Source organism: Euphorbia lathyris, chromosome 1 (genome assembly GCF_963576675.1).
Source record: "Euphorbia lathyris chromosome 1, ddEupLath1.1, whole genome shotgun sequence".
NCBI lineage: Eukaryota > Viridiplantae > Streptophyta > Magnoliopsida > Malpighiales > Euphorbiaceae > Euphorbia > Euphorbia lathyris.
In genome coordinates this window covers 79,256,777-79,328,865 of record NC_088910.1, presented here as the reverse complement: position 1 = coordinate 79,328,865, position 72,089 = coordinate 79,256,777, and the positions used below count along the sequence as shown (strand labels likewise).

Here is a 72,089-nt window from a genome sequence, read left to right as displayed (position 1 = left end):
TTACGAGTGATGATGTTGACCGAGTAGCCGGTGTCCACGAAAACTCTCCGAACTTTAAATTCAGTTATTAACATTTCGATCACTAAGCATCATCATGCCATTCGTTTGGCCTATTTTTGAGGTTGCCAATGTAGAAATTCGAACATTGCTCCTTCACTCGCTCTATCGTGGCATTTTTTTCTCGCTTCCTTTTGGTTTGTGAACCTCACGCGATCACGTTTATCATGCCATAAGGGGCACGACCCTCTTGCTTTTTCTCCTTTTCTTTTTTGATCTTTTTCCATATTTTTTAAGTGATCCAATTTGCAACTCTCGACCAGCTTCTCCAACTCTATGATTAGTTGTCTGCAGTCTTTTGTTTCATACCCCTCACCTTTATGGAAGTGGCAATATTTCTCGTTGCTTCGGCCTTTTTTGAGTTTGGGTGGATACTCAATTCTCATCTTATTATCGTCTACCCAAAAGAGTATCTCCTTCCGAGGGGCGTTAAAGCATAGTTGTGGCTTATCCCTTTTCTCCCGTGGCTTAGCATTTCGATCTCTCCGATCTTTGTCTCTAGAAGGCTTGCCGCCACCGAGGGTCGAGTTTTTCTTAAGAAGAGGGTTCAACTTATACTCGTCCCATCAACTGTAACTTCGGGCCCTCTTTATGAGCTCTTGGAAGTCACTTGGTCTCGTTGTGATTATGCTTTACTAAAGAGCCCGACTTTAGCAATTACTGGCCATGGCATCAATAACCCCTCCGACACTAAATTCTTTTATTTGGATTGCCAAAGCCTAGAATTTTTTGATGAACTAGGCCAATGTCTCCCCTTCGGTTTGAATAGTGCAGTTGAGGTCTTGCATAGTTTTTTCCTCCGGTATTGATGTGACAAAGGGATCTACAAATGATTTGGCCATCTGATTGAAATCGTAGATTGATTCGGGCAGGAGTTGCTCGTACCAGAAAGTTGTAGATTCCTTTAGGTTTGTAGGAAAAAGGCGATATAATATTGCATCCATAGCGGTGGTTGCTTCGATAATCCTTTGAATTTTTTTACATGAGTGATGAGATCTCCAGTACCCCTATATTGGCTGAAGGTTGGGATTCGGAACCCTCAAGGCATTGACTGTCGCTGGATCTCTTTAGACAAAGGTATGCATGTTTCTGACAAGCCTGAATATCCATCTCATGAGTTGGCTTTTCTTAACGCATCCTTTCTAAGGAGCTTTAATACATCTTCCTTGCTAAGTGGTGCATTGTCCTTCGGCTTCAACTTTTCTAGCTCTGGACGACCGTATCGATTGTTTGAAGGTTTTGAGGGGGAATAATTCTTGCTACGCCCTCGGGATCGATCCTTCCGCTTTGGCTTTTCATGACAACGCGGAGGACTTCTTGATCGAGAATACCTCATTGTGGGCGACAGGCTTCAGGAACGTGCCTTTGGGGTCTTAGTGGATTCCTGGCTAGATTTTACTGCTTAAGCAGACTTATTTCAAAGGTCCTCCTTTGCCTTTCATAATTGTTGTTTGAGAATGATCATCTCCCGCTCGTGGACCGCCTTAGCATCGTCCATCTCCTTCAGCATGGCACCAAATTCTGGCTAAACCTCCGAGATACTTCCTCCGCCAAAAGCTGATATTGGGGATCCAGCTGGGGTTGGGGATCCGCCTGCTGCTGATTAACTTCCTACTTGTTATTTCGATCAATCTCCGATTGAACTCGACTGGACATAGCCATCACCGAATGATCTGAATAATCATGGAGAATTCAATTCCACATTCACCGCACCAATGATAACTGGTTATCTGATTCTGCTTACGTGTCCAAGTCGCTTTAGTAATCCAACGTCATTGATAACCTACAAAACAGTAACGTAGGTTAGACGGGACCGAAGTTCGACGAACCTGTTCCGATGCCTAAGTCAGTTCGTGATTATCACTGAATTAAAGAGTATGAACTAGTTGTGAGATAGTATTTACGGGGTGTTTGTTAGAGGGGATAAAGACACGGGGATAGGGATAAAAAAATTGAGACGAGTTATCCAATGTTTGTTTTAGAGATAGGTTAGGGAGATAAGAGCGGGATATAAGTCTTATCCCTCAAATCTTATACCCAAGAGGGGGCTGGTATAAGGAGGTGGGATAAGCTCCTGCGATTTTAATAAGATGGAAAAGTCTATCTTATCCCTCAAATTAATGTTATGTAGTTTAAATAAGGTTAAAATAGTAAAATATATTATTTTATCTCTATCTCTATCCAACATACCAAACATTGAATAATAATTCTCGACTATCATATTTTATCCTTATCCCAATCATTTATCTTTATCTCTATCACAACATTTATCCCTATCTCTATCCCAATAAAATACCAAACGGCCCGTTAAGGTACTGTATCTTGTGTCAATACCTGTCTATTTATAGGTTTTTTAGGTTAAGGTTGTCACCTCTTTAGGAGTTGTTATGAGCTTAGGATTCCGTATTCCTCAAGGATTCTGAATCCTATGAGGAATCATTTATCTTGTAGAATTCTAAAAGGTTCCTTGGTAGTAGAAGATGGGAGCTCCAATAATTGTCTTTAGCCAACATCTTCCGCACGTACCTTTTAGAGCATCTCCAAGAGACTCTTAGTGAGCTCTCTAAAAATAATATAAATAATTGACTCTTAGTGATTTAAGAGTGACTAAAATATATCATCTCCAACAATGCTCTTTATATTCACTCCTTATTTATTATTTTATTATTAAGATTGTTCTTTATTGTTACATTACCAATAGTGTGAGGAGAGAGACACGTCAATAATAAATTATTAATAAAAAATAAAGTTAGGAGGCACTAAGAGATGGAGAGAGGCTCGTTGGAGATGCTCTTAGCTTTAAAGAAGATGGAACCGACATCATCCACGTGGTGTCGTTTCACATGATATCAACTACCAAATTGAATTAAGAATTGCTGAACTTGTTATCAATAAATTGAAAGTTGTATGATTCAACAACGAGTAAATTGAAACCTATGATTTGTTATATAAAATGTCTAACAGAATTGATTCAAAGGAAAGGAATTGATTTTACTTTATCATTACTTTTTTCAAATTCTCAGATTTTCTTTCCGTAATTTATTCAATTTTTATCATATTTATTATCAGGTAAATTACACTCATGACCGTTAAACTGTGACTGATGACCATTAAACTGTGCTTATTTGTATGGTATGAACACTAAATTTTAAAATCTCACATGATAACTTAATTTTTCATTTTCTAACATTATGGTTACTACCCTTCAATTAATGTTTCAAATCAAAATGACCTTTGACTTGGAAACTTCCAAAAATTAAAGTTATTTACAACCATATTTATCATGAAATCATTTTTTTTTTCCAAAATCACCATTTTTGAAATTTTATTTCTCCTAAACAAATAACATATAAATGATCACAAAATAAAAAAATTGAAAAATTAAAGTTGCTTAAAACATCATCAATTCTTAAAATTTTCTATTTTGAAGCATTAATTAAAATTTAATGGTCATAATATTAAAAACTTCAAAGTTAAGTTAATGTTAAGTGATTTTTTTTTATCTTAAATGTTAAGTGACTTTTAACATGTAATAGATATAATGTTTATTAAAATAAAATTCAATGAGTTATCCATTGATTGCCTGCTTAATCAATCTGCTCGTATCATCAGGGACTGTTATAGCATTTAGGCTCAAAATCACTGCTTTAACTAAAAGCATTGCTTTTTCCTTAGAATTGTAAAAGTGAAAGTCATTCATTTTCAGTCTTGTTGAAAGAGAATACACAGAGCAAAGAGAAAGAGAGAGACCATACATAGAATGTTGTTGCACAGTTAGAAAATAAGGAACAGCAAATTTCCGGAATGAGTCGTGACAAGGTCGCTCTTTTTAAAACCTTCGTGACACTACCTCAAAAATGTGCAACCTTTCTAATGACTGGCCACCTCTAGGATTATACAGCTCAGTCGAGTAACTGTAGATACAATTTTGAATTGCAATGTAAGAATTGCTCAAGTTCTACACTCCGGAGAGAAGGAAAATAATTGCCCAATCCGAAATTCAGAAAAGAAGATGTGTTCTCAGCCACTTTTTTGTTTCAAATATTGATGGATTAAAGAAGAACGCTGCAGAAAAGGTTTAATTAGTGAAGGAGATTTTTGTGGAGCAAAATTTGGTCGGGTGAGACCCATTCAAAAAAGAAAAGTGTTTTCTGAAGAGTAATTTAGAGATAATCATCCACAAATTAAAGAACACTTAAATAAACGTTGGAAGAAAAAAGAAAAATCCGAATTGGGATAACGTTGCCATAATTCTTTGATTTCAAGTGTAACAGCAAAAACACTTATTTCATTTCAGTACTCACGTCACCTCCTTATTATCCTATTTGAAACCAACATCGGTCTTAATACTTTATATAAGTTGAAAAACATTTCCTAAATGAGCCAAACACTACGTAAGATACCATAGTTATCATATCATCATACTCAATTTTTCATTAATAAAATTCTTAAATACTGTGCCATGTCTTATTCACTGATATGGAAGTATTAATAGAAGAAAATGTTCAAGTGTAAAAAAGGACTGATAATTAATTTAAAACATAAAGAGATCTCTAGTAAGATGAAAACTAAAATCATAGAAACAGACACGTTTCAGCCAAATTTTCAATGTCTTTCAACGCTCAATGGAGAATCAGGATCTCTATAAATTCTACACAAGTTTATCAGGTAATATCAAAATCTAGAGCAAAACTGGAGTCAGATTTTCCATTCTTGGTTAGTTTAAGAAAAATGTATATAATGGATCTAATTTGTTTGAAAACAGGTCAAAGAGTGCACGAATTTTGCTGTGAATAGCAAGTAGTTCTGCTGTGTACCTGCATTTCTCTTTCATAAAGGCCCTCATATTCAGCTACTAAAGGTGTGTCTGGTTACCACACAAGAAAACTGTATCCCTCCAGATTCAAAGGTGTTGAGCTCTCCAATCAACTGCATAATTCTCGTTGTCGTCATCATCGTCTTCGCTGGATGATTCTTCTTGACTGGACACCTTGTCACCCACCCCAGAACTTCTGCTACGTTTGGCTAACCTAGCAGCTGCCAGTTCCATTTTCCTCTTCTTCAACATTTCAACCTTTTCCCTATAAGACCTAGTGAAACAGAGAAATTATTTGGCAGTGTGAAAATAATCGGCACAGAAAGTTAACCGATTGTTTATAAGAAGAAAGTGCAAGAAGTAAATTACTATGAGCTTATTTTAAATTTACCTCTGTTCTAAAGATTCAGCTTCTTCAATTGTTTCAGCTGCATCAATCTGCAGTTGCAGTGAAACATATTAATGGCAAATGTATAATCCTCAACATCATTTTTTAAGAAATTCTGAAGTGGCTGATAGCACTGACCTCCTCTTCTTCCATTCGGTTATCCACCTCCTGCAGGTCCTCTTGAATCAACTTTTCAAATTCCTTGTATTCATCTCTAACAAATTTTTACATGACTGCATGGTTAATATTTCTTTTCCTCCACCAAATCTTTAAGAAACGGAAGATGAAACTTGATAACATAGAATGGAATAAATCTGAAGGAAACAAAGAAACTTGGAAAGTCTAAGCATATCATGAAAAAAATTCACTGCAGCGTCCAGTATAGCTTGGAGGGAAAACCAGAAGCCATCACAAACTTCCAGGCATATCACAAAGGAAACAAAGGCTTACTAACCTCAAATAAAGTTATAATTATCTTTTTTTTCTCTTAGCAGTGCACTTGAAATATCCTTAACCGTCCTAGTCACCAACTGAATCAGCTTCAGCCGTTCGTAAATTTTAAAATCCAAGTAAAAGTTATTGTAAAAAGGAAGCTTATGTTTTCGACTTTTCGTCAGGTTAAAGATCATAGGACTATCAAGCTTTAGATGGAGGCTAGAGAAAAGCCCTTGATGAGCCACCAAGAAGAGTGGCTTGTGTTGTTTTTTTAAAGACATTCCAACATTACAGAGATCAACTTCAGCTGTTTATATTCAATATGATAATGAAGCAGTAATAGCTACATCTAGAATTCAAAGATTCTAATGACAAAAGGATAAATAAAAGTAAGATGGTAAATAAAAGAGTTAGATATCTAATAAAGAATGTTAAAGATAACTTACTTGACATCTGGCTTAACAAGCTTAATGCCACGAGCACGCAAATCAGCCTCCTTATCATCAAAGAAGCCTTCAGGAAGAGCTCCTTTTGTTTGCTTGGTTTCTGAACCAGTGGCATCTGTTGTACGTATTGACTCCTTGGCATGACCAACAGTTTTTGTCTGCGGATTCTCACTAGGTGGCCCATCTATATGATTGCCTAGAAGAGATTCTTCCTTGCTTTTAACAGAATGACCTGGACTTTTATGTGATTCCACATTTAATTGAACGTTATCTGTTTACAATTAACACATATATATGATCAAGAAAAAAGGAATTATCTAACTGCAAGTATGCAGATTTGATTCTTGACGCAGTGGCATCATGCTAAATAATGAAAGTTGAAACCTTTAAATCAAGAGAGAAGTCACATCTGAATTGGATTAAAGCACTGCATTTTCAAAAGTACTATGCAGAAGACATCGTATACATGATCACTGTAAGAGATTAAACTTCAGCACCTAAAAAGTGACAGGAAACTAGAGACAGTTACTGGGAATTAGTTCTGTTATATGCAGCTAAACAGTACATCTTATTAGTGTTGCATCGAGCAAGAATTAAAATCCAACATACAAAATTATCTAAGACACAAACCAAAGACAAAAACCAATGACCTTAAGCTACTACCTGTTCCAGGAGGATCTGAGGATTGCGACTAATCACCACTTTTAACTAATGAAAATACAAACATATCAAAGAGATAAATATAAAAGCAAAGGAAGCCTGCTACTGAAGCAAAAGGGGAGAAAGAGAGGATTAAGATCACAATAATATATCTATCAACTACAAGCAAGAAGTCCATGGTAATCAAGCTCACTTTTCTTTTCTTGATACTGCATCAAACATGTCCAGAGATGTTGAGAACGAAGCTAAATAAAACAGAATTAATCAAGCAAAGATCGAACACAAGGATTTGTTAACGAAGTTCGGCAGTTTTGAATTGCCTACGTATCCAGGAGCGATGAGCGGTTTTCTTATTGATCGTGTACAGAAATACAGTTTTTACATGTATTTATAGTGTGTAACAAAATTACTCAAATACCCCTGTACCATAGCCCCTTTGATATTATGAGCCATATCCAACAAGAGAAATTCCCAGTAATGGCCTTTTGATTTGTCAGAGAACAAGAGAATGTATCATTCTTTACTTTAATGCACAAGGCCCCGACAGGAGGGAGGTTGTACACATACAACTTCCCCCTTACATTCTGAGGGAATTATTCCCAAGTTACAGTGGAGCAACCTTAGGAGTGAACTAAGGCTCATCGCCACTTTGTAGCACCAATTTTTAAAGTGAACATGGATCAAACGAAAGAAAAAAAAAACATTTAACGCAGATCAAGTATTATATTTGCTACAAAACCATGTCACAGTCTGAATTTTTTTTTTCTTTTTGGCAATAATTTGATAAGTTAAAGTATACTTGTTTGGGAACAAGCATACAACACAGCCACCTCCTCTGAATTATATCTACTATTGTAAAATATCAGATAGATAAATTAAATGCATACCAGTTTTTTTTCTCTTTGCCTCGGGATTATCAAAAAAATCCGGAGGAAGTGCAGATGAGGACTGGGGCTTCTGAAGTTTTGTTGATGTTTCATACAACTCTGATTTATTCACATGCTTAGGTGAAGTCAACTTTGTCTCATTATCAAAAAAATCTGTAGGAAGCACGGATGATGCCTGAGATTGGGACAATTTTGCTGCAGGTTCATATTTTGTATCATGCAACTCCACATTATCTGCTTGCTTAGGTCTACTTGAAGCTTCAGGTTTTGCACTGCCAACATGCACACGTGCTCCTGCATTGGCTTTCATAACATTTATTGCCTGCACCAGAATAATGGTCTTGTTAGTAAATAGTCAATTACAAGCTCAAAAAATAATGAACTGCATATTGGAAATCAAAATAAGTATATATCCCTCCCTCCTTTATATGTGCATAGAAAGAAGACAAAGTACAGTTACATGCTTCTTTGAAATAGTTTAGGATCAGATTCAAGTACAGGTATTTTACTCATCTCCCTCTCTCTCTCTCTCTCTTCCCTATAAGCAAACTTATCACACTAACCCTAGGCCTATAGTACCAGAAAAGCATTATTTAAACACTCAAGTCTTTTCTCTGAATCTTTAAAATATATAAATGGAGGGAAAATAAAGGGTCACGTTTTAAGGATCCCATTTCCCCACTTCCATTTATTGTATGTGCATCTCCGTTGGAAAACAAACATATATGCAGTTATTTTTTTTTTTTTTGGTGGGGGGGGGGGACCAAGAATATATGCAGTTAGCTAATAGGTTTACATAAATATTCCAGACTTAAGAAGCATAATCATGTCACTGTTCCCAGCCATGCTGTGACATGACAAAACAAGCATTTCCCTTTAAATGTGCTATATCCAAAATCAAATTGAAAAGAAGAAATCACCTCATGATGTTTACGAGAAGCTTGATGTGCATCCCACAAGGATTCTGATTTCAAAACGACATTACATATCCGACATAAAGGCTGATCAAATTCATTGTACCTGTTTGTCATATACATACATGAAAAGACAAACAAGGAAAGGTTCAAACATATCGGTGAAAGAAAGAAGAATAGACAAGGAAAAAGTAATAGTAATAAATTTTATATCACGAAGGTCAAAATTGTTTAACTTAAGTAGATGCGAAGAATCATCTCTTTGAAAGGAGATAAAAAAAAAACAGAAGACTGACACTTGATCTAATTCACAAATGCATTACAAGGAGAAAGAAGAAACCACAAAAGCAGAGGATTGACACTTCATCTAATTTATAAATGCATTTCAAGGAGAAATTCATCTACATGGAGCACGGGGAACATGAAGCCAACTTCTCAATATCAAGAAAGTTAGTCCACATTAGCCTAAAGAGGGAAAATCACAGAAAACCTGCAAAATGCAGCTAGTAATGACATCATCCACCAAAAGTAAGGGCGGAAAATTAAAAGTTTTCAGGCCCTTCTTCAATCCAGAACAGTTCAGGCACCAACTCACCAGCTACCAATAATAAGTGGAATGTCCAACAGACTGCTCAGAATTGAACAATCATGTAATGTCAAACCAATTTACCCACACATTAACTTAATTAGTTTTAAATTGAAAAATCCATCCATGAATGAAGTAATCTCCCACTTAAAGCAAAATTGGTCAAATTTTTAGGGGACAAGGGGAAGAAATATGCATAATAGGCATAAAACATCACCCCTTCTAACGCAATTTAACATGCGAACGCAAGAACTAGCGTTATTGCACTAATTTTTTAAATTTGGAATATGATTAACTAAAAAGAATAGACAAGGAAAAAGCAAAATTCGTATGCACTAGGAAATTGTTTCACAACACAGTAAACACAGAAAATAATTAATCATAACAGCAATAACACAATAAATTGAAGTGAAAAATACATACCTAACAAGAGGTGAATCGATTCGCTTCTCCTTCTTCTGCGCATTCAATTTAGCACGAAAAATAGCCTTTTTCTTAGCTGCATCCATTATTTTTCTTATGACGACGAAAACGGTGAAACTGACTTTTTGTGTATTTTCTCGGCACTTGACTGATATTTCCGACAATTCTTAGTTCTTTTGAGTCTCCTCCATCTCAAATCGGGGGGATTTCCTTTATTGCTTTCTGTCTGCTTGTAGTAGAATTTATTTTCCCCGTGAATGTAAAATTGATTGCAGAACTGATAGAGGAGCTTGGATAGTGAGATGATTAACAAATAAGAAAAGGGAGGGGATTTCCATATGTTTCTAAATAATTTAGGGAACAGGGTCGTTTACATATTTAGATCAATTAACAAGCCGTTATATATTTATGACTTTTCTATCCCCTTCTTGTCTATCATTTTATCTTGTGCTTTATTTATATTGTGTGAATCACTTTAATTTTTTCATCATTCTATATTTTTTCCCTTCCTTTTTTTCTCTGTTTTTGTGAAGGCATTCTATTCGAAATAGCAAAATCAAAATTGTCGTTGTCCAAGCAAGACATTGAAATTATGTTCCTACTCATGGATGGAACATAGAAATAGTTCTTTACGACTGGGATCAATCTTATTGGCATTTCGAGATGGAACTCTCCCGCCTCTAACGCTGCAACCTATGCAAGGTTCCCAACTCTAAGGTCTTTTTTTTTACTGGAAGATTTGAATGTTCCATTAATCAAATGCCTAAAAGGCTTACAACTGATGAGGGTGTATGAGTAGTTATAGTAATAGATGAATAGGCTAATTCTAATTTTGCTAACTCATCGGCTACTTTATTCGTACTTCTCTTTGAAAAGTGAATCGAACAGCTAGTGAGTGAATCTTTTATCGCACGACACTCTGAAATCAGCATCCCGAAGTAAGACCAATCTTCCTCTTCATCCGAACTAATCGCATCAATAACCAATTGAGCGTCCCCCTCCACACATACATATTCCTCTCCCCTATCTTTTAGCCAGCTGAGAGCTTCACGGCATGATATAGCCTCCGCTATCGCCGGTGAACTGCCCCGGGCTGATCCATAGCGAGCTGATATTAGTCGATCCTGTACGTCCCTTATTACTGCCCCGAAGCTCGTTCTGTTTTGCTCCTCACTGGTCGCTGCATCGAAATTCAGTTTTACGCCTCTCGTCGGAGGGAGCCAGGTTGCTTGTGTTTCTCCCGTAGCAGTACTACTGCATCTGTTCAGTAATTGTTGCGCCTTCTGCCAGTTCTAAAGCATCTGGTTCGCACAGCCCGCCATCTGTTCCGGCTCCATCGCTTTCCTCTCCCAAATCCACTTATTTCTCCAGTACCAAATGTACCAAATAAGGTTTGCACAAGCTCTTGCAACTTCCTTTGAGCAAATTTCTACTAGATTCCTCCACCAAGAATGAAAATCCACCACGTTAAGGTGTCTAAATTCAGCGAGCTGTGATGCATCCCAGGCTCTTACCGCGATCGGGCATTTAAGGAAGATGTGTGTGACTGTTTCCTCCTGATTTAAGCACAGCGGATAATGTACCTCTACTTCCATTCTACGGTTGTAATCGCCTTTAGCGGGTTCTTTTTTGGAACTAAAACCAAATTAGTCTGATTTAGATGAGCGGGGAAAGTACCTGTGTTGAGGCAATTGCAGCAATAGGTAGCAATTGAGGTGCCAATCACTAACCAGTGTTGTTGATAGAATCCTGGGTTCAACCCATCAGGTCTCGGGGCCATGTCCGGATGCATTGAGAATGTAGTTTGTTTTATCTCCTCCGTTGTGTCCGCGCGTATTAGGCATTGTTGCTGTTCTTCTGAGATTCGGCCTTGCATGCCTATCAAGAACTCCATTTCATGGCACCCATTTGATTTGAACAAATCTTTAAAGTGTTCTTGGATTCCTTCTGCTAAACCTGTCGACCAGGTGTGCTGCTGTCCCGAACTTAGCATCAGATTCCCAAAGTCAGTCTTTCGTTTCCGATTATGCACTGTATTATGGAAAAAATGGGAATTTTGATCTCCTTCATGTAACCATTTGCATTTCGACCGTTCCAGTAGATTTCTTGCTCAAGACAAACTCTTTCTAGTTCTAAATTCACCCTTGCGATTTCATTTGTGTTTGTTGTACCCCTCAAGGTCTCCAATTCTCTATGTAGGCGTTTCGCTCAGCCTTTGAACTTGTTTCGCTGCTCATTTCCCCATTGTTGAAGGACCTGTTGACACTTATTGATTTTGGTTTCAATATTTTGAAGTTCAGAAACCCCCCAAGCATCAGCCGCTAACTGTTTGCATTCCTCTCCCAAACCCCACGAATTTTCATACCGGAATACATAGGGGTTATGGTTTTGTTGTTGTTGGATCTTCATGACCAGTGCTGAGTGGTCAGATTGGGTGGTACTGACATTCTGGATAATTGTTGGAGTTTAGTGTCCTAAAGACAATTGTTTTAGGATATAAATATTAATGAATAAATTGTTTATTTAATCATTTGCTTAATAAGATATATAGCATTAAAATGTAACTATATATAAAGGCACAAATCTTTCAAAAAGAAAGTAATCCTAAGTTTGTTTAAGTAATTATAAAGTGTTCATACAAGCATGAAGTGAGACTGTACTTTATAATAAGATCAATAAACTTAAAATCAACCCAAGTCAAGTAATATGTTATAGGAGTTGGCATATTTCTGTTGAGACTTGCACGTAACAATGTTTTCTGTCGAGACAGAAAGCTGATCTCACAAGCTTTAGATATTTAGATATCTAGACAGTTATATGGATCCGGTGAACGAGTTCATTAGGATTGGGGCCCGACTTGAGATAACAGTATGGATTAATTTATCTAAATGTGTCAACTGTTCATCTCATTTGTATTAGTAGGTATAACTAATCCTCAGACTCAAACATTCGTTAATTAGTGATTCTGGATTATGGAGTCTGGTACTTTGATTCTGAGCGAGCACGATCCAACAGGTGAGAGCCTTGGGTGTGTGAGAGCAGGGTTGGGTATCACATAAAGTGATTGCAGAATAGTTAATGTCAGATTGAGCATTCGTCACTCCTGATAAATGGGAGATATATCCAAATGGCCGCTTGTGGTGAATTGACTGAAATCCTTGCAAGGTGATAGAGTTAAGAGTAGAAATAGAAATTTCACTTAACTTATCTTTCAGAGTGAATTCAACCTGTACAAGTAAAAACGCACTCTTCGCTATATGTAACCTTGACACGTTCCATGGTTATAAGGAATTGACCAACAGGATATAATTGATGAAGGATCGTATTATACTGCATCTAATGCTGAAAGGTTAACGTCAGTTATCAACCTGACTTCTTAATTGCTCCGGGAGAATATCATAGGTTCTGTTAGTAACAGCTTGCGACGGTATTCCGTTATATATATGTTGGGATTAATCAGGATGAATTAATTTCAAAGGATATATACGGCTAGTGGCAATAAAGAACCTAATGGGTCGCATATAGGACTTGGAACCAGAGGGCGAAAATGTAATTAGCGGGACACACTGCATGGGTCGAAATTTATTAGTTAATTAGGGATAATTAATTTGATTTAATAATTATAATTAGATTATAATTATAAATTAAATTAAAAGATTATCTGATAATATTAATTATAGGTTTTAATGTGATTGAAACTCTAATTAATCATCCATAACAATAATTAAATTATTAATTTGATTAGTAATATTATCTAGATATAATTAGTTATTATTTAGATAATAATAAAGTGTTTATTTAATTATCTAATTAGTAATCCTATTCCGAATAAGATTCTAATTATTTTAATTACCTAACACAACTGGGATTAGGGTTTTGAGAAGTCTATAAATAGATATCATAACCCCTAAATTTCAAAACACACATACAAGGAGGCAAGATGAACCGTTCCGAAACCGTCTCGGCTAATTACAATCTTTCTTACTCTCTCTTTGATATCGGATCGATTCTGTTAGAGGCGGTCATTGTGATTGCTATTTATTAAGGTTGATTACTAATAGTCTTTCTTTTCTGTGTTGTTTCTTTTGTTGTTCGTGATACACGGATTAAGAGTTGTGGGCACTTCGTTTGCAACTGTAGATAGTTCTTCAGAAAGGTATTTCATTCTATCACTCTTTATATGAAATAACAATTGACAGATCTTGGAAAAGAGAAATAGATAAAATAGATAAAATTTTATTATTCCGCTGCGCCTAGGCTTGTCTATTTTCCTTCATTGGTATCAGAACCTATGTTAATCTGTTATTTCATATATGTAAATAAAAGGGTTTTTCAATCAGATTGAATATATTTATTGTTAGGTTAATTAATAAATTTGATTTGGTTAATTAATCTATAGATAAATGGAGCTGTTAATTATTTGATAATGATTAAGATGAGATTAAGATGTTTTAGGATTGTTGGAGTTTAGTGTCCTAAAGACAATTGTTTTAGGATATAAATGTTAATGAATAAATTGTTTATTTAATCATTTGTTTAATAAGATATATAGCATTAAAATGTAACTATATATATAAAGGCACAAATCTTTCATAAAGAAAGTAATCCTAAGTTTGTTTAAGTAATTATAAAGTGTTCATACAAGCATGAAGTGAGACTGTACTTTATAATAAGATCAATAAACTTAAAATCAACCTAAGTCAAGTAATATGTTATAGGGGTTGGCATATTATTGTTGAGACTTGCACGTAACAATGTTTTCTGTCGAGACAGAAAGCTGATCTCACAAGCTTTAGATATTTAGATATCTAGACAGTTATATGGATCCGGTGAACGAGTTCATTAGGATTGGGGCCCGACTTGAGATAACAGTATGGATTAATTTATCTAAATGTGTCAACTGTTCATCTCATTTGTATTAGTAGGTATAACTAATCCTCAGACTCAAACATTCGTTAATTAGTGATTCTGGATTATGGAGTCTGGTACTTTGATTCTGAGCGAGCACGATCCAACAGGTGAGAGCCTTGGGTGTGTGAGAGCAGGGTTGGGTATCACATAAAGTGATTGCAGAATAGTTAATGTCAGATTGAGCATTCGCCACTCCTGATAAATGGGAGATATATCCAAATGGCCGCTTGTGGTGAATTGACTGAAATCCTTGCAAGGTGATAGAGTTAAGATTAGAAATAGAAATTTCACTTAACTTATCTTTCAGAGTGAATTCAACCTCTACAAGTAAAAACGCACTCTTCGCTATATGTAACCTTGACACGTTCCATGGTTATAAGGAATTGACCAATAGGATATAGTTGATGAATGATCGTATTATATTGCACCTAATGCTGAAAGGTTAACGTCAGTTATCAACCTGACTTTTTAATTGCTCTGGGGGAATATCATAGGTTCTACTAGTAACAGCTCGCGACGGTATTCCGTTATATATATGTTGGGATTAATCAGGATGAATTAATTTCAAAGGATATATACGGCCAGTGGCAATAAAGAACCTAATGGGTCGCATATAGGACTTGGAACCAGAGGATGAAAATGTAATTAGTGGGACACACTGCATGGGCCAAAATTTATTAGTTAATTAGGGATAATTAATTTGATTTCATAATTATAATTAAATTATGATTATAAATGAAATTAAAGGATTATCTGATAATATTAATTAGAGGTTTGAATGTGATTGGAACTCTAATTTATTATCGCTAACAATAATTAAATTTTTTTTTTTTGAAATACGGATCTAGCCCAATGGGAATTCCAACCAGGTTGGCATCCCCGAAAAGGCAAAGAACCAAATATATAAATGAAGAGATGAAAAAGTATGAAACCAGTACAAAGAATGTTTTAAGAAAATCTAAACATATCCCTACCAAGGGCATTATCTCTAGCAAGAAGGGAGCAGAAGTCTGGAAGAGTATTCCACATTTGTAAATCTGAGGCCAGACGTCCGTAATTAGCAAGAGCATCCGCCACTTGATTTCCCTCACGGAACACATGAGAGACAACCACATGAATATGCGTCATTGAATCTAAACAATTTAACCAATCCACACGCATTGTCCAGAGAATGATCTGCGCACGAGCATGGAAAATTCGAATAACGTAAGTCAAGTCACTTTCAATCCAGAGACGAGTCCATCCACGTGACCTCGCAATCGAAACTGCAAAAATAGCGACTTGCAATTCCGCCATGTGTACCAAAGCACAATCAAATGGGAAGGAAAATGACCCAAGGGGATGCCCCTGACTATTTCGAAAAACCACACCGCAACCAGCTCTACTCGAGATCACGGAGGCATCAGTGTTAGCTTTAATCCAATCAGACGGAGGGGGCTGCCATCTAACTTCAATGATTCGAGGGGCCCTATGATGACGAGCGTTTAACCCGAGATTATAGAGAATAGATAACTCCACAACAGAATTCCATACCGATCCGTTGCTGATTCTATCAGAGCTACGAATTGCAGACCAAAGACATTGTAATGCCTCATGAATGTTTGGTGGCTTGCTCTCAAAAATAGTAGCATTTCTTACAGACCAGATCAACCAAACATCGTTAACAAGCGCGACCTGCCAGAGGGAAAGGACTTGCGAACTAAACTTGTGTGAGAAGGCGTGTTGTAAGAGGGTCTGTAGAGAAGAATCAAGTACAAGTCTTCTACCAAATAAAGCTGATATGTTGAACCAGATTTGGGAAGCAAAGGGGCAATGAACAAGCAAATGGTCACTCGTCTTATAAGCCATTAAACAGACAGGACAACGAGATATTAGAGGCAGACCTCTAGCACGGAGCGCATCATGAGTTGGTAAAGCTCCCCAGTATGCACGCCAGCAAACCATGGAGTGCGACGGCTGAATAAAAGGTTTCCAAATTGACTGAAAAACCAAAGGCAAAGTCGGAGGAGCACGTAGCCAGTGATAGAATAACTTTACCGTGAAGAGGCCATTGCTCGCAGGTCTCCAAAAACATAAATCATGTTCAGAGCCATTTCCATGCATATTCCGGATGCACTGGTGCAACGGACTAGCCAGCATCGGAAGATCCCGCCAGTTGCTATTTTCATAAAAATCTGAGATTTTATCAGTGAGCTTCAAACGGTCTGAGATAGAAATCCCAAGCTGTTCAGCCAGGGGTGGTAAAATCCATTCCGAATTCCAGAATGACAACTCAGAAGATGATCCAAATGACCAAAAATAATTCTCCCGTAACTTGAGATAGGCGGCCTTGATAGACCACCAAACAGACGATCGCTGCAACTGAAACTTTGGCAAACCAGCCCTGTTTAGAAAGCGCATCCTCAACAAATTAAAGCATAAAGAATTAGAGGAAAGAAATCCCCACGCCAATTTACCACTCATAGCCAAGTTAAGCGTCGAGAGGTGTTTAATACCCAACCCTCCTTCTTTTAAGGACTTTAAGCAAACCTTCTAGGGAACAGTAACAAGCTTTTTAGACAAAACTGAGCCCGTCCAAATGAAATTCCTCATGTGTCTATTGAGTTTATTTAGCAAACTCACAGGCCATTTGTAAACCATAAAGGTGTGGATGAGAGAGCTAGTGATAACTGAATTAACAAGTGTCAGCCTACCAGCCATAGAGAGAGACGTCCCCGCCCAGCGCGAGAAAGAGAGAATAATTCTATCCGCAGTCGCCGCAAGGTATTTAGCTCTTGGGATCCCTTGAAAAAGAGGAACACCCAAGTAATTAAACGGGAGAGATCCAATTTTGATTCCAATTAGACCCGCTGTAGACACCGAGTCGGAGGACCTGTGACGAAAATCTGAAAACAAGACGGTTGAAACAATTGATTCCGGAAGTTTTGAAAAACTAAAAAATATATAAAGAATAATAAGTACATAATAAAGAAGAAAGAGTTACGGCGGGTCGCTGTTGTTGATCGGATGGCTCGCGAATACTTAGCGGCATGGTGCGAGTGCTTAGCGGCGGCCAGCGCACGTTCGACGACAATCGGACGCCCGCTCGACGATGCAAAGCGCGCGCTCGACGTCCGTCGGACGCACGCATCCAACCACGAATGGCACGTGCTCGGCATCTGAGCGATGCACGGGCCCGGCGGCGCGGAACGCACGCTCGTCGGCCACGAAGCGTGTGCGCCCGGCAGCGCGGAACGCACGTTCGGCGGCCACGACACGTGGACGCCCGACGGCACGGAACGCGAGCTCGACGGCCGCGGGACGTGCGCGCCCGACGGCGCGAGACGCGTCCCGGCGGCCGTTGGGCGAGCGCCCAACCACGTCGGGCGGTAGCCCAACGGAGGGTTGGGCGGCCGTCCAACATGCCATGGGCGGCCGCACAACCCCCTTAGGCGACGCCCGATTTTACTCGGGCGTCGCCCATTTTTCCGGGGATCCGTTTGCCTATAAAAGGCACGGATCCTCATGCATTTTGGAGAGGAGGAAGAATTTTTGGAGCTTTCTCACTCTAAACATTTTTAGAGAGAGAAAGTCAATTTTTTGGAGAAAATATTTTTTTCCCAAAAAAATCCAAATTTTCCAAAGTTAAATTTTTACAAAAAAAACACAAAAAAACCGAAAAATCACGACTCGTGGAATCAATCGGCTTCGACTGTCAGATACCGAATTTAAGATATTATCCGAGGACTAGACTCTTTTATTTTATTTAATTTATTTCCTTCTTCTATTTATTTTTATGTTATAGTTTTTATTTATTTTATCACGTTTTATTTAATTTTGCGTATTCATTTAATTTTCGTCTCGTGTTAAATAAAATTTGGTTTTGTTTTGAAATAAAAAACCTCGTTTTGATATCCCAATACGAACCGTGATCCGATTAAAAGGTAGTTCGGGTATTAAAAGATGTTGTAATTATAAGTTTTAATTTAAAGGAATTTCCGAATAATGTTTTAAAATAAAAACGTCGTTTTAGGAACTTCCGTTATTGACTATGATCCATTTTTGGTAGTTCGGAAATCCAAAACGATTGAATTAGACTTAATTTAAAGCTTTTGAATAAATCTGGAAACAGTTGGAGTGGTTCTGTAATTTTCCGTTTCTGTCACTAATTGTTGTTTACCGACAGATTTTCCGTCGGTAAATCTGCCAGAATGTAAAAAATACTGTTTTGGTCCCTGTTTCTTAACTTTTAAGCTTTTGGTCCTTTATGTATATATGTATATTTATGTAATATATATTTTCAAACTATTTTTAGACATTTGGTATACATAATTATTTAGGATGTTTATATATCATTTTTTATTTTATTTTAAATATAAGTATATGTATATATATCTTTTCTTTCCTTTTTCCTTCATTTAAATGGTAATGAATTTCATTTTAAAAGAATATTTACTTGGGGTTTTGGGAGTGATTAACTAGTGGATAAATATATATTGTTTTTGACATTTAAAATTACATTAGTTATGTATATATATAGTTTTGGGATATTTGAGCTATATTAGTTATTATTAAATAAAACTATTTTGGTGACAAATGTTATTTTCTTATCTAGGAGTTTTATTTACTATTTTCACATGTTTAAAGTATAAATGTATTATATTTAGTATTTTCATATATGTATTATATAGTCTCTTTTCATTAACTTTTATTTCATATTTTCTTTTTGGATTAAAATGTATATATATATGCTTATATTATTTTCTTTATTCTTTTGGGCCATTTAGGGGTCCATGTTTCAAATGGGCTTTATTTGGGAGTGAATTTTGGTTTAAATATGTTTATTATTGTAATTATAACAAGTAGAGAATCCACTAAGGAAAAAGGGGAAAATAAATCACAAAAAGAGTTTTCAATTTAATTATTTAAACTAATGAGTTTTTAGAAGTTCCTAATGTAAATAAATAGTGTTTTCTTGACATTTCAAAATCGTTTCCCAAAACATCACGCTTTAAAACCTTAGTCCGTTCCAACGACGGATTAAGCGAACCTTGTAATTAAAATCGTTTTCATTGTAAATAATAAAGTTTTGAATCGTTTTCTTAAATGATTTGTACAAAATAAAATTGACTTGTATGTTTAACCATGTTTTCTTATTAAAGGTTTTTTTTATCTCAATGTTTTCAAACACTCGAGTCGTTCCAACGGCGATTCGGGTGAACTTCATCAAACGGGGTTTTAAAACGCACCTAAATCGTTCCAATGGCGATTAAGGTGCGAACCATGTAAATAAACTCATTTTGGGGAAATAAGTTAGTGTAGAATTAACTCGCAACACGACATATAAATCACATTGTAAATAAACCACTTCTTCCTTCCTCCCCTCTCTTTTATATTGAACTAATGTAAATGGGTGATTCTTTACCAAGGTGGCTTTTCAATAATATATGCTCAAAACGGTTTCCAAAATGAGAAAGAAAAGGTTTCAAATGAATTTTAAACTTAAAGAAATATACGATTAGTCCGTTATCGCCTAACATGCTGAGTAGGAGGCCGGTGGTTCATAACCGGGCGATGTCGGGGTGCCTAGTAGCCTTTCTGCGGAAAGGAGCTAGCCTTCTCGGCTCGTACCTAAGTTTCCCGAACCCACACCGGTCTCCCGCAAGGGATCGGTGTTCATTTTCCCATTCGTGGGTGGCGACTCTTCCATATCTCCGAGCTCCGGTCCTGCCGAGCAGCTTGATTCCACGATTGGTTGCTTTCGGCGCCAATCACCGCTTATGTCGCCATGAGGTGTCCACCCCCCGGTCCGCCCGGGAGATTAGGCCGCGGCACCTCGTCTAACAAGTGGCGACTCTGCTGGGGAAGCGAGAAATTTGATTCCGGAAGGCGTGTATTAAGCCCTTAACGGGGACGGATCGTATTATTTCTTTTCGTATGCATTCATGTGCATTATTGCAAACCTTTTGGGTAATTTCCGCGAAACCTCTAGCGAGAGTCCATTCGTCGCTCGAAAGAGGCTAGTGTAAGTTCCCCCTTACAGTAAGGCGCCAAAGGGTCCCCATCCATTCGTTAGGGGCGAATTTGTGCGGTCTTGTGAGGTCCCGCGCTCAGCCGTGTCAGCATATAGTAGCCTTAGAAGTTGCCATAGGATTACCCGTTACTATTTTTGGCGTGATAAATGAATCAGTTCGTGTTTTCAAATCACCATGATACGTGTCTAAATCCTAAAGTATGTAAAGAAAATGAAATGATGCGTTAATATATACTCTTGAGTCGACATACTAATTACCCTAAAACATCGAAACGATTTAAACTAAAGACGACTTAGTCATCTCGTATGAATGAACATGTGCGGCCCGCCTTGTCCCTTTTTGTGTCCCGACGAAGGCACATGTTCAGGAAATGCGTTACGACGTAAGCACGTATTAGTATGCGTCGGTTTGGTGTTAAGGATAGTTACATTTCGATACAAAAGACTATATTAACAGCAGCCGTTATTCACATTCTTTAAATAAGTTGGGATAAAACGAGATCATGATGAAACGAAAACAAAGAACATTTCTGTCTTGAATGACCCTGTCGTAACGTGAAAAGTTTCGCACAAGTAGCCCGTCCCTTCCGAATAAAAGACGAGCTTTTTTTACGTTATGCCTCGTATCGTTTTTAAGAGAAATGGATGTGTCCGCAAAGGTGACTAAGAAAATAAAAGAAAAGCGAAAAATGAACTAAACGACCAAAATCATTCCGAATTTACGATATATGTCAATCCCGAGCGTAGTTAAAGAAAATAAACCAATGCCGTTGAATACGTGCCTCGAACGAGTGTATACCCCGTTTAAAATCTCGAAGCCGAATCAAGCCAACCCATATAATTGCGCCATATGGACGAGACTGCGGGTTTTGACTAACGACTCGATCATTTCGACCGTTACCAAAACTGCAAGAAATATGGCCCGATGTACGTGTTTGTTTAATTCGTGCCTGAAGGAAAGAGAACGGTGATATCCTCGCTTTGAATAGGCATGTGATTCAACGAAACGTTGATTTTCTATAACCACACTAAGATGATATATCCCGTGGATTGGGAAGAACAACGAACTGTTGCTAGCCGAAAGGTTACCGTGCGCTCAAAATAAGACTCGCCGTCTTTTCACGTGGCTAAAATGAGCAAACGGATCCTCAACGCTAAGAACAAACGCGTTACGCGATGAGTCCGTTCCCTAAAATAAAATCCAAAAGTGATTCCATCACTAAATAAACACGTGGTTACGTCTCTCGATAGATCCAAAAGATCCCGTTGTAATCCAAAAATTGAGACACGAACCCGCGCGAACAAAAGGGAACGAGTCATTGACAATAACGAATGATTGGACTAGAAGAATAACTCGTACCACATCTAAAAACTGAGATGCGCTCAAAGGGAGTCAAAACCCGAACTAATGCGTCTCACGAAAGGACGAAAGACGAGTTATTCCGAAAGGACAATCCAACTTGGTTGATTTCTTAGTCACTGAACGTTGATACGTCAAAACGAACTGTGTTGTCTGATGGATGATTTACTTTTCCGCAATAATCGACGGCATCACGCGTCCCCTGGACCGCAATGTGAGCCCCAAACCAAAAATCCTAGGAAAGAGTCTTGGACCAACGAGTGTGTGGAGAAATAAGGATGGAAGAGAGATGATGTGATGATTGTGATTGTTATCTAACGTTTTCTTTCTCTTATTGCGATCTACTTATGCATTATGTTCGATTTTCGCTAACTAGTTTGTTTGTATAGATTTATATCTTGTTGTACATCAGTCGAGTCAGATTTAAGTTATAATGCGTTCTATGCTTAACGAATCATTGCAATCATACCATATAAAGCGTTGCATGCTAACCGCATTGCGTGCAGCCATTCTAGGCTTCGTAGATTTAGGACGTGTTTATTAGGAAAGTGAGAAAGAGTCGGCCCCAACGTCGCGTGTCATTCAGGAGGCATACTAGTTATGTCGTGACGTATCCCATACGTCTTTGCCTTGTCGTACCTATGTGTTGGGACGCATCCTATGCGTCTTTGGCACGTCTCGCGCGTCTTCACCGTGTCGTTTGTATGCTAGCTAGGAGGCATGTCCATTATGTTGTGACGTATCCCATCCATCTTTGCCTTAGCATACTGTATGTATGGTAGCTTACCTCGTACATTTCTCTCGTATCCCAGGCACTAGTCAGAAGGTACAACCCTTATGTCATGGCGTATCCCATACGCCTTTGTTTTGGCATACCCCGTATGTCATGACACCTCCAATACGTCCTTACCCTGTCAAGAGGCGTACCATTCTCTGGTGGCGTGCCCGCTATATCCTTGCTGCGTCGTGTCATCACGTGTCCACCCGTCATGAGTCCCACCTGTCATGGGGTGATGTATTCCTTGCATCTTTACTTTGTCATACTCCATGAGACGTAACGCACCCCATGCATCTTCCATTAATCATTCAGACACCGATCAAGAGGCGTACCTGTTATGTCGTGACATATCCCATATGTCTTTTCCGTGTTGTGCCTCGTATATTATGACCCATTCCTTGTGTCTCTACCATGTCATTACACACCGGTCAGAAGGTGTACTATATGTGTCATAACGCATCCTGTACATCTTCGCCTCATTCCTTGCGCCAAGCGAGGGGCATGAGTTGCATGCCCCATATGTCAGGGCATGTCAGGTGCTTGTTCACCATGCTATGTACGTTAGATGAAAGGCATACCATTTGGGCCTTGACGTATCCCATACGTCCTTACCTCGTCCCATCTTCCATATCGTGAAGTGTCCCAGGCGTCTCCATCACGTCAGTTATAGACCAGTCAAGACATGTACTCGATGCACCGCCGTGCATCGCGTACGTCCGGGTATTGCCAAGGTCGTACATCGCGATAGGTCGCACATGCGTCTTCCATATCAGATATGCTAGTCTAGAGCCATACCCCGTATATCATGATTTGAGTTCTCGCCTTGCGAGGTGCCTGACAGAAGATGTACCCCATACATCACAATGTATCTCGCGTCTTTACCATGTCTCGCATGCCCGTCAAAAGGTCTACCCCGCATGTTGTGATGTGTCTCATATATTAGTCCGGAGGAGCACCTTTAGACCTTGAGGTATTCCCAACGTCTTTGTCATGTTATACTTTGTGTGGGATATGCCGCGCACATCTTTATCGTCCTCTTTATACCATTAGGGGGTATGCCATGTGCATCGTGGCATATCACATGCATCTTTTCCACCGTGTTTAAGTTATCCGGAGACATGTCCCATGTGTCACGACGTACTCCGCCTCCCTCTATCATGGTTAGGAATACTGTTCGTTAGATATGCATCCTTGCTAGATCCAAACTGCTTGGTGGTCGTACCTCGTTTGTCATAACATTCGCATCGTGGGGCAAATTCTATTCACTTTTCGCATGGTCGACTCGAGATGTACCATGTGTGTCGCCACATCGCCGATAACTTATCGATAGTTCAAAAAAAGAAACATTGTCATGGCATCGGTTCCTCCCGAGACTCAAATTAACCATTCGTCACATGTCTCATACACGTCCTACTTATGTCTCAAGACATACCATGTATGTCGCTACGCCTTAGCCAACACATCTCAAGATTATGACTGGTACCTTGATCTCAAATAGAACCATAATCTCACGGGTCGTCGTCACCTCCCTTTCGTATCTCAAGACATACACACGGATGTCTCCACACTATACACAATGACTAAGTGATTCCAAATTACGTTGTTGAATTATCCATGCCCCTCACCTTGTAGGTTGCCATCATGACCTTCGCACGCTAAGACATGCCACGTGTGTCGGTGCGCCGTGCGCCTATACTCCAAAGTTACGTGGTTGTAAGATCGAAACCTTAGGGTCGGGTGAACTGTTTCACACGAATCTCATTTACCTGTCGTCATTCGCATCTGGGGAGGTAGTCCATACGTAGCACCTCCGTATTTCAAAATTATGGGCAATACCCTGAGCTTCGAAACGAACTCTTGACTGGTATGTTGTCCACGCTTCCCATTTGTACCTTTAGGTGCGCCATGTGGGTCGTCATAATTACACCATCCCACTGTCCGGACCCCAGGTTCGCATTGACCCTCTGACGCACGCTTCACACGAAGTCATGGTGTCACATCCGCGTTTTAACTGGCACCTTATATGTCACCTCGTCACATCTAATAAATCCATTGCACTAACCTCTTAGCTAGTAGGTCATCCTCATGCCCCATTGGTACTCTCGGCCGTACCTTGTATATCGACACGTCATTGTACTAAAGTAACCCGCACATCCTTGGCCTTCTTGAGACACGCTGTCGTATCTTCAAAAATGGGCAAATCGATATGAGACATACCAGGTGTATCATCATATATCGTAACACGTCAGTATTCCAAACATGTGACACTAGTCCTTCGAACACGTATCAGCTTTCGGTGCATATCCCGTATGTCACCGCTTGTGCCTTAGTCATACGTTGGGCCTTGTCAAAATGTGCCCCACATGTCGCCTTATCATTGACAATATTTGTAGCCCACGAATATGTCATTAGGCTATCCAATTCTGGACCGACCTTTGATGCGTGTTCCGTATGTCATCCCTCGCACCTTACTCACATATCAAAGACTGAGTCGTTTATACCATCCAGTCAGGGTTAAGCTTGTGGCACACACCCATATACGCGGTTCGGTACGTCCTATTCGTATGTCAAATGTCGAGTCACTCATGTCATTGAGTTCCAGTCGAATCTGGGGCAAGTTCATATATGTCATCACGTGCATCTTGCTTACACCCCCAATGTCGAGTCATTTGTATCGACAAGTTCAAGTTGAACTTTTGGCCCGTACCTGTCATATAGAGTGATTCATGTCATCAAGTCCAAGTCACACCCTTAGGCACATACCCTATGGGCCGTCTCGAGCATCCCGCTCATACCTTGACACACTGAGTCGTTCATGTCGTGAGGTTCCTGTCAAACTCTTGACGTACGCCCTGTAAATTGTCACTCATATCTTGAGTACGCCTCAAACATCGGTTTGTTTATGTTGTCAAATCCTCGACACGCTCCCCTTACACCCTTGGTATTATTGTCTATGAGCCCTAAACTCCGAATTGCCTTATTTACGAGTCTGAGACATATGCCCTATGTGTCCTTATTTGGGTCTCGCTCATATCAGTAGTATCAAGTTGTTTATACCGCGGCTAAGTCCAACATTTGGCACTTACCTCGGAGGTCTTGGTTTGCGTCCTCGTTGCTCCTCGAGTTGTTCATAGTAATAGGTTCCAGTCATCTCAAATATCGGTGATGAACCCAATCCGTCGTAAATATCCACATAAGATCTTTAGGGATTCTCATAAAACATATCGTCATCAGGTTCGCGCTATGAAACAAATTGACCTTCGACACGTACCAGGTAAGTCGTCGTTTCTGTCTCGTTGATACCTCGATCGGATTAGGACACTTCTCATTCTACCAGACGCACCGATGTCCGCAGATTCATTGAGGTATTTGGGGTCTCTAGCTTAAGTTAATCCTTGAACCGCACCCTGCGTGTCGGTATCGTGTCTAGCTGACACTTCCAATGTTGTTAGAAGGTACCTCTTGAGTCATCTCTGTGCTTCATCCACACCCAAAGTTGGTCAGATAATACGTGTGTAGTATGCGTACCCTATTCGTGTCTCGTACCTAGCATGTTGGATTTCCCCCACTATGGTCGAAATCCCAAAATCAAGCCATCATATCGTTCGTGAGTTGCGTATAAGTAAATCGTGGGGGCACATCAAGTGGGACTCCCATCCTGCCGTTTGGCTACCTCTAAGGCATACAACGTACGTCACCGTGTTCCCTAAATGCACCATGTCTCAAACCACTCTGCCCAGGCACTAGTGAGTCGAGTAGGAGTTAATAATTGGCACGTACCTCGTATGTTGACATATGCATCCTATTCGAACCTCGAGTATCAGGTATTCCATATGCATTATCCCGTCAAATAATACCCATCATCGTAATAGTTGCTTTCCAGGAGAAGCTGACAATCGGCGCACATCACGTATGTCACTCGAGTCTCCCATATGCCTTAACCTGTTTAGGGCATGTCCCGTGCGTCACCACTTTCTGTATAACACACCAAGGTTCCGTTGGTACGTCTACGTATTAGTGTCTTGGGTTTAAACTAACCATCGACCCACACCCCATATGCGGTGGTCTCGTCCCGTTTGCTTCTAGTTTAGGACACACCCTCTGTGCCGGCCTGTTTCAGGAAACTTGTGTTTCCCAGAAAGACGTTTCCCTGTTATCAGTATCAATACCAAGTAAACTATGGACAAGTGCCCCGCATGTCTCCGTCACGGTCTATTGGAGTCTCGGACATACCGTGAGCGTCACATCAGTCCATGTAACATCGTGTATCTTCGAAGTACGTCATTGCTACCAATGATGGCAATCCCTCACATACACCTCATGCATGGTCGCTTAGGTTGTTCTTTTTAGATCGTGAGTCGTATCAATGTACCAAGTATGTCATTCCCACCACTCAGGTCGCTACCCCTCCAATGTATCTACACGTCACGGATATCATCGGGGTACACTCTCATTTACCTAGCGTCCTAGGGAATTCTACTTATCATGAGGGTCGTCTCAATCTCACAAGTGTCAGTCGTGTCAAGCGTCATTCAACATTGTACATCTTATAAAGCATTGCAAGGTAAACTTGTAGGGTTCGTGCTAATGTGTGTATAACAGTTGAAATGGTTTCAGGCATCGGCACTTCCAAACAGGTAAGTTAGCACAAACGATCAAAGTACTACCGACGGCTCTGGTAAAAAAAAAGAGAAAAAAAGGGTTTAGCTCTAGTCAAATCATGTTTATGTTGTGAGAAATAAAGCGCAGACCACGAATCATGCATAAATCATACATCCATCTATAGGAGGCACAAGTAGATAGCTTTAGCATTCGCATCGCACGTGCATCATCAAAATTCATAATGCCTAAAAAGCTCCACTCACCGATCCTTTCTCTTTCCTTGTTAGAAACCCAACTCATGGCCCAGTCCAGCAATTCAAACCACAATTTTGAGAGCCGTGTGCAAGGGGCTTTAGCCAAATACATCTTTTCTGATGAGTTCAAACGTGCTCTTAATGATCCGGAGAATACTAAGCATAAGGGGGTTGAAAATTCCCAAGAGATGAGATTTCAATCTCAGAGCAGAAATCGAGCGAGTTCTTCCCGATATCCTTTCTTCAGATGAATTCAAGATAGAGCTGAAAAGGTTGGTCAGGGAGGTCCTAAGCGAGTCACTGGTTGCGGAGATCCCGAAAGCTGTTGTGGAGAAACCTATTTTCCAGCTCGCGTCACAAGTTAATCCACAAACATTCACTCCACCAAGGGTAGTCTCACACCATATTTCACGAACACAACAAGATCCACATCATTGGGGACATGGGATTACCAGGGTTGTTCGCCCTCCGTCGCCCACTCAGTATAGAAGGGAGGAAAGGGAATTCTCCACTTTCACCCAACCCTTGTTTGAAGTGTTGGAGGGTCTACGAATGCGTGACATACTTCACCCTCTACCAGCCATGGGAGGTCAAACCACTGAATTAGTCAAACGCGGGGGCTACTGCCACTTCCACCAGAAATATGGTCACGAAACAAACACTTGCATGAGGTTGAAACATGAAATCCAAGATCTTATCGAAGCTGGAAAGATAAGTGATCCAGATCTTTCTCAACAGATGAAGCCTTCGACTTGTTCCTTGAATGGCGAAGTCTACAACGGATCAGGATAATCTAAAGAAGAAGTTCCCGAGATTGAGGACACCTATGAAGTGAGAGAATCTGAAGCTTCTTGAAATAGCATGAGAGAGAGGAGTGCACTTGTAGTCTTTATCCTTGTCTTTTATTTTTATCTTTTATTCCACAAGAGGTTATTAACCTCCTTTTGAATTCAATGAAATTTCGTTTCCGCAAATTTATCCTAAACATACGTACTTACATTTGATATCTACTCAATTGAGATATTCCCGCTTCTATCACGGCACGGACATAAGCTCTAGAATATACTTATTACTCAGTACTTAACCACTGAAGAGAGAAAATTAAGAGAGTAAAAAAAAAGCAAAATAAATCATGAGAAACGATTCCCTGACTCTACGATGATAAGTCGGGCGTAGACCCATCAAACGAAGGGTTCTCACTGGCTTTTGGCAGAAAGAAGATTGAGCGACAATCAACAAAGTCCAAAAGAGAGAAAAAGAAAAGAAAATATGGAGCAAGCAACAAGCCCTCAGAGCCATACTTACACTGAGGCACCGACAAAGATTTCTCCCTCCAAAGGGGGACACAAGTACAGGAGTGCGCCATTTAGAACGAGGCGGGGGCAACTAACCTATCAGTGATAAAGTATTTTGTTCCAGGATCAACGAAAGGGTTTAGACCTATGATGACTCAAAGTTAAACAAAGGAAGAAGAAAAAAGAAAAAAAATGATGCTAAAAAGGCCCTGGGGCAAAGTCAAGTCAATCGGAAGTAAAAGAAAATAAATCAAAGGCTGACGTGATCAGCCAAGAGGCGTCAAAGTGGCAAGAGCGGTTGACATTGTCCAACAAATGTGTAATCAAATGTACGAGAAAAGCTCACTGTAACGAAGAAAGATCAAATGCGTAGTCAAGTGAAGCCGAAGGCGGCAACAAAGTTCAGAACTTTAATCAATCTCGAGGGAACCGAGGAATCCTTCTCATGAAAATTAAAAAAAAAAAGAAAGAAAGAAAATCCCGATAGGTTGAAAATCCGCAAAGGACGGCCTATGCAACAATAAGGGACACCCCAATAAGTGAAAACCCCACGGGGCGCTTATTTGAAAATTCCGGGGTAAAAGGAGAGAGTTAAAATAACTGAAGTGTGAAAACCCGAAAGGGCATGCTTTGGTGACAGTGGTTAATAAACTGAGAAGTAAACAATTCAATGTATCTTTGCCAGGTGCTTTATTTAAGCTAGACGGTTGCATTTGTAATGAAAACACCCGCATCAATAGACACCCCATCTCAACTGAAATCACCCCAACACCCATAAACCGATCCACAATCTATAAAAAAGAAAAACTAAAAAAAAAAAAAAGACTATTCCTCTCTCTCATGCTCCATGAAGTCTGGTTCCTCTGCTCCTATGTGGTCCTCTCAAGGGTCAAACTTCGACCGAAGCGTCTCTCCTCCATAGTTACTCCCAACGGTAGTATCCCTAGTTTGGCGCACATGAAATCTCACCTCGAGTTGGCAGGGGCATACTCTAGCATCAACTTCTAACCTACACCAAGACGGTAACTTTAATCGGGGGCACGGCCCTACAATCAGATCAACGTCCATCTCACTTCAGAAGCTTCTCCATTAACGAAGGCATCAGGCATGAACTCATCGTCAAATGATTAGCATAGAAATGGCCCGTGGATATAAACCCCCTGTGCTATCCAGTATCATTCACAATCAAGAAAGAAAGAAAAGGAGAAGAAAAATTGAACAAAAAGGTTGGATTGAAAACCTCAAAAGAGGCGATCTAAGCAAAAGGAGAGATAGAGAAAATCAGTGAGATATAGAAAAGATGAATTGAAAACCCCTAGGGGCAGTTCATGCAAAAGGAGAGATAGAGAATATCGGAGAGATCCCGTTGAGTTGAAAACCCGAAAAGGGCAGCTCAGGAAAAAATTAGGGAGAAAATGAATATGTCAAACTCTGGTTAAAAGCGAGAGCCCCTTTGACACGAGCTCATCAAGACCAAATCCTCATCCTTACAACCCTTGGTTTCAAACTTAACCTCGCCCTCATCCTCGCACTCCTTGGGGACGGCCCGAACCATCATTTCTCGATCTGAAGCTACGAAAATCCTCCAAGCCTATGAAAAGGGAATCCATCCGAGTATCTCATCCACATGTACATAGTTTGCATTCCCACATGTCCATACATCCATATAAAGCAAAGCACATAGGCCACACATGCGCACATTCAAACACACGCACGGTCACCTGCATACGCACATATAAGTGTTTACATGCATCCATAGATTAGGCTACATCCACCCATCTCTATGCATCGCCACATACCTTTCCTTGACACAAGCTCATCAAAACCAAATTCCCGTCCTTATAACCCTTGGTTTCAAACTTATCCTCACCCTCGTCCTTGCACACCTTGGGGATGGCCCGAAGCATCATTTATCGATCTAAAGCTACTGAAATCCTCCAGCCTATGAAAAGGGAATCCATTCGACAATCTCATCCACACATACATAGTTTGCATACACACATGTCCATACATCCGCATAAAGCAAAACACATAAGCCACACTTATGCACATTCAAACACACGCACAGTCACCTGCACACACACACATAGGTGTTTACATGCATCCATAGACTAGGCTACATTCACCCATCTATATGCATCACTACACGCCTGCAGTTGATTTAGAGACTAGGATCGCTAGAAAGAGCCATTTTACCTGCGATCGATTTAGAGACCAGGGTTGCTATTGAGCCATTTTGCCTGCGGTCGATTTAGAGACCAGGGTTGCTTTTGAGCCATTTTACCCGCGGTCGTGGACCAGGGTTGCTTTTGAGCCATCTTGCCTGCGGTCGATTTAGAGACCAGGGTTGCTTTTGAGCCATTTTACCCGCGGTCGTGGACCAGGGTTGCTTTTGAGCCATTTTACCCGCGGTCGTGGACCAGGGTTGCTTTTGAGCCATTTTGCCTGCGGTCGATTTAGAGACCAGGGTTGCTTTTGAGCCATTTTACCCGCGGTCGTGGACCAGGGTTGCTTTTGAGCCATTTTACCCGCGGTCGTGGACCAGGGTTGCTTTTGAGCCATCTTACCTGCGGTCGATTTAGAGACCAGGGTTGCTTTTGAGCCATTTTACCCGCGGTCGTGGACCAGGGTTGCTTTTGAGCCATTTTACCCGCGGTTGTGGACCAGGGTTGCTTTTGAGCCATTTTGCCTGCGGTCGATTTAGAGACCAGGGTTGCTTTTGAGCCATTTTGCCTGCGGTCGATTTAGAGACCAGGGTTGCTTTTGAGCCATTTTACCCGCGGTCGTGGACCAGGGTTGCTTTTGAGCCATTTTACCCGCGGTCGTGGACCAGGGTTGCTTTTGAGCCATTTTACCCGCGGTCGTGGACCAGGGTTGCTTTTGAGCCATTTTACCCGCGGTCGTAGACCAGGGTTGCTTTTGAGCCATTTTACCCGCGGTCGTGGACCAGGGTTGCTTTTGAGCCATTTTTACCCGCGGTCGATTTAGAGATCGGGGTTGCTTTTGAGCCCTTTTACCTGCGGTCGATTGAGAGACCAGGGTTGCTATTGAGCCGCTTTACTTGCAGTTGATTTAGAGACTAGGTTCGTAGAAAGAGCGTCCGTCCGCGGCCGATTTAGAGGCAAGGACAGATCGAAGATGAGGAAGGAACTTGCGACATGGAGGTCAGGTATGCTCCCTCCTACTCTTTACGTGTCTTTTACTTTTATATGTTTTACATTGCATGTGTTACGTTAGCAAAAAACGTTTTCAAAACACACACATCACTGTCAAAATAGAAAAGTAGGGGCAACTGTAGACACCGAGTCGGAGGACCTGTGATGAAAATCTGAAAACAAGACGGTTGAAACAATTGATTCCGGAAGTTTTGAAAAACAAAAAAATATATAAAGAATAATAAGTACATAATAAAGAAGAAAGAGTTACGGCGGGTCGCTGTTGTTGATCGGATGGCTCGCGAATACTTAGCGGCATGGTGTGAGTGCTTAGCGGCGGCCGGCGCACGTTCGACGACAGTCGGACGCCCGCTCGACGATGCAAAGCGCGCGCTCGACGTCCGTCGGACGCACGCATCCAACCACGAATGGCACGTGCTCGGCATCCGAGCGATGTACAGGCCCGGTGGCGCGGAACGCACGCTCGTCGGCCACGAAGCGTGTGCGCCTGGCAGCGCGGAACGCACGTTCGGAGGCCACGACGCGTGGACGCCCGACGGCACGGAACGCGAGCTCGACAACCGCGGGACGTGCGCGCCCGACGGCGCGAGACGCGCCCCGGCGGCCGTTGGGCGAGCGCCCAACCACGTCGGGCGGTCGCCCAACAAATGTTGGGCGGCCGCCCAACAATGTTGGGCGGTAGCCCAACGGAGGGTTGGGCGGCCGCCCAACATACCATGGGCGGCCGCACAACCCCCTTGGGCGACGCCCGATTTTACTCGGGCGTCGCCCATTTTTCCGGGGATCCGTTTGCCTATAAAAGGCACGGATCCCCATGCATTTTGGAGAGGAGGAAGAATTTTTGGAGCTTTCTCACTCTAAACATTTTTAGAGAGAGAAAGTCAATTTTTTGGAGAAAATATTTTTTTTCCCAAAAAAATCCAAATTTTCCAAAGTTAAATTTTTACTAAAAAAACACAAAAAACCGAAAAATCACGACTCGTGGAATCAATCGGCTTCGACTGTCAGATACCGAATTTAAGGTATTATCCGAGGACTAGACTCTTTTATTTTATTTAATTTATTTTCTTCTTCTATTTATTTTTATGTTATAGTTTTTATTTATTTAGTTATTTATTTATTTTATCACGTTTTATTTAATTTTGCGTATTCATTTAATTTTCGTCTCGTGTTAAATAAAATTTGGTTTTGTTTTGAAATAAAAAACCTCGTTTTGATATCCCAATACGAACCGTGATCCGATTAAAAGGTAGTTCGGGTATTAAAAGATGTTGTAATTATAAGTTTTAATTTAAAGGAATTTCTGAATAATGTTTTAAAATAAAAACGTCGTTTTAGGAACTTCCGTTATTGACTATGATCCATTTTTGGTAGTTCGGAAATCCAAAACGATTGAATTAGACTTAATTTAAAGCTTTTGAATAAATCTGGAACCAGTTGGAGTGGTTCTGTAATTTTCCATTTCTGTCACTAATTGCTGTTTACCGACAGATTTTCCATCGGTAAATCTGCCAGAATGTAAAAAATGCTGTTTTGGTCCCTGTTTCTTAACTTTTAAGCTTTTGGTCCTTTATGTATATATGTATATTTATGTAATATATATTTTCAAACTATTTTTAGACATTTGGTATACATAATTATTTAGGATGTTTATATATCCTTTTTTATTTTATTTTAAATATAAGTATATGTATATATATCTTTTCTTTCCTTTTTCCTTCATTTAAATGGTAATGAATTTCATTTTAAAAGAATATTTACTTGGGGTTTTGGGAGTGATTAACTAGTGGATAAATATATATTGTTTTTGACATTTAAAATTACATTAATTATGTATATATATAGTTTTGGGATATTTGGGCTATATTAGTTATTATTAAATAAAACTATTTTGGTGACAAATGTTATTTTCTTATCTATGAGTTTTATTTACTATTTTCACATGTTTAAAGTATAAATGTATTATATTTAGTATTTTCATATATGTATTATATAGTCTCTTTTCATTAACTTTTATTTCATATTTCCTTTTTGGATTAAAATGTATATATATGTGCTTATATTATTTTCTTTATTCTTTTGGGCCATTTAGGGGTCCATGTTTCAAATGGGCTTTATTTGGGAGTGAATTTTGGTTTAAATATGTTTATTATTGTAATTATAACAAGTAGAGAATCCATTAAGGAAAAAGGGGAAAATAAATTACAAAAAGAGTTTTCAATTTAATTATTTAAACTAATGAGTTTTTAGAAGTTCCTAATGTAAATAAATAGTGTTTTCTTGACATTTCAAAATCGTTTCCCAAAACATCACGCTTTAAAACCTTAGTCCGTTCCAACGACGGATTAAGCGAACCTTGTAATTAAAATCGTTTTCATTGTAAATAATAAAGTTTTGAATCGTTTTCTTAAATGATTTGTACAAAATAAAATTGACTTGTATGTTTAACCATGTTTTCTTATTAAAGGTTTTTTTATCTCAATGTTTTCAAACACTCGAGTCGTTCCAACGGCGATTCGGGTGAACTTCATCAAACGGGGTTTTAAAACGCACCTAAATCGTTCCAATGGCGATTAAGGTGCGAACCATGTAAATAAACTCATTTTGGGGAAATAAGTTAGTGTAGAATTAACTCGCAACACGACATATAAATCACATTGTAAATAAACCACTTCTTCCTTCCTCCCCTCTCTTTTATATTGAACTAATGTAAATGGGTGATTCTTTACCAAGGTGGCTTTTCAATAATATATGCTCAAAACGGTTTCCAAAATGAGAAAGAAAAGGTTTCAAATGAATTTTAAACTTAAAGAAATATACGATTAGTCCGTTATCGCCTAACATGCTGAGTAGGAGGCCGGTGGTTCATAACCGGGCGATGTCGGGGTGCCTAGTAGCCTTTCTCCGGAAAGGAGCTAGCCTTCTCGGCTCGTACCTAAGTTTCCCGAACCCACACCGGTCTCCCGCAAGGGATCGGTGTTCATTTTCCCATTCGTGGGTGGCGACTCTTCCATATCTCCGAGCTCCGGTCCTGCCGAGCAGCTTGATTCCACGATTGGTTGCTTTCGGCGCCAATCACCGCTTACGTCGCCATGAGGTGTCCACCCCCCGGTCCGCCCGGGAGATTAGGCCGCGGCACCTCGTCTAACACCCGCCAATCTGTTCCGACGTCTGAGTAAGATCGAATCCCCGAAGAAAATCTCAGACTTTTGCCAATTCACTAATTGTCCAGATAGAGAGCCATATAAATCAAAAATATCTATGAGAGCATGTATGTTCGAGATGCTTGCCCTGCAGAAAACTAAAATATCATCTGCATAAAACAAGTGTGAAGGCATTACAGAAGAAGTAGAATAACCCATCGGAGACAGCGACCCACGCAGGGTATGAGCCTTGATAAAACGGCTAAGGAAATCCTCCGCTAAACCAAATAGAAGAGGAGAAAGAGGATCTCCTTGTCTTACTCCTCGAGAGCAAGAGAAATACCCAGCAGATCCATTAGCAGAGAGAATCGAGATATGAGCCGAAGAGAGTATCGCATGAATCCAATCAATGAATTGAGAGGAAAAACCAAACGACTTAAGAACTTTAAGCAAAAATTGCCAGTTTAACGTATCAAAGGCTTTCCTAATGTCTACCTTCAGGCACATGTTACCACCAAAACATTTTTTATTCAAGAGATTGACACCTTCAGAAGCGATTGCAATGCACTGATGGATTTGGCGCCCTTTTATGAATCCAAATTGATTCTCTGTAATAATTCGGCTAGCAATAATGGCGAGCCTATCATCTAAGATCTTTGAGATGATTTTGAATGTGAAATTGCTCATAACAATCGGCCTATACTGTTCAATTGTCGAGGCACCAGGGACTTTGGGAATAAGTGCCATCAAGCTTGAATTTAGCCCACCATAGATTTTCCCATGCTGAAAGAACCACTAAACCATTTTACACACGTCACTACCCACAATGCTCCAATAGGACTGAAAGAAATGAGCGGTGAAGCCGCCAGGGCCAGGAGAGCTAGAAGGATCCATAGAAAAAACCGTATGACGGATGCAATTCTCATCAGGGCAGACGGTTAGAGAAGTGTTCTCAAAATCTGTCACAACCCGAGGAACCATATCAGAAACCAGAGACAAATCCACCGGATTCCCACCTGTGCTGGCGAATAGGTTATCATAGTAAGAGATAATATGATTAGAAATAATATTTGGGTCAGTGTGAGAAACCCCATCAATTGTTAAGGCAGAAATTCCCATATACGATTTTCGCATCGTAGAGACACGTTGAAAGTAGCTTGTATTACGGTCACCCTCAGCAAGCCACCACACCCAGCTTTTTTCTTTGAAATATGTTTCTTGCTGAAGCAAGTGAAGGTCCAACTTTTCATGAGCGGCCAACTCACGTTCCTGAAGATTCAATGACCATCCAGCAGATTGAATAGTCTGTTGAATATCTGCAAGGGAGCTGCACGCCTCATCAATGTTAGCATTGAAGTTACCAAAAATATTAATATTCCAATTTCCCAAAATAGTCCTCAGACCACGTAACTTATGACATAACAAAGGAGCTGGCAGAAGAGCATGGGCAGGGCCATCCCAATGATTTTTTATTATCCCATAAAGCTCAGAATTACTAACCCACATTTTTTGAAATCTGAACCGAGAAATCCTACCAGAAGTAGTCAAAAATTTGAACAGAAGGGGGTGGTGGTCCGAGTGATGACACGTCAGCCCCACACAACATGAATTCCAAGTTTCTGCAAAATTCGCCGAAACTAAAGCCCTATCAAACCGAGAATTGACACGTGCCTCACCAGTTCTCCCATTACACCAAGTGAAGAAACAACCAGTAGAGGGAATATCTAGCCAATCCCCATCATCCACAAAATTCCTGAAGTCATGATAAGGTCTCGTAGCCGGAGGTCATCCCGTTTTCTCATGAGCCCCAAGGATTGCATTGAAGTCCCCAATTAACAACCATCTACCTTGTAAATTCAATTTGAGAGCATTTAGAGTCAAAAAGAGGTCAACACGTTTGTTTGCCCAAATACTGCCATACACAATTTCATAATAATGCTTAATGCCCTGCACATCCTGTTGCAAAACCACAAACTGTTCATGCTGAAGAATTACAGAGATTGCATCAGTCATAGCAATCTTTTGAAGAATCCAAAGAGTTGTCTTATCACGCAGATTAACAGAGATCAGTCTCATGCCAATGTTGGCCCAAAACGAAGGACAAATTGCCTCAAAATCAACCATTGGTTCTGCTAAACAAAGAAGATCAGGTTTATGTTGCCTACATAAATCAGAAAGGTACCTCTGAGTGTTAGGGTTGAGGAGCCCCCTACAGTTCCAGAACAGAACTGTCATTCAAAACGAATAGGGGGTTTGATGGCCCATTTCGCCCGGGATTTCTCTGCCTCATGTTTTTCGCCTTTGCGTGCTTTAATTGACGTCACAGTGTGCCACATTTCATCTTCTTGCTCTGCCTGGTCTGCCCAGGAAAGAGTGGGAGAAATATTGTTGTTTCCAGGAGAGTCAGGCCTCTCCACTTCATCAACCGGCTCTATTTGACCCAAGGGGCTCCCAGCGAACACAAGCTCTTTGTCAGGGCTGACCTTCTCAACATCAATTTTCTCAACAAGGTCAGAAACAATTCTGGTCGTGGCAATTGCCACTAGGACAATTGCCCAATTCTCATCAGGAGGAGAAGGTTTCTTAGTCGGCGGTTTTTGAAAAGATCGACTCTCTGGTGGTTTTTTATTTTTCCTGCAGTCATATGCCGAATGACCAATAGAAGAGCAAACTTTATAGAACTGAGGAAGCCTTTCATAAACCACTTCAATCCAGATGTTTTTCCCTGCTCTCTCAACTCCAAGCTTCGTCGGTAGATCTCCTGCCAAATCCACATCCAACAGCATTCTAGCAAAATGCCCAAAATTAATTATTAATTTGATTAGTAATATTATCTAGATATAATTAGTTATTATTTAGATAATAATAAAGTGTTTATTTAATTATCTAATTAGTAATCCTATTCCGAATAAGATTCTAATTATTTTAATTACCTAAAACAACTGGGATTAGGGTTTTGAGAAGTCTATAAATAGACACCATAACCTCTAAGTGTGAAATAGGGCAAATGTTATACACCACGTATGTAATTTACCCTCATTTTTATAGAGTCAAGTGGCAAATTTAAAATCAGACAGTGGTGTAAAATTGAAGGTGATATTGCTGCCATGATGGACTTGCAAAATAAATTGATAAAGACCTTTCAAAAGTAGTGATAACAACCCAAATTATTCTTGAATAAGGAATAAGGAAAAATTAATAGAAATAATGGCAAACCATTATTCCTTCTAAAAGAGATATTTATGCATGATTAATGTGGAATTAATGATGATTAATGCAAGATTAATGCAGGGGTGAATATGCAAATATGAGGAAAAGGAAGGATTCTCTAGCATTATGTCACGCCACATGGACCATGACGAGACACGCCATAACAAGATACGCCCGATGAGAGCGAGTAATGGAGACCCGCCATTGTTCACAAGGAGAGCGTACATACGCCTTGACGGATCTGAGAATACCAAAAGGCGCCTTTATTACCATCCATGAATGGGGATAAATACAATTAAATGACAATTAATAGCCATTAAAGGGGAATAAAGACTTGACTGTTCGAATACTCCAACTCTGAGGGTTTCAAGGATAAATGCTGGGATTAATGGAGAATTGATAGCAATTAAAGATAAGTAATGACATGACTATTCATCTACATCTCCATAACATCCAAATATCATACATGGGGAAAAAGGATAATTAGATAAAGAATGAAGGATTCGCCATCAATAATCTTATGGATAAGGATCCACCGACGAATCTCCAGATGGCGTATAAAGCAAGACTCATAGGTGGCGGATCTATGGATTCCTCAAAATGCCTCAAAGGGTCAAACGCCTTGGGAGACCCACCGTCAAACATCGATACGCCCAAGGAACGGTCAAGCCAATTCCCAATAAAGGCAACTAATAACCCATTAATGAGCTAACGGTCATACTTGAATAAGATCAGTAACCGCCATTAATGAGGCATTAATGGAGACTTTCTAGTTACCAAGAGTTACAACTACATGAGTATAAATAGCTTGCATCCCAAGCTATTAAGGTACATTTACTGATTCTCTACTTTTGTGCTTACAGTTTATTCTCAGAAATATTACTGACTTTGGCATCGGAGTGTCCCCGGCCGATCCCAACGGCGCCTCACAGGGAAGTGCTCTGATCAAGGATTTTTTCCCAAGTTATCAATTGGTGTGGTGAACGTGGATCTCTAACAAACAGGAGATCACAAAATCTTGATTGTATATCGTTTCACAAAGAACAAAATAATGGAGTCAACAGAATAGAAATCATAATCTCAAACCTTGGCTCAATCAGTACAACAAATCTATCCAAAGATAAGTTTATCTATATATTGGTGCAAAAGAGTTTTCTACATTAAATCTGGAATTTTATGATAAATAAGATAAGTTTCCTCCCCTTTCTTATTCCACTTTTAATTAACGAAAATTGGAGTTTCTTACCCTTATAAAGTGTTATGAATATCATATATGTTATTATGATAAATCTAACTGTGGAAGGTAAAGTCATAGAGACATATCTTCATTAAATCTTGCATGCTCAATATGCCTTATATTTTTATGCATGACGAGTATAATATGTCATTATCATTGAATTAGTACAAGATGCATGTATAAGATCCATAATCTTAGAATTTTATAAAAAAAATCCATCCATTCAAGGTGATTTTATCACTTAATATTAAGATATCATAAAAGGCTCGTGTAATTACAAATGATTTAGGTCTGATCAGTCTTTTGGATGAACATGCATATAACTATTAGAAGAAATTACAAAAAAATCATATTTGGTTTTTCTTGTACAATTCACCATATATGTATGGCTTTTCTCATATATAGTACTTTTAATATCAGAAATTCATATTTTTGAATATTCTTTTGTCAAACAGTTATTTCATCCCCCTTTTTTACAAGGATGTGTTTATTCATATAAAAACTGTTTATCTGACATTGTTAGAATTTCTTTTACCAACGTAAGAGACTTGAACATATTGAATCTATTTATGATTATCCTGTAATTGTCCCTAACTATTAAGGCCATTATGGGCTGATGAATTACCAAATTGGATAAACAACACTTTTATGTCCTACGCTAACTACAAAATAGTGCAAGTGTCAGTTTCGGATCAGAACATTAATTTATGCAAAGTTCTTAGGATATACATGAGAATTCCTTAAAGATTGTTTGGATGATTGTATATGAAGGTAGGTGGGGGTGAATTTTCAGTAATTTTACTTACACCCCGAATTGGAGGAGAATCATGGTACATGTATTTTTCTTCCAAAATTACCCTTTGTATTTTATTTTATTTATACAAATGAAATGATATCAGAGTAATTTTATATATAACTACATTATTAAATCATCACTTACCTTACTTTAATTACACCTCATTCAAATGAGGTCTTAATGATCTATGAATGTCATTAATGCATGGATGCACAATATTAATTGCAAGTAAATAGCAACTATGTAAGATATCTTACCCAATATAGAATGTCACAACTTTTATGATGTTTAAAATAAATATGCTATCTTGGATATTAATGCGCATTGAAATACAAAAGGATCTTAAACCATTTTCATTGTGGTTATTTATTAAAAATTCATTATGATATTTATGTGCAGTAGTAATCTTTATGGTTATGACCGTTATATTTGGTATTATTAACACAAGCATGAATAAAATTCTATTATGAATTTGTTTGACATATAATATTTACTTGGTTTTATCCTTTGACTAAGTTCATTCTAGAGTCAGGGACCAACGTAAAGGAATTACTAAGCTGATTCCGTGATGAACTAAAAATTTCATAAAGAGACATTGCATCGTACATGATATTTGCCAACGAGGCCAAACAGTCTTTCACAATAAAGTCTGTTCCATGGATCAAGCCATTGATCCCCAAGGTAAGTGAATATAGCTTTTATGTCTTACCACAATCTTTTAATAATGGACAGGATATGCCCCACTTCTGGAGTTCTTTCAATACTAACCCACAAGTACAAGGGAATCGTTAATACTTCAACCAGTGCCAAACACTGGCATGAAAAATAAAGCTCAATCCAGAGAAGTGTACATTCAGAGTCACTTCAGAAAAATTCCTTGACTACGTCATTAGCCAAAAAGGAGTTAGAGCAAATCCAGATAAAGTAAAAGCCATACGAGGCAAATGGCAAAAAGAGCGCCTAAATAAAAGCCCTACGAGGAGAAAGGTGAAAAGAGCGCCTAAATGAAAGCCCCACAAAGGGTGAGAAAGATCCAAAGGTTGAACGGGCGGATCATCGTACTAGGAAGATTGTCAACAAGCATTTCAAGGTACAAAACAATTCCTAGCAGAACCACCCTTAACGAGCAGACCAATCTGAAGGGGAGACCTACATTTGTATCAATCTGTCATGGATAAAGCTATGTGCACCGTGGTTATTCAAGAAGAAGAAGGTCAGCAGTTCGCCATCTATTATGTTAGCAAAATGTTGAAGGATGCGGAGATAAGATATTCGAAGCTAGATAAAATGGCTTTGGCAGTTGTGACAACATCCATCCGCGTTAAACCAAAGTTCCAAGCATAACCTCACCATGATCAAGATCAAGATCAAGAGCCGGCTTCACCACCACGATTCAACATTGAGCACACGGATGATGAGATTGAAAGGTGAGTGCATGCCGCTCTAGATAGACAAGAGAATAATGCAGAAAGATATGCCATCCCGTTTACAGAAATTCACCATTCATAGCGCGGATCCTAGGGTACGAGGCGGACAGAACATTTAAAGCTTCCAACTTGCCATAATATAAAAGAAAAGAGTCAATATAAGCGGGACATTACATATCCCGAACCCAAAGGAGGGGAGCATGTAACCGTTGAAAGGAACGCCAAGACGTATTGCAGGTTCCATATAAGAAACGACCACCATATTTTGAAGCTTGCTGGGAGCTGGAAAACTAGATAGATTTGTCCAGAATAACAAATAACGAGACGGCAAGCAGAAGACAGATCCCAAAAAGAAATTCAAAAGTGTCATTAATGTCATAGCAGATGGACTAGTGTATCAGCCACCCGTGAAAAAAGCAAAAATATCCACTCTGGATAAAACATCCCTCAATTGCCCCTTTTGCAGAAATAGGTCCAGTAATCTCTCCACATACAGATGCGTTGGTAGTAACAATGACGATTGAAGGATGGGAGATGAAATGAAGCAAGTAATGGTAGACACGGGCAGTTCTTGCAATGTCATCACTAGAGGTGCATTCGCCAAACTAAAGGTTGATCCGATCCAAATAGAAACAACCATTGTTGACATCATGGGAGTGACAGGTCACACTATCCGGACCAAGGGCCAGGTAAATTTGGAATGCAAGTTGCGGATGATGATCAAGCATGGATTGGTGATCTGGAGTTCTCTATTATGGATGGACAATTAGCTTATAACATCATTCTTGGGCGGTCGTTCATCTCAGAGGTTGCAGCCCTAATTTCCATCCGCCGTTTGGTAATGTACATTCCCACCAGCAAATGAGGAGTAATGATTAGCGGGAACCAAAAGGTGGCTCAAGAGACCTACTCGGCGTCACTAAGATGACGAAGGTGAGGAAGATGAACTTGTCACTACAGCTTTGGGCGACACAGAAATGTTCCTTATTGCTGATGGAAAGCGGGTGCGGATCGCCAAAGGATTAAAACCTGAGATCAAGGAGGATGTTACGAAAGTTCTCATTGAGTCTGAAAGCGTGGGAGAATGAGATCCCCACAGGAGTAAGCCCAAATGTGATTACTCATAAGTTAAACATCATTGAGGATGCGGTTCTAGTTGCTCAGAAAAGACGAAACTATGGGCCTAAAAATCAGTATTTTTACGTATTCTTATATGTGCATTAAACTGTTATAGTATCCTATATTCTTTCTCGCCATATTTCTTATCTTCATTTGCCTAGTTTTGTTCTATATCTTTCCAAATTCTATAGAAGAAGAAATAGAAAAGCTGAAGAAGGTGGATGCAATCAAAGAGGTGATATACACCCAGTGGCTGGCAAATGAAAAGTCCCACCGGCGGATCAATTTACCTCAAAGATAGGAAAAGGATTGGTCGCCACCAAGGGCGGGTTAAAATTATCTCAAACATGAGAAAAATACACCCTAAACTCTCTCCTCAAAGATAGGAGAACAAAAAGCTCCAATGGCGGATCAATCTACATCAAAGATAGGAAAAGGATTGACCACCATTAAAAGCGGGTTAAAATCATCTCAAACATGAGATCATTACACCCTCAACTTTCTCCTCACAAGAGAATCAAAAGACCCGCCGGCGGATCGACTTACTTTAAAGATAGGAAAAAGTAGATCGCCTCCAAGGGCAGCTTAATTTCCTCAAATGAAATAAAGCTTTAAACCTTCAAAAAAGGTTCACACATTGGGGTACGACTGACCACCTGCCCTAAACAATCAAACAAATCCTAAACCAAATTCTAGAAAATTACTTGCTAAAAGATATAATGCGTAAGTAAAAATAGTTCTGGAAAGAAAAGGGTTCATCCAAACAATGAAGCATCGTCTTCATCCAAGTAATGAAGCCTCGTCTTTATCCAAATAATGAAGCCTCGTCTTCATTCAAACAATGAAGCCTCGTCTTCATCCAAGATAATGAAGCCTCGTCTTCATCAAAGCAATGAAGCCTCGTCTTCATCCAAACAATGAAGCCTCGTCTTCATCCAAACAATGAAGCCTCATCTTCATCCAAATAATGAAGCCTCGTCTTCATCCAAGTAATGAAGCCTCATCTTCATCCAACTAATGAAGCCTCGTCTTCATCCAAACAATGAAGCCTCGTCTTCATCCAAGATAATGAAGCCTCATCTTCATCAAAGCAATGAAGCCTCGTCTTCATCCCAACAATGAATCCTCGTCTTCATCATAGAAATAACAAAGTCTCGCCTTCACAAATGCAAAGTAAAAACACTTTGGAAAATGAGTAAAGGCTAAAAAGGCAAATGCCTAGAGTGTCAAAACCCCCCACAAAATGCGCAAAAGTCCCTAAATGGCTTATCATTCTTACTGATCCCTAAGGACGAGTCATTCTTCTCAATATGGCAGAACTGAAGAAAAGAAGTCCCTAAGGCGAATCATAATCCTATGCGGTAGGAACAGATGATCCCATCTAAGGCGGGTCCACTTTCCTCCAAGATAGAAAAATAAAACACCATTTAGACAGCCCTAAAGAGCTTTTTATACCTTTAGGGGGGGCTTCTGATAACAACCCAAATTATTCTTAAATAAGGAATAAGGGGAAATTTAATAGAAATAATAGCAAACCATTATTCCTTCTAAAAGAGATATTTATACATGATTAATGTGGAATTAATGATGATTAATGCAGGATTAATGCAGGGGTGAATATGCAAATAATGAGGAAAAGGAAGGAGTCTCTAGCATTATGCCACGCCACATGGACCATGACGAGACACGCCATAACAAGATACGCCCGATGAGAGCGAGTAATGGAGACCCGCCATTATTCACAAGGAGAGCGTACATATGCCTTGACGGATCTAAGAATACCAAAAGGCGCCTTTATTACCATCCATGAATGGGAATAAATACAATTAAATGGCAATTAATAGACATTAAAGGGGAATAAAGACTTGACTATTCGAATACTCCAACTCTGAGGGTTTCAAGGATAAATGTTGGGATTAATGGACAATTGATAGCAATTAAAGATAAGTAATGACATAACTGTTCATCTACATCTCCATAACATCCAAATATCATACATGGGGAAAAAGGATAATTAGATAAAGAATGAAGGATCCGCCATTAATACTCTTATGGATAAGGATCCACCGACGAATCTCCAGATGGCGTATAAAGCAAGACTCATAGGTGGTGGATCTATGGATTCCTCAAAACGCCTCAAAGGGTCAAACGCCTTGGGAGACCCGCTGTCAAACATCGATACGCCCAAGGAACGGCCAAGCCGATTCCCAATAAAGGCAACTAATAACCCATTAATGAGCTAACGGCCATACTTGAATAAGATCAGTAACCGCCATTAATGAGGCATTAATGGAGACTTTCTAGTTACCAAGAGTTACAACTACATGAATATAAATAGCTTGCATCCCAAGCTATTGAGGTACACCTACTGATTCTCTACTTTTGTGCTTATAGTTTATTCTCAGAAATATTATTGACTTTGGCATCAGAGTGTCCCCGGCCGATTCCAACGGCGCCTTACATGGAAGTGCTCCGATCAAGGATTTTTTTCCCAAGTTATCAAGTAGTTACCTCGGACATCTTATGGATTTGGATAATGTCACTTCTTTGATAACATTGTCCACACATTGTTAATGTTAACTAAGGAGATTGAACATGTTGAATTTCTCCCTAGAGAGATGTGGTTCTCTATTAGAGAAGTTGAAATAAGGTTTGAGGATTGAGAGTTCGGGCTTATCTCTGGCTTGCAGTTTGGTGGTTTGGAGAAGATGACAAAGAGGATCAAAAAGCTAAATAAAGGAAATAATCGGTAAGTACTTCAAAGGAATAGCTCCCATAAAAAGGAAATAATCGACAAATACTTATACTGAAATGAGCAAAATTCATTGTCAAATTCATATAAAAATCATATCATATTAAACAAAGACATAAAATAGGTTGTTCGCAATTGTGAAATTGAGTGCTTTATGTGAGTGAAATTGAAACTCCACATAATCTTTTTATTTGGAAGAGACATTTCACATTTGAGGTAATGAGAATCACAATTTTATATACTGGGTTGCAATTTATATAAATTGTGAAATAAACTCCGTATTTTGGCAGTTTGAAGCACTAAACCCTAGAGTTACTTCGCAATTGGATTGCAAATTATATAAAATGCGAATGATAAAAGTTAGTTCGCAATTGGACAAAATGATTCGCAATTGGCGATATGCGAAGTGAAGAAAATTAGTTCGTAATTCGAGAATTGTGTAGTAAAATCATAAATTGTGAACCTTAATTGCGTATAACTAACTCAGAATTAATTTTAAACTACTTCAACTAATTTAGAATTAACTCAAAATTAATAAATACTCACACGATGTTGGAAATCAATAAGAGTTTGAATTGATTCGTAGTGATATTGAAAATGATGTTTAAACGAAATGAGATAAGAAAATAAAAAGATAGAATTTGAATTGTAAATTTAGGTTGTATTGTTAGTTATATATATATAATGTTTTTTATGTTTACTTTATAATTCAATAATAAAAAAAATAAAATAATACTTAGCCTAACTCATCCATATATTAAGTGAAAATACGTATTGTAATCGTAGTTTGATAACATGTGTAATTTTAGACACGGGAAACTTCAAAAAAAAAAAAAAAAAAAAAAAAAGTAGGGAAGTTATAGGGGACGATTTAGACATTACCCCTTTCTTTTAACCGGTGATCAGAAAAGCCGCCGCCGTCGGGTCTCAATATTGTGCAAGGCAGAACTGCTTTAAGAAGTGTAAGAAACGAATACAGAATTAAGACGACAAGAGAAAAGTTATGGAGGACAGACTCAAATACTTAACGTTTGTAGGAGCTGGTGCTCTATTAGGTTCTGCTTCTACTTTCTTTCTTCTCAACCATTTTTCAAGGTAAGGAGCTTTTTTTTTTTGAAGGGATTCTAGGAAACCAACCATCTTCTTCTTTTTATCCTCAGCTAAAGTTCCCTTCTTTTGGCTTCGGATTGTTTTAACTAAGATTAGTATTTCCAGTTTTTATGCAAACATATACTGTTTCTTCTTTAATTAATGATTGTACTATTTGTTATTGCAGAAGCATATCGGGAAAATGCAGTAGAAAGGCTGCGGAATTAAATGGTATAACTTCGGAGAACAATATTTCTCTTTCCATGTACGTTGGCAAAGATGGGTCTTTTACTTCGTTCTATCATTAGGAAAGGGAAAACAGATGGGCGTATTATATGAGCTCTTGTTGAAATAAAATTCTTTCTTTATTTTTATTTTTATTTTTAAAACATTCCTTTTTATTTTTTAAACATCTTCATCAATTGCATATTAACTGCTCATTCCTTGCTATTTTTTTTTTCCTTTTTCTGTGAAAGTTTACATGGTGAAGTCAACAAGAGTTAAAAATGTTAGTATTTAGTTGGACTTGAAAACCTTTTAAGGTTTAACAACTTCTTTGAATGACCTTGTAGTTCGTGTCTGAGAAATATGCAAGAACAATGTTGGTTTATTTGGAGTGAAGGTGTATACCATAAGTGAAACATCAGGCATAACGGTGATTCTTGGTTTAAAAAACATTTCTAATAGCAATGATGAACATTTATTAATCTAAATTTTGTGTCAACTGAACAATTATGCAAATAATCACTTCTTTGTATCTGTTAACAGGTAAAGAATGTGTATCTGAGTTGTCTTTGGAAAGCGTAATGGTTCCTAGAGACTCAAATAATGGGACACCTAGTTCAAACCTTTTAACTGATGAAATAGTTTCTGAACAGTTGACCAGGTAAGGTAAATCAATCTCCCTCATTGTGGCTTAATAGGACTTATTTGCAGAGTAAGAGTAGGTGTAGAATGTTTACCTCTTTTTCGTTATTATTATCTATGTTTTCTAGTATCTTGACTTATGAATTGTCTCGTGCTTTGTCATAAATCACTAGTTTATTTGTGAATTATATTTCAAAGCTGTGAGCCTTAGTCTTGTTGTGTGGAAAACATGCCTATGGTATCTTTCCCTCTTTCATTAATTATTCTTTATTCTTCATTCTAACAATACAATTTAGTTCAATGTAAAAATTTCAAAAGTACTTCAAATAATTGTGGTTTAGCAAATGAAAACTTGAAGACAATATTTTGAATGTTTTGTTGTTTATATAGCCAATACTGTGGAAAATTAGATCCTAAAGCATTAAAGTGCTTCTTTGTGAGTTATTCATCAACTCAAAAAGGTGTAAGTAAGTGATATCTTCCTTGTGTCTCGAGATGTAACCTTTAATGAGCAAGAAGCCTACTTCATCCAAATTATCTTCAGGAGGAGAATGTAAAAGGAAGATAAGGAACTCATTCTTGGAGTATCAGAATTTATTAGCTTATTTCCACCTAAAACCAATCTGAATTTGCATGCAAATCCAATAGTACACCCATAGAGTCGAGCCTTAAGCTAGGAAAAGCAGTGAAAGATCTTCCCGTCAACAGAGAAATGTATCATCTTGTAGGACGACTTATGTCTGACACATACCATATCCAATATAACTTATGCACTAAGTAGTCAGTTTATGCGTAATCCTAGAGAAGTCCACTTGCAAGCAACTCAGGATTTTGCAATACCTTAAGAGAACACCTAAAAGAAGGATCTTGTTCAAGAGAAATGGAAATATGACAGTTGAAGCTTACACTTTTGCTGAATATGCAGCATCAATTATTGACAGGAGGTCTACAGCAGGGAATCGTATTTTCCTTGGAAGGGATCTTGTGACATGGAGAAGCAAGAAACAAGGGGCAGTAGCCCGTTCCAGTGCTGAACAGAATTTCGAGCACTGACACAAAGTGTATATGAATTGCTTTGGCTGAAAATTATTCTTCAAGAGTTAAAAATTAATTGGGATGGTCCTATAAAACTCTACTGGGATAATAAGTTAGCAATAAACATAGCCTACAACCTAGTTCAACATGATACGACGAAACACGTTGAGGTGGATAGGCATCTCATCAAGGAGAAATTAGACAATGGTTTGATATGCACTCCTTATGTGCCACCAACACAGGGACAACTTGTTGACATTCTCACTAAGAGGCTAAATAGACATTCTCACTAAGAGGCTAAGTAGCTCAATATTTGAGAATATTGTATCCAAGCTGGGAATGTAAAATTCCTTTTCACTAGCTTGAGGGGGACTGAGAGTTACTGGTGTTGTTAGCTGTAAATTATAAATCAGTTTCTTAATGTGTATATGGCTAGCTGTAGACTATATTTCTGAACATATTAACTTCAACTGATATAAGAAAAATAAGGGAGCAATTACAGCAGCAAATTAGAGAGCAATTAGACCAACAAAGCATGGAGCAATTAATATCAGGATTTTGTCATATGCTCCAATATAAATACCTTTATTTCTTCTGAATCAAGACATACAATTTTAAACCATAAAAACTGACAGATAGATAAATATGCTTGCAAGTGATGTTTTGCAGTTCCCTTTTGCTTCAGTTGTATGGTGTTTTGAGGCATTTTCAAGGTAATACCAAGTCTTATTGTTATATTTCTAGGAACATTCAGTTTTTTGGTCTTGAGGCGCAACACAATGTGACTGCATCATATGTTGTTGTCATTGGTCTTGGAGGTGTTGGAAGCCATGCTGCTTCTATGCTTCTAAGATCTGGAATTGGAAGGCTCCTCCTTGTGGACTTTGACCAGGTATTTTAGTTTCAGCTCCTGATTATCTTTATTTTTGTGTCACTGTTTTGGTATTACTTGGCATTTGAGTGTTTTAGGTTTCTGCACTGTGATTAAGTTACTTCCCACTTTTCATACTGTCAGATATTAATATGAATTGGGCCTTTAACTATAAGCTTAAGCTTTTAGTTCAATTGGTTTCATAACTTTTAGTTCAATTGGTTCCATGACTGGTATCAGAGCCTCTTTGACCAAGTGATCAAGGGTTCGAATCCTGACAACCTCATTTGTTGATTTAATTTCAACATATGGTAAGATGGGCCTTTGTTGTTCATGCTTCAAGCCCAGTTGGCATTATTAATATGAATTGGGCCTTCAACTATATGCTTAAGCTTTTAGTTCAATTGGTTTCATGACACATACAAAGCTGATGACTTTGCTTTCTTCAGCAATTTCCTCGATCTAATTTATGGTACATTATTGAGACCAAATGTGTCATTTAGTGTCTAACATAGTACAGATTTGGAAGTTCACATAATAGTGTTATCTGGTAACCAAAACTTGATTAGTTGTACCTTTGAAATTTCTCAAACCTATATATCGTTAATAGGATTTATTTATTAGTTAGGGTTGATAAAGAAGGTCCAAAAAGGAAGCACAGTGTGGTGGTAATCAAAGAATTGGGAAGAAGATTCGTAGAATGGATTGATTATAGGAAGATGTTTTTTTTATTGTTATTGCTTTCAAAGGAGGGAGGGCGAGCCTTGGCGCAACGGTAAACGTTGTTGTCGTGTGACCAAGAGGTCACGGGTTCGAGTCTTAGGAACGGCCTCTTGCCAAATAAATTGGTAGGGGAAGGCTTGCTCCCAGTAAACCCTTGTGGTGGGACCCTTCCCCGGACCCTTGCTCAGCGGGGACGCGTAATGCACCGGGCCGCCCTATTGCTTTCAAAGGAGGATCAGTGAAAATTTTGAACAATTTGAATACTTGTGCAATTGCTTATAGGCCGATGAATTAGTATGAATGTTCATCTATATATTTTCTTGTTTTATGTTATAAATCTTCCTTGCATTCTTTATTGGATAGTCCCAAAGCATTGCATCAATGTGGACACTTCGGCCCTTAGTTAAGTGTGCCTATCACTGTGACAACCTTTAAAGCAAAAATAGAAAACATATAAGTATTCAATTTGCTTCCTATAATCTATATGATTTTCTAAGTGCTTGTTTTTTTTACTGCATCAAAAGGTTTCTCTTTCATCCCTAAATCGACATGCTGTTGCAACAAGAGCAGATGTTGGTATTCCTAAAGCCGAGTGTCTTAAGAAGCATTTTTTGACAATATTTCCGGAGTGCCATATTGAAGCAAAAGTACTACTGTATGATGCATCTTCTGAAGAAGAAATTCTTTCAGGCAACCCTGACTTTGTTTTGGACTGCATTGACAACATTGATACCAAGGTAAACTCTTGATGGCAGTTTCATTCTATATTACTGTCTATGTATTTAGGTTAACCATGCAGGTTCATGATTATGTGAAGCAAAGCTCTTTAATTTTTTTTTTTTTTTTTTTTCTTTTTTCTGTTCTATGATTAAATAAGTTTGTTTAGAGACTGCAATAATTAACTCAAAAGTATAAATCAAACATTTTATTATGTTGCTTTTGGCATTTAGAATCCATTAATAACATATGAATTGTATCATATCTAACCCTAAAATGCTTGAATTTTTCTCTGTAACAGGTGGGACTTCTTGCTGCGTGTGTGCGAAGGGGTTTAAAGATTCTATCTGCTACTGGAGCTGGTGCCAGAGCTGATCCAACAAGAATCCGCGTGGCTGATATAAGAGAGTCAACAAATGACCCATTATCCCGATCTGTATTACTTCTAGCTTGTTTGCAATTTCAACTGTTACAGATTTTAAAATGTTCTACGATAATGTCTTGCAACCTTGTTGTGCACACACATAGTGAATATCAAATATTCCCAATGTTTAAATCTGAAGTTAGGGTTGATTGAATCAGGACTTGCAATTGATCTTCATTCTTTTGTTACCATACCCTTTTTATTATTGTGATGTATTCCAATTATGGTGTTTGTGGTTTCACACTGAGGGGAGGGAGCAGGAGGTGCTGGGTTCCAATTTAGGACCCCAAGACTTGCTTTTGCATCCCTTCCCATAGATGGATTGGAATTACATTTTAGTTAAATATCAGGTTTGATCTTGAGTTGTACTGTATAAACTTTTCTATTGATAACTTTAAGCTTTTGGCTTGTGCATTCTGAATTAAATTAGAGCAAACAGTTCTTTGTATTAAAACCACTGAACACTATCTTAAACAGTTGCTGTAGGTTATGTAATGACATGTTAGTCATTTGTGAGTAGAAGAAATGTAACAAATTGAATACCTGGAAAAAAATTTCTTCTCTAAATTTAGGGATTGTTTGTGCGAGTTTCATATATTTGAAAGTTGGAAATGCGAAATAAGTAATGTTGACAAGGAACCAAGAAGAAAAACCATTTTATTTTCGTGGCTCCAAATTTTTATATTTAAGGATCTAGTTTTTGTTATATAGGGTTTTTTTTTTTTTTTTTTTGCTGGTCTAGTTTAGACATGTTAGCCAACCCCGAATCATTTCGGGACTAAGGCTTTGCTGTTGTTGTTGGTCTAGTTTAGACATGTGAAATTCAAGAAAAATTAGCCTCATGTTTCATGTTATTATATGCTTGATCTCTTGCCTACCAGGGTATATACCTGACCAGCTGCCCCTGCATTTTTATGGTTTCTGCTATGTTAATATTATTGCTTGTTTATTTCCTTGAGCAACTTCTTTTTTTTTTCTTTTTTTTTTTGAGAACAAATTTTTGGAAAAAATGTCATTTTGACTTTGTGTTGTTCTGAAAGACAAGAGAGGATAAAAAAAAGTAAAAAAACTTCGGGGTAGCCTCTTTTGATTTTGTATTCACTTTCAAAATTTGGCTCATGATCAAATGAATTGCTTGTATTGTTGTATGAATCACAATGAAGAACTTAAATTTGCATTCAAATTCCTGTTACACCTAGTGTATATGCATTTGTAGTCTTGGTTCTTAATGTAGATTCTATCAATCAGGTAAGACATCGTTTGAGGAAAGATTATGGCATAGATGGTGGCATCCCTGTTGTGTTCTCCCTCGAAAAACCTAAAGCCAAGCTGCTTCCTTTCAAGGGACCAAGTGGAGAAGAAGATAATCCTACTGATTATCAGGTGAGGATGTTTATCTGAAGCAGTCACTATATAACATCAGCCAATTGAACAATTGGCATTAGAATAATGTGAATGGTTATAATCACCATGACTGAAATTTTAGAACCTTTTTCATAGCAGATAAGAATATTAAATTGATAGTCCATGGTAGTAGTTCTTTTAATATGAAAAAACGTTTTATTTCCATCAAGCTTGATGAAATTAATTCTGACTCCTTAACTTGATCTCAGATAGTACCAGGATTTAGGGTTCGTATTATACCTGTCTTGGGTACTATCCCTGCCATTTTTGGACAGGTCATGGCCTCATATGTTGTGACACAACTTGCTGGGTTGCAAGTTCAGACAGAGCCTGTTGTAAACTTTGATTTAGACCATTACCGTGTGCTACATCAGCGTCTTGTTGAGTATGAAGAATTATTATATGGGACAGCCACAGAAGTACAGGTATGGAAGGTTTCCGTAAAGAAAACTTGTATTTTGCAGGGTTTCTTCTTGAATTGGCCACTCTAGATTCCACTGTAGGATATTTTTTTCCCTGAATGGCCATATGATTGGTTGGGTTGTTTTTTAGCATTTCCATAAACTCCATAGTGGACACAATACCTTAGAACTTATAACCTCTCTTTTTTAATTTTATGGATCAAGCAAGAAACAATGTTTTGTTACTGTTTTGGGGTATAAATACTTTATTTTATGCCCAAGAGTTCTTTGTTGTTTCTATTTTCTGGTTTATAACTTTTCATTTTGTGGATTTTTTTTGTATCTTTATGAATGAAAAAAACTGGTAAATTTGGCTAAATTGTAATTAAGCAGATATACGAATGCAGTTCTACGGGCCAAGCCTGGCAAAAACTGTATTAAACTTAAAGTTATTTGAAATAATGTGCTTCTGATTATGGTATTGGTGATTTTTATAAAGTTCTTGGATTTCTATCCCAATGCATGAAGTTTATGTTTCTCAATGTAAACTGAGCCATCAAAACTTCCAAGAGTCCACCTGAGAAAGATGGTCTTTTGTTTGGTCTGTTTCTATGGTGACTTCTTTATTTTGTTTTTCAGTCTCCTTTGGTCCTGAGCATTTGCTTTCTCTTCCTTGTTGGTCTTTTGCAGCATACTCACAGATATACATGTCAAATTGCTCATGTTTGTATTTGAAATATATTGCCTATCTTTTCCTGCATTTTGCAATAGGTGGATGTTGAGGAAGTCAAGTATATTGTTAAAGAGTTGTGGCATGGTCGAAGTGCTAGGGATCAGTCTGCAAAAGGTGTTGGTCGTGGAATGTGGCGATCTGTTAATGAGTTAATGCTTGTGAGGTATAACTTGCTTTATGCTACATCTCTGAGCAAATTAGCATTGCAATTTCATGTTTAAACTGATAAGTATCTTTTCTAAACTATGGCAATTCAATATATACACTCCTGACGAAAACTTGTTCTTGTTAAATGTTAAATATATAACCAACAAAAGCAATATGGTTTCAAGCAAAATGTACAGCTAATTTGGGTACCCAATGTTGAAAATGTTAATATCGTATTATGAATGTATTTGGACTTGTAAACAAGATTTGGAATAAAAGAAAAGAAAACTGACTTGATAAAAGCTCCCCTGCTCACCTGAAAAGTGAGTTGTGGGAAATAAGTATGATATTGTCTACAAAAGGCAAAGGAATCAACTTTCACAGGTTGATGCTGCTTATTATTCTGATTGTTGTGATGGAAGGAAAATGTGTGAAACAGCTATAAACACTTTCTTCAGAGTTCGAGGAATATGTTATTTGAACCCAGGCCTGGGATTTTCATGTTTGGAATACCAAGAACAGGCCATGGACTGTTTTATTGTCGTTTTGAGGACACAATGCTTGAATAACTGTTTTTTACTTGGGGAAAAAATATTAACAAAATTTATGCAATTTCTAATCCAACAAAACATAGCCCCCTTTTCTTCTATTTAGCTCTTATCTAAATTGTTCATTATGCTAGGATTATATATATATTCATTATGTTACATCAAATTTAACAAATGTATTTACTTGTGATTACGATTTCCTGTCTAGCATTCTTTTTTGTTGCTCTTTTGATGCTTTTAGTGCCTGTATTTCAGTTGGGGTTTTATCAATTGGGAATTTCAGTGAGCATTATCAATGTTATTCGGTGGCTCTTCTTTTTAGACCTGCAGTGATATTATTGGCAAATATTAAATGTCATCATCAATTGTATGAAGATTGAATGCCATTTGTCTCTTTCAGAGATCAGCAACCTCTATCAATTGAAGATGTTACTTGATATAATACTATGAAATCTGTCATTGCCCTATCTGTTACTTTCTGTGTGTGCCATATTTATCGTAATTCTGAAATTAACTATTATCTCTAGCTTTTTTTTATTTACTTTTTCCTCATATTAGAATTGATTCTATCTTTTCAGGTGGGACAGGTCAAAGCCAGCATGTGTATCAAACTTAATTCTCTTGAAATTCAACGAGGTATTGTCAGTAAATCTTTCCCTAACTGCTGGATGTAATTGATCTAAACCCTTCTCCTATGTCACTTGTGCTCTTTCTCCATTCTAATTATTGCAAACTTTATTATATTAGTTCCTTAGAAGTCTGCCAATTGTTGCAACTTTTTCGGAAGTGTGAGACTTGTTTCACACCCATTTTCTATTCCCGATCAGTATAAATCTTGAATCCATAAGGAACCCCAGTTTTTTCACAAATATTATCTCAGACAGATAACTTTTGAAACCCCAATCTAAGATTGTCTTGCTAAAAGACTGCTGGGTTATATAGCCATTTATCTCTCTTCAATTTTTCCCTTACCGGGTTATTTCAAACCTTAGCTTCATAATTTGCTTTCGATTATCTTACTATACTTGGCTGTTACTCTTCTTTTCTGCTTTTTCATCGAATTTATGGAAGCAAATTGTATGAATTTATGCCAAAGAATTTACTTCTAGTTTCTTTCCTAACTGCACTTGCATATTCTCTTTGTTCATTTGATCTTTATTTGCCCTTTAATTATATTTATGAAATAGAACCTAGGGACTGAGCTAATCATATTCTTTTTAGTACAACCTTGCATGCAAGTCATTATGTGAAGGTGCTGTTAGACTGTGATGCCTAATGCATTAGGTAATGTTTGGAGCATGGAGGGTGTGGATGTCATGCTACTAGACTTGGTGAACAGCAGCATCGATATTATTGAGGAAATAAAAATAAAAATATGGACAGTGATGGAAATATTTGTTTACTTAACTGCAGGCTGATGAACATGAATGTATGAGTTTAGATGATATAAAGGAAAAGGAAGCAGAATATTTCGAGAGGGTTACGTGTATGCTGAGAAGAGCTGAATTGGAGTTTGGTTTGTGAGTTGTTTATTAAGATTTATATATATAGAACATTCACACACACAATCGTGGAATTCAATTTTAAGCCTGAGAATGAATATCACTACTTTTCCTATTTGGAAACAAAGAAAAAGAGCTAGGAATTTAATCTACAATTTTGTAGCTTCACAGGTTGAAATATTTGTTCCATATAATGGAATTTGATTTATTATTACTATTATTATTATTATTATAGATAATGGACAAATTTAGCCCTATGGTTGTTGGGGAATAGCAGATTCAGTCTTCACGTGTAAAATATTGCAATTTTAAACATAACGTTTACCAGGTGGTGCAATTTCAAGTCTCGTTAAAAAATATGAGTTTTTTTTTTTTCATATGGAATTTCATTTTCTAGTTATCCTCCGACCTCCACTTTTGATCACCCAAAAAACTTGATATTGTACCTCTTATGTTAATGGAAAAATTTATATTTTGTTAACGAGATTTGAACTTATACTCTCTCGTAAACATTAGAATTAAGATTATATTGTTTTGTATGTGGAGGTTAAATTCGCTTTCTTTTAATAACCATAGAGCTAAATTTGTAATTTATCTCTTATTATTATTATTATTATTATTATGGAACTAAATTTATAACTTGTCTCTTATTGTTATTTTTTGGTTGGATCCATTCACGACAAAATAAAATAACTTATCTCTTATTGTCATTCTTACCTTTTTAAAAACATTAGTTATCCATCATTTCTTTCGTCATTCTTACCCTTTTGAAAACATTAGTTATCCATTATTTCTTTTGGTATTTCAATCAACCATTGGAAAATATTTTATTTTCAAACTTAAATTTTTTCCTTATTCAATATTTTTCAAAAGACAATATTTGTCGATAAACAAACGAGGCTTTAATGTGGTTTTGCAGTTTTACAAGTTAAAGAAGTTACCATATTTACGTTCAATACAATCGTTTTGTGTTGACAGCAGATCTTCACCATTAAGCAACTGTCACGTGGGCTTCATCTCATTTAAGGCAAATAATATAATTCCTCAAAATAAAAAGTATAGAGTATAATAAAAAAAAATAACATTCTTCTTGCTCATTTCATCTACATACTTTTTCAGTATCATTATTTTAGCTTAGATGGCTAAGTATTGGAGTGGGGTTCCTCAATCTTTTTCTTGTCATATCTCAAGCATCAATAGGACTTCAAGAAGCTCACATCAGATTATAACACATCAAATTTGTGCGTTGAAATAAAGTCATAACTCAGTTGAACAGTCTTGTGATCCCTACAGCATCCAACATCTTTTCTCACCAAACCAACCACCAAGGAATTACTCTTGTAGATGCAAAAGATAACCCGCTCGAGCCTTTGCAAATTATCCCAGAGTTCGGTCTGCACATGGAAGCATGTTTGGGTTCCTTGGATCCATAGAAAATTCATGGACAAAATTACTAAACAACCTATTTATAACGTAGGCTTCGTCTAAGAATTAATGAATATTCTCAAGGTTGAATGATGTGCATAAAATGTATCCATGCTTCTAGAGCAAGTGCACCATATTGTATCAAGTAATACAATGTACCTTAGTACAAAAATCGATCCTGCATAAGTTCTATAAAAATCATTAGTTAACAGATTATTGAAGTCTATATGAAATGATTGAAAAATTGAGTTGTGTTTTTGACTAAAAATGATTGTTGCTTTAAAGAAATGAATACGATAAAATACTATGATTCTGGTCCACTTTCTAAATCTAAGTTGATAAAGGATTACTTAAGTTAAACATAGTGAAAGCATTCGTGATTAAAGATGATAATTTTCCCGAATAAAATTTGATGCCAAGATTTTGGTTCATCCGATCCTCTTCTTCACCCATACTTCTCCAATCGGGCCAATGATTAAACAAATACGACAAGAAATCTTAAACTTCAATGGGAAATCTTAGCAATAAAGTGCTAGAAACTAGACCGACTTGCTATCGAGTCTAAAAATTTAACTTTCCGTCAAACACTAATTATTATGGTGAGCAAGAAGTAATTGACTGAAATATGGATTTAAGCTTACGATCTTAGCTCTTTAACACAAATTTTTTGGTATGTTTAACTCAAATAAAACTTTGTTTCAGCTTAAGATTCATTTAGAAAGATCCCCTTCATCCCTAGTTAAGAAAGTTAGTTCAATCCCTAGTTAAGAAAGTTAGTTCATTGTCATTGGGTAATACTCAACTAAAATGAAGTGAAAATGATTGAAACTCATAGAAATAAGGAGATGGAAATGGAAAATGATAACTTTTTAATTCAAAAGGATAACTTCAACTTACAAAATACAAAATCTTAACCAAGGCTTAAAGGAAATCAACTTTAAAACTGGAAATAAGGTTTGAAATAAGAAAACTACAGAAATCAACTCAAAGCAAAAACAAAAAGAAATTACACAAAGCAAAGGTACAAGGGATACATCTTCCCTAGAAACTACAACTATTTATAGGCAAGAACTGCACAAATCTAGACATAGAATGCTGGAATTGATAATTGGTAGCCTCCAAAGTTGTCAATTTGTGTAGTAAATGGTCATCAGTGCCCAATTGTAGAGAGGCATGGACAGTTCTTAAAATAAGGAGTCTTCTATTTTCTCTACAAATATACAAAAGCCTCGTCGAGATGTATTGAGGTCTTGTCAAGATCTATTAGTTTTTTTTCTGGATTTTTACCTTTTTGGCATAGGTCTCGCTGAGACCTATGGGGTCTCGTCGAGACCAGCTATTGGAACCTTTGTGTTTCACATCGTAACATAGGTCTCGTCGATGGCTCCTCTCTTTTCTGGTTTTCTCAATGCATGTCCATGTTTTTTCATGTAGCTCAAATGTGTAACAACTTTGTCAGTTTGTAAAGGTGTGTGAAAGTATGAGAAATTAATTGAAAACCTGTGAAATTGTGTAAAAGTGTGTGATAATTAGTAAAATTATAAATTAAATGAAAATCTAATGAAATGTCTATAAAAATGCTAAAAATAGATAAAACTAAACCAAAATATACCTAAGAAGTACGGTGAAAATAGACACCATTGAACATACAACAAAGATGGAAAATGTTAGAAAGAATCCGAAGGAGGCAAGAGAGACCAACAAACACATAAACATGCAGGACTCTATTGGTTGCTCTACCGGACATTACATCGTCCAAAATTTTCCATATAAAAGGGAATTATCATTAGGTTCTCAATATGAAGACATAAGGAGTAGATCTAGAGGACTACTTGACCTTTGTCAATGTAAATGTCATCATTCTAAGATGCCTTCTAAAGAGCATCATAGAGGAAGATATGAGGAGTCACACTGTCCTCCCCCTAAAAGGCCATTTTTAGTGACAACGTCAATATTACTCTAACGAATCAAGATCTCCCAATTGAAGGAAGCCCATTAGGGAGAACTCTGCCGAATATTTTTACCGAGATTAGGATGAAGATCAAAGAAAAGCTTTGGGGCCAAGATCTAAGGATCAATGGCAGCCGAAAAAGCAACGGTCTACCCAAAGACCTAGAGAAAAGAAGCTCATCTTGGAAAGGAGGAGATATATAATCTCATTCATAAGGAACTCTAGAGAGCCATGACAGACACCGATATTGATTCTAGGATCCTCGAAGTAACAGACACTAGCTCACCACTCTACATAGACATACTTGACCAGACCTATGCCAAGAGGATTCAAATACCCTTCTACGAGCATGAATTTTTTCGACCTCGATGATGTATCAATTGTTAACCTTGAGATGTAGCTTGATTAGGGAAAGATACCCACCTCTGAGCCACAAACAAGTTCGGAGGAGTCGAATGAGAAAAAATAAGCAAGAAATGAATTTTAGAGTCAAAGGAGGCCGATCAACCTCTATCAAATTTGACCACCCTTTATGGTAAGACGGTCATCCTTCATAGAGATTGGCCTGCATTGAATCTTCAATGCTCAAGAAAAAAATGCCACATCATTCATAGAGGACGATCAGTGTTCTCCTAAAATCCAAGGAAAGTCGATCGACCTTCGATCATAGGATTTGTTGGTCTCATGTAACGTGACAAAGTTAGTTCCAAGGGGGGGTTAGGAACTATTTTAAAAATTTCACGTTAAGGCTGACTTCTTTTTCTTTAAGACTTTTACTAAGTCTTTTAGCACAGTAATGCTGAGTAAGATCAGAGGCATCGGTTATTTCAAATTTCGAAATAACTGGGCGCACAGTCGCTTTCACTCGGTCAGTGCTCAGTGCCTTCGGCCAATAAGAACGTTGCACCTTCTGTCTTCTTCGGCATGAAGCAATTGAGAAAGGCTTCTCGATCCTTCTCGCTGCTGGACTTCATTTCTTCCTGTTGGGCCGCGTGGCTTGATTCTGTTGACTTGGGCTTTGACCTTTTCTTGTGGGCTTTTGGGCCTTGATCTTTTAATGTCTTAAGCTTTTATATTTAAATAACTCATCATTGAACAAAGAAAAATTACATTAAAGACAAAGGAAAACCCTCAACCCACCCCACCCATGTGATTCGAACCCATGACCTTTAGGATCATAGGTAAGCTCTCAACCAACAGGCTAAGAGCTTCACCACAAACACATTAGTATTAACTAAATCAAAGCATTTAAATTTAATATGTTAGAATAATTTATCATGGGAATTTAATTCTAACTTAAATAATTTTGTCAAATCAAAACCATTGTGGAAATGTGTTTCAACAAACTCCCCCATTTTGATGTTGGCAAAAATATTAAAGTAGGAACTCAATGTTGAGCTCCCCCATGATAGATGACCATTTCTTAACTTCTGAATTTCTCCCCCATAAGGGTTGAATCACTGACTTAGCTTTACTTTAAACATTTCAAGGTTTAATCAAGTAAGTCTAAGATCAAGGTCAGAAGTAGGTCAGCACTTAGAACATATTTACTTTACTCAGTTCTGATACTTGTTGTATGTAGGGTAAGTTCAATTATCAGAGTTGAAGAGTTACTGAGTAAGTTAGTGGTTGCTGAGTAATGTTACTCAATGGCCAATACTTGTATAAATTTTATGTTCATATGTTTAGTTGTTTGTTCAATGGATTTTAAAGTAAAAGACATTATGAGAAAGGTCAGTATAAGTTCAACACATCAGTTCAAAAACATAAGCAATTCAATATAGACAAGGTATGAAGAAGATACGTTCTTATATAGTCATAGCAAACAAAGAACACAGCAGCAAAAAATATTAACACTAACACAAGAACCTAACAAAATAAACAGTCTATCTATTTTGTGTTGATTTGGACTTGGTTAGTTTTTCGTGGTGGCTGAGTTGGCTGTGAGGTTCCTTGTTGCTGTTGGGTTGCTTGGTCTTCTGTTTGCTTACCCTTGAGTTTCTCGTTGTTCTCCCTCTTTTTTCCAGCATCACTGGGTTGAGGAGTGGAAGCATAGAATTGACCAGCGTTAACAGCACGAGTCAGTTTGGTTGAAAACAGTTGGAGAGCACTCGTACTTTCTTTAAGTCCTTGGAAGACTTGCAGACCAGCGTTTATAGTGGATGCATGGAGTTTACAGGTGACACTCATGCTGCTGAGTATGAACTCAAGTGCCTTTCCGAGCCAAGAGACAGTGTCAGTAAGCTTGGTAAGGGTTTGGTGCTGCACTTTCAGCATAGAAGTGTCATAAATGTGATGCTGCTAGGTCTGGTGTTTGACATGCTCATAGGTGTTCTTCGAGTAAGTGTAGATAGCAGAGGCAACAGAGGTCTTCTTGTGTTCCGTCTCCATCTCTTCACGATTGATGCTGAGTAATGGGACGGCTTCATCAACTTGTTCAATCGTGCACTCAGACGAAGACGTGATAGAATTATGAGCCTTAGACAGCTCCGTAGTCATCTGTGGAAGTGTTGAGTTACCTCAGCAGATGTGGTGACATTTGAGTTTGCAACAGCAATGGCATTAATTTTCCCTTCAAGGGAATCCATATGCTTGACCATGTGCAGTTGCAAGTCAGCCATTCTATCAGTAAATTCTCTTGATTTCTGCTGAGAGACCAAGGCAGTCAATACATTCATCAGCTCCTTAAGACTTTTAATTTCAGAGAGCAGGTGCATGACATTGGTCAGTGAGGAGGGCTCAGCAGAGGGGGCATCAGAAGTGTTGGCTTGAGACTTTTCCAAATCATTTACTAAGGCAAAAGTAGAGTAGAGGATTTTCTGCCCGGACTCAGTTGCATTCAAGAATGACAGGGGGTCAACTTCATTATGCCTAGAAGAAGTCTCAGCAGCCTGATCCTTGTCCTTGTCCGATATTGATTTCTGAATTGGAGTATGCTGGACAGGAGTTTGGATATCAGTCCGTGCTTGCTCAGAGTTTAATGTTGCATCAGGTTTAGCAGCAGCAATAGCAACATTAGCATGCTTGTTTACTAACTGCTCAGATTGGGAAGTGGATGGAGCAGCAGTTTTGTTTGTCACTTGCTCAGTGTCAGCTAGGTGCTGAGCAGGTTTTTCATTTTCTTGCTCAGTGATTTGCTGAGTAAGGGTGGCATCGATCACTTGCTCAGTATGGACAGTGGGAGCAGTAGTGTCGGAAGGTGGATTGCCCACATTGGGTTCAGAGTCAGCATGTTCCCGAGTGCCAGAAACAGAGGCTTGCTTTTCAACAACTTGTTGCTCAGTGAGAGGTGGATCGTTGATGAAAGCGAAGTCAAGATTGTTGAGGTCAACAGTGTCCTGACGAGGAGGAGAGTCATCAATAATATTAAATAGGACAGGCTTCCTTGACTTCCTCTTAAACCTCTTTTCCTTACTGCTCCGATGGTGTTTGTGCTTCATGCAGAGAGTAGTAGGTACTGATTCAGTAGCAAGAAGAGAAGGATCTAGCTGAGTATGTATAATATTTTCAGTCTGCTCCTCAACAACTGACTCAACTTCCTTCTCAGGAGTCTGAACTCCTTCATCTTCAGCCTGCACTTTAGCAGCTGAGGCTTTCTGCTTAGGAGCTCGTACTCCCTCACTTTCAATCTGCTCCTCAGCATGGATTGAATCGGTGGTTGGTTCAGCAGTGGGGGGAATAGAGGAGGCAGTTGGTACATACTGTTCCGCAGCAGAGGCAGTAACTGGAGGTTCCTCAACAGTTACTCCTTGGGCTTGGAGGAAGAAAGAGTCCTTAGGGGACGACAAAATCTAGAGGTGTGTGTTCTAGAATTTTGACTCTAAATGTGGTCTTCTTCCTCAGAGGTTGCTCAGTTTCATCCTCATCAATGCTTTCAAGAGCAACTCTCTTCTGCAGTAGCTCAGTAGGGCTTGGCTTAGGTACAGTTGATGAGACCCTGGCCTTTTTAGCCAATGCCTTGGGAGACTTGGGTATTGTTGTTTTAGGCTCATCATCCTTTTGCTTAGTACCCTTGCTGGGTTGCTCAATCTCAGCATTTTGAGGGGTTTCACCCTTCTTATTCTTTGGCACCATCGGCACACTGTGCTTTAGCCCGTTCAGTATCTTCGCTGTTATCTCAGTCCTCTTATGACTGGTTTCCTTAGTAAAGCTGACTTGGTGGTCAGCAAGGATGGCAGTTATTGGGGAGCCCATCCTGAGTTGGCTAATACTCCTTTGAAATGCACCTATCAAGAAGGCATGCATGTTCAATGGCTTCTTCTCCAGCATGTGCCATATGAAGCACTGCTAGAAATTAGAGGTAGATGTAGTGGAGTTGACCTTGGGGAAGAGAAAGTTGGTCAGCATATAGTGAGCCTGACGCTGAGGCTGTGAGAGAGAAGTGGTTGAAACTTCACCAACGAAGCCTATCGGCTTACAGTAGTTGGCGTTGTACTTGGCCTTGGCCTTCATCAAACACTTTCCTCAGCTTAGAGCCCTTGGCCTTCAGATCCAACAATCTGGCTAGGTACGATGGGGTGATGACGATCTTGGTGCCTTTCACTGAGGTCACCATATAGTCGATATCATCATCAGCAACTGTCAGGTTTTGGTCAAACTCAGTGACGAGCCTCGGATAGGTGATTCCAGGCAGCGAGAAGAGTTTTCCCCATCTGTTGTCAGCAATCCACTGACAAAAGGGTTGTTCTGACTCAACGAAGTCCGTTGAGAACCATCTTGAGATATTAATCTTCGGGTTCTCGATTTCGTTATATGTTGCGGTAAAGGTCTGTTCCTTAGGAACCTTGTTCTTTTTCTTCTTCTTCTTCTTCTTCTTCGGTGTAGAAGACTCAGTATGTGGGTTTTGTCCTAGAATGTTAGCCTCAGCCATGATCTGGTCATGCTTTCTATGAATGGGTTACTGGGATTCGCTGGAGGTATCACTAAACTCCTGTTCTTGGTTTCCCTCAAAAGAAGAGGGATAAATGTCCGAATTCCTATCCTCGTAGGAGTCAGTGTGACTGGAAAAGTTAGAGTAAAGTTCTCTAGACATGATGTTCTTGACGATTTTCAAGAAAGAAATGGGATTTGAGAGAGAGTGTGAATTGTGCAAAAAGTTTCAAGCGTAAGAGTAAAGAGTGAAATTTTTTCACTATTTATAGCCAGAGTGAGGTGATTTGATAGGTCAATGAAACGGTGGGAATTCAAACCACTCAGCATCATTAATTCTGACATTAATGACTAATTACGGTGTATGGTTTCCTAATGATGACGCTTACATCATCCTAGTCACTACTCTAGTATGCATGCAAACCCTAGCTATGCAAGTAGCTTTACTCAGTAATTGTAACTCAGCATGCAAGACAGATATATCACTCAGCATGCAAGACAAATATATCACTCAGCACAATTTACACTTAGAATTTATTGAAGATGATTAAACATACTGATGGCTTCTCTCAGTATGCTGAAATGCTCACGAGCCAGTGGCTTCGTGAAGATATCAGCAAGCTGCTCATCCGTTGGGACATAGGTCAGTTTGATCTCACCCTTGAGTACATGATCTCTGATGAAGTGATGCCTTATACTGACATGCTTCATCCTACTATGTTAGATTGGATTCTACGATAAGTCAATGGCACTTTTGTTGTCACATTTGACTTCGATTGTCTTTCTTTTGACTCCATAATCATCTAGTTGTTGTTTGATCCAAAGGACCTGGGCAACAGCTTCCAGGAGCAATGTACTCAGCTTTAGTGGTTGACAGGGCTACTGATGACGGCTTCTTACTGAACCACAATACAAGACTGTTGCCGAGAAAATGACACCCTCCTGAGGTACTTTTTCGTTCCAGCTTGTCTCATCCATAGTCAGCATCAGTGTATCCAAGGAGTGTGAACTCGGTAGTATTGGGATACTAGAGACCGTAGTTAATACCTTCCTGCTGACTGTAGCCTTGAGCTACAAGTCTTGCTTTGTTTCTGACTATGTTTCCTTGTTCATCAAGCTTGTTGCGGAAGACCCATCTTGTTCCTATTGTCTTCTAACCTTTTGGATTTGGCACTAATTCCCAAACGTCATTCCTTCCGAATTTATCAAGCTCCTCTTGCATTACACCCATCCAGAATTCATCATTCTCAGCTTCTGAAAAGTTCTTTGGTTCCAGAACATGAAGGCTACATTGCTGAGGTACCTTCTAAGTTGATTCCTTGTCATGAGGTGATTCATAGCAGCATCGAGAATATTGCTTTCAGAATGTCCTCTTGGGATTCTGATCTCTCTCGGCAGTGTAATGTCTTCAGTAGTTGGTGTTTCAAGAATTTCTGAAGGTATAGATTGGCAGTGAAAATGATTTGGGTTTCGTTTTTACCTTTAGTCAGCCCTTGAGGGACTGACTCAGTGGTTGCGCTTTGGTCAGCAGGTGTTGAGCTGGGATCATCTTCAGTTGTCTGATTGACCTTCTCTGCAGGGTTAGTTTCATCGAACTCAATATGAACAGACTCTTCTAAAACCTAAGTTCGTTTATTGAAAATTCTATATGCTTTACTGTTTGTTGAGTAGCCTAAAAAGATGGCTTCATCAGCCTTTGAATCAAACTTTGCAAGATTGTCTTTAGTATTCAAACTAAAGCATTTACAACCAAAGCCACGAAAATAACTTATGTTAGGTTTTCGTCCTTTCCAAAGTTCATATGGGGTTTTCCTCAGTATAGGTCTGACTAGAGCCCTATTGATTATATAGCATGATGTGTTAACAACTTCTCCCCAAAAGTACTTTGGAAGCATATTCTCACTCAGCATTGTCCTAACCATTTCAACCAGAGTTTTATTTTTCCTTTCTACTACCCCATTCTGTTGAGGAGTTCTAGGAGCAGAAAAGTTGTGGTCAATGTCGCTGTCTTCATAGAATTCATCAAACAGTTGGTTTTTGAATTCTCCACCATTATCACTTCGGATGTGAGCAATCTTTAGGTCTTTATCATTTTCAAGTTTTTTACACAGTGTAGAAAACATCTCAAATGTTTCATCCTTGCTTCTGAGCAAGATGACCCAAGTGTACCGAGAAAAGTCATCTACAATGACCAGGGAAAATCTTCTACCCCCCAAGCTCAGCGGCTGGACTGGTCCGAAGAGATCTAAGTGTAGCAATTCTAATGGACGCTTGGTTGAGACAATGTTTTTGCTTTGAAAAGATTTTCTAGTTTGTTTTCCATTCTGACAAGCATTACATAATTGATCTTTTTCAAACTTAAGTTTGGGCAGTCCCTCAACTAATTCCTTTCTTGCTAACTTGGCCAGGAGGTCCATGCTTACATGACCAAGTCTCATGTGTCATAGCCAGGAATTTTCTTCCTTTGACACTAAGCATATATCTTTTGAAAACTGCTTTTCCAAATTTAGCATAAAGACATTATCGACACAAGGGGTAGTTAAAATTAACTCATTAGTCTTGCCCTCGAGTATTTGACATCTAGAAGCATCAAATATAACTTTCCTACTGCTGTCACATAGTTGACTACGCTCAGTAGGTTATATTCAAGTCCTCTGACTAGGGAGACTGACTCAATAGTAGGGTTACCACCAACTGTTCCTGGCCCAACTATCTTACCCTTTTTGTTGTCTCTGAAACTTACGTTTCCTCCACGTTTATGCACAAGTGTGATGAACTGAGTTTCATCACCCATCATATGCCTCGAGCATGCGCTGTCAATGTACCACAACTTTGACTTCTCAGAACACCTCAGGCCCACCTGCAATATAACTAGTTACTTTTAGGAACCCAAATCTTTTTGGGTCCTCGTTTGTTAGACTCAGCAGGTGATACATTATATTTCACTCGGTGGTGACACACTTTAGTAGTGTGGCCATTCTTCCCACAAAAGTCACAGTTGACCTTTTGCTGGGGATTCCATCTCCACTGACCAGTACGTTGGTACTAAACGTTATGATGGGAATTTTTTTATTCGAAACCCCGAGTTGGTTCTGAATAGATGTGATGTCCTTTCTCAGCTTCTTAGAGTCTGATTGGACCTCAGTGACAAACATATGCATGATCTTTAGATTTTCATCTTGTCTGGTATTGTCCTGGAGAAGATGTCGAAGGTCACTGAGCTTGACCTCCTCTATCTCATCACATCACCTGCTGAGTGCTCGTACTTTCTTGTTACATTTTTTAACAAGTGTGTAGAGATCACTCAGGGCATTTATCATTTTATTTCTGAGCAAGGGAAGAGACATTACCTCAGTAGAATGTTCCTTATTGTCTGATGCACATGAGGGTTCAACTTGCTCAAAAGCACACGGCTCAGCAAACTCATCAGCCATGAAGCAAATGTTTGCTGACTCAGTGGCACCAGCTTCTGATGATGATGAGTCGTCATTGTCACTCCAGGTAGCCACCATTGCCTTTCTGCTGTTCTTCTTCTCCTTCTTCAAGGTAGGACAACTTGATTTGATATGGCCAGTTTGATGACATTCAAAGCAGGTAATGGGCTTTGTGCTTTCTTTCTTGAACCTGCTGTCGCTGGACTCATCTTTTTATTTGTCATTCTTTTTGAATGGCTTCTTGCTGTATTTGTCATTCTTGCGGAACAACCTTTTCATCTTCCTGGTGAACATGGCCATTTCTTCATCATCTGATGAGCTCCCATCGGTAGATTCAGCTTTCATGACAAGAGACTTTTGCTTTTTGTCTTCAGACTTTTCTTTCACCTCAAAGTTCTTCATTGAGATCTCATGGGTCAGCAGAGATCCAATGAGCTCATCATACTTGTAGGTGGTCAAATCACGAGCTTCCTCAATGACAGTTTTCTTTGCCTGCCAGCTCTTGGGAAGACTCCTCAGTATTTTCTTGGCTTGCTCTTCCTCAGTGAAGTTCTTGCCAAGTCTCTTGAGCTCGTTGATTATGTTGGTGAATATTGAGTTCATCTCAAAGATGCATTCACCATTGTTCATCTCGAACAGCTTGTACAATCTTATGTGCTGGTTCACCTTGGATTCCTTGACCTTGCTGGTTCCTTCATAGGTGACCTCTAGCTTCTCCTAGATTTCTTGTGCTGACTCACAACTTGAAATCTTATTATACTCTGCAGCATCTAAAACACAGTGAAGCATGTTTATAGATGAGGCATGATTTTGTATGTTCTTGAGGTCATCCTCTGACCACTTAGCCTCATCATTGACAACTTTTATGCCGTCAACAGTTTCATAGGGTCCAAATGGGCCTTGGACTATTGATAGCCATACACTCATATTTGTTGCCTGAATGAAATTTTTCATCATGTTCTTCTAGAAGGTATAGTTAGACCCCGAAGAACAGTGGAGGCCTAGTGATATATAAACCCTCAGGTAGAATCTGAGTTGTTTCATTTCCAGGTAGGAAACGAGTGATGTTAACAGCCATAGTGGGGATCAGCTCAAGATAGTTTTATTTGTGCGTTGAGCTACTAGGCTCTGATACCACTTGTTGGTCCCGTGTAATGTGACAAAGTTAGTTCTAGGGGGGGGGTTAAGAACTATTTTAAAAATTTCACCTTAAGACTGACTTCTTTTTCTTTAAGACTTTTATTAAGTCTTTTAGCACAGTGATGCTGAGTAAGATCAGAGACAAGTTTCGTTAACTAGTAACTAAATCTGTTTTTGTCGTGAGTCAAGAAATAGCAGATAAGTCTATTCATGAGCTCAGTGCTCAGATCACGCAACTCGGTAGATACGTTTTATAATTTACTAAGAACAACACAAAGCAAGTAAATAAGGAGTAAGAGTTAGGAAAATAATACTCAGCAGTCTTATCCTGGTTCGGCCTCCTTGCCTACGTCCAGTCCCCGGAGTCCTTCCGAGCTTTTTGAATCGACTACTGAGCTCTTTCAGGTAGAGCACAAACCTCCTATAATAGTTAATGAGTATACAAAAGTACCTTCCTCTATTCTTCTACTCAACACTATCTCTACTACTGAGTGCTATAACCGAGCAACTCAGTGTCACCTTCTAAACTCTAGAATTGATAAAGTGTTTGTTCTAACAAATTTGAAGAACACTTTAGATGATTTAACAATCTAGGCTTTTACACAAAGAATATGAATGAGTGTAAGAGTTGCTTTGCTTTTTGAGACAGAAACTTCAAGTTGTTATTTGGTCAGCATTTCGAATTGATGAAGATCTGCATCGAATGAAGCATTTGAGAGGCCTATTTATAGTGACGTCTGAGGCACCGGTTATTTCAAATTTTGAAATAACCGTTGGAGGGAAATGACGCACAGTCGCTTTCACTCGATCAATGCTCAGTGCCTTCGGCCAATAAGAACGTTGCATCTTCTGCCTTCTTCAGTTGCCAGGTACGTCTGGTCGGTAGGCGTCAGATTGTCCCTCTTCTTTTGGTAAAGTCTTCCCGATAGCTTCATGTGTCTTCTGAAACTTTCCCAAAGTGGAACGACTTTGTCTCAAAGTTACTCAGGTCAACTTCTGGCCTATCTTCTATCCATTCGACTCAGCAGCTTCGGCATGAAGCAATTGAGAAAGGCTTCTCGATCCTTCTCGCTGCTAGGTCGCGTGGCTTGATTCTGTTGACTTGGGCTTTGACCTTCTCTTGTGGGCTTTTGGGCCTTGATCTTTTAATGTCTTAAGCTCTTATATTTAAATAACTCATCATTGAACAAACACATTAGTATTAACTAAATCAAAGCATTTAAATTTAATGTGTTAGAATAATTTATCATGGGAATTTAATTCTAACTTAAATAATTTTGTCAAATCAAAATCATTGTGGAAATGTGTTTCAACAGGATTTAAGGGATTTGACAGATCCATAACTGGTCATAATTCCACTTCTATATATCCATTCGAAAAGAGTGAAGGAGGGGAGGCTTTTGGCGGGCAAAACACACACTACCCTAAGTAAGAAAGAGTGAGAAAGAGATAGAGAGAGAAGGGGGAAGAAAGAAGGAAAGGAAAAAAAAAAGAAAACTTAGAGAGAGAGGGGGGTTCTTGAGCATCTGATGTGCCCCAAGCTAACGTTCAAAGGCTCACTAAGGGATAAGTGTACCCCGTCGTTATCAAGTAATAATTCTGAAAAGTCCAAGTATCAAATCCATAGGATTTATAGCGCAATTACTGGATTACTAAGTGTTGGGTCGTTATTTAAGCAATAAAAGTTGAATTTGGGTTTTGTTCTAAGTTATTCTACTTCTAGGTTAATCCAAAGCTAAAGCATAAACCCCTAGAAAGATATAGACTGCTATGATAATATAAAATTCAATATGATAAACAACCTAATTAAAGACCTAATGTGAATTTGCATAAACTTAAAGCAATTAAACCGACTTATCCTTCTAACGTCCCTAGTATGCAATTCCTTTGTTACGGGCCGTAACTAGCTCTAAGTTTTAGGAATTTGGGTTCTTTATTGTAGATGTTGTCAATATCTACGGTTTTCGGTATAAAGAGCTGAATTTAGACTCGCAATATGAACCCAAGTATATGTTTAGACTTTTGAATGATTTAATTTAATTAAGTAGAACCATAAACAGATAGATTAAAAACTCAATTGAAATCAATACTGAAATTATATTAAAGATGGAGAACAAATTATCACAGATACAACCAACTCAAAATTCATTGGAAAGATCTTAAAGCTAATAGACTACACCATAGATGGTCTGTTGCAACGTAAAGTACATGTGTTGCACTCTTGATGTTTTTTGGGGTCTTTTGCAACATGATTTAGAAAATGTTGCCAAAAGACATGTCAAACTCATATAACTCCTATATTTTAGAACACTAGTTATAAAGTGTTGCAAAAGATATGACATTTGTGAAACACTTTTTATGTTGATCATTTTTCTGCATTCTAATTAGACATGTCCATGACTCAGTTACCCGCCCACTCCACCCAGACCTGTGTCCCTTAGGCTGCACTTGGACAATAAAAATTAATCTTAGACAAGCCCGGTCGAGGCCTGCTAAAGCCCGTCTAATTTTTGGGCGGGCTTGGCATTGATAAAAATAAAACGGACCAACCCAGCCTGGTCCACCTATTAATATTAATGAATGAATTTATATATTAAATATTTACTTTTAAGTATAAATTTTATTTTTTATAATTAAAAATGATGTATATGTTTTTAGGTGGACTTATATGGACTGAGTTTGAGATTTTATTTTTAAGCCCAAGCCAAACCCGACCAAGTCCGTCTAAATTAATGGCAGGCTAGGCTGGGCTTGCACTAGGTATTTTTACATAAAAGTCCGTTAGGCCCTGTCCAACCCGATCTATGGACATGTCTAATTCTAATAGATGCAAAATGATGTCATTTTGCATCTCTTAGAATTAAAAAAATATTTATAAAAAATGGATAAAGTACAAAAATACCCTTAATGTTTGCAGGTAAGAGTAATTTTACCCTTAATATTTAAAATGGTGCAATTTTACCCTTAACAATGGTAGTCAAGATCAATTTTATCCCAACAATTGGCAAGTTGGGTCAATTTTAGATAATATTATAAAACATATATATTTTGTTCCTTATTCTACCCAATTGCAAGTAAGTTAATTTAAAAAAATCATATTTTTTGTGATTTAATAATAGAATTG

At 38.4% G+C, this 72,089-nt stretch overlaps 2 protein-coding genes across 5 annotated transcripts; one reads left to right on the top strand and one right to left on the bottom strand.

Moving 5' to 3' along the window:
- Positions 1-3,725: 3,725 nt before the first annotated feature.
- LOC136202955 (protein ABA AND ROS SENSITIVE 1) lies at positions 3,726-9,995 on the bottom strand. 3 transcript variants are annotated; one of them, XR_010674684.1, is made up of 8 exons: positions 9,613-9,993; positions 8,610-8,709; positions 7,690-8,011; positions 6,143-6,413; positions 5,400-5,475; positions 5,265-5,311; positions 4,875-5,147; positions 3,726-4,122 (listed from the first exon to the last, which is right to left on the bottom strand). XR_010674684.1 is itself a non-coding variant. In XM_065993985.1 (7 exons), the coding sequence occupies exons 1-7, from the start codon at positions 9,696-9,698 to the stop codon at positions 4,961-4,963; spliced, it is 1,050 nt and encodes a 349-aa protein (XP_065850057.1). In that variant the 5' UTR covers positions 9,699-9,995; the 3' UTR covers positions 4,610-4,960. The 3 variants fall into 3 exon arrangements, 2 of the variants coding, with proteins under 2 accessions (XP_065850057.1, XP_065850045.1); XM_065993985.1 differs by lacking the exon at positions 3,726-4,122 and having other exon boundaries at positions 4,610-5,147; positions 6,143-6,374; positions 9,613-9,995; XM_065993973.1 differs by lacking the exon at positions 3,726-4,122 and having other exon boundaries at positions 4,610-5,147.
- A 36,534-nt stretch (positions 9,996-46,529) lies between these two features.
- On the top strand, positions 46,530-56,514 carry LOC136202946 (tRNA threonylcarbamoyladenosine dehydratase). Of its 2 annotated transcripts, XM_065993952.1 has the most exons (11): positions 46,530-46,780; positions 46,962-47,005; positions 47,543-47,660; positions 49,421-49,568; positions 50,795-51,007; positions 51,289-51,423; positions 52,660-52,794; positions 53,025-53,240; positions 53,988-54,112; positions 55,223-55,280; positions 56,058-56,514. In XM_065993952.1, exons 1-11 carry the CDS (start codon positions 46,689-46,691, stop codon positions 56,166-56,168), a joined length of 1,395 nt encoding a protein of 464 aa, XP_065850024.1. In that variant the 5' UTR covers positions 46,530-46,688; the 3' UTR covers positions 56,169-56,514. The 2 variants fall into 2 exon arrangements, with proteins under 2 accessions (XP_065850024.1, XP_065850034.1); XM_065993962.1 differs by lacking the exon at positions 46,530-46,780 and having other exon boundaries at positions 46,962-47,039; positions 56,058-56,512.
- The last annotated feature ends 15,575 nt before the right edge of the window (positions 56,515-72,089 follow it).

Coding starts and splice junctions, on each gene's coding strand:
- LOC136202955 (XM_065993973.1), bottom strand. CDS start 9,698: ATGGATGCAGCTAAGAAAAAGGCTATTTTTCGTGCTAAATTGAATGCG. Junction 8,710..9,612: donor ATCGATTCACCTCTTGTTAG/GTATGTATTTTT, acceptor TATGACAAACAG/GTACAATGAATTTGATCAGC. Junction 5,312..5,399: donor ACCGAATGGAAGAAGAGGAG/GTCAGTGCTATC, acceptor CTGCAACTGCAG/ATTGATGCAGCTGAAACAAT.
- LOC136202946 (XM_065993952.1), top strand. CDS start 46,689: ATGGAGGACAGACTCAAATACTTAACGTTTGTAGGAGCTGGTGCTCTA. Junction 46,781..46,961: donor CTTCTCAACCATTTTTCAAG/GTAAGGAGCTTT, acceptor TTGTTATTGCAG/AAGCATATCGGGAAAATGCA. Junction 47,006..47,542: donor AAAGGCTGCGGAATTAAATG/GTATAACTTCGG, acceptor ATCTGTTAACAG/GTAAAGAATGTGTATCTGAG.